The sequence below is a fragment of the Sphaeramia orbicularis genome, chromosome 14 (genome assembly GCF_902148855.1).
Source record: "Sphaeramia orbicularis chromosome 14, fSphaOr1.1, whole genome shotgun sequence".
Taxonomy (NCBI): Eukaryota; Metazoa; Chordata; class Actinopteri; order Kurtiformes; family Apogonidae; genus Sphaeramia; species Sphaeramia orbicularis.
In genome coordinates, this window is record NC_043970.1 from 1,768,196 (window position 1) to 1,840,284 (window position 72,089).

The window sequence follows — 72,089 nt, forward strand, 5'->3', positions numbered from 1 at the left end:
AAGATATTTGTTGTTGTTCTACTGATATTTGTTTTCTGTCTGTAAATTCTTGCACTGAACCTGAGAGATTTACCTCAATTTCGCTGTACTTGATACAATGACAATAAAGAGATTCTGATTCTGATTCTGATATGGACAAACACATGTGGGGTCACCATGGAAACTGTGGACAAACCCACATGGGACCCTTATATGCAGCCCAATTAGAACCCTTCTGGGGCCCACATGGACATGCTGGCTGGGGGTAAATTCATTACGACAGGTTTCACGACCGGATGTTTACCTCCAAAAGAATACGGTTGCACATGCCCAATGGTTTGGAGCATGTGCATAATTCTTAGGGGTAAAAAAAAAATACAGGGGTAAAACTTATACGGTGGCACGGAGTACGCTCGGCTTCTTATTGAAAATAGTCGGACTATTATATCATATACATATGTATAATAAGTCTAATGCAGCGGTGATGATTTTTTTTTACCAAATGTCTGGTGTGGTAGGAAGGTTTGAACCTTTCGCTGCATTAGCACATCACACACACACAGCACACAGCACGCTGACACTGACGGCACTTTGGGAAGTCCATTAGTGGACTAGTTGGGACATCATTAACACGTTTAGTCCACCAAAACCAAAATAATGATGATAAATAAGCAGCGGAAAAGTGGGTGAATCACACGTACTGTCAACTATTTAATTTATTTTTAAAAATGTAATCACCATTTCAGATTTTACTTAGCATATACAGCAGCATGGGTCATATTAGCTCTGGGTCTTCATAAACAGACACCCCCCACCCCAAATTAAATATTAGTCAAAACAGTTTTGACTGTTGATCAACTAATCTATTACTTGTGAACATCCCTCATATTCTGATATGAGTATCAGAGTATATCAATTGTCCATTTTTTCTCCACAGGAACATGTAAAAAAAAACAAAAAAAAAAACATATGCATTGTGTAACTGTGCATCTTAAATAGGAATGGGAATTAAGAATCTGTTCCATTCAAAAAGCCAGTCCCACATTTTCAGACCCATCAGAATTGCGTCCTTTTACTGATTTCAGCTTGACATGCATCTTAGTAAGAACCTGACAACACTATACTCAAAATGATACAGCTGTAAACTTCAGCATATTATGACGGATTACTCTGAGCAAGGGGATCCGATTAGAATACCATTTTCTAAACTAATATTACGACATCTACCGTGGTCTAAAGGAAACCACACCATATGTATAAAGTCTACTGCTTTTATGCAACACACCCTTACACTACGTCCCGTCTCATTTTACACTGTGGAGTACAACGTGTGGAGTCAAATGGCTGAACATAGACTCCGACACTGCAACACAGCAGGTCCAGTTTGAAGACGATACAAAACCAACAAGCAGCCGTCTGCAGAGAAGTCTGTGCATGTGAAGTATGGACCAAAAACCCAGAATGTCTTTGACATTCAGTACAGTTTGAATAAACACTGGGATACTCGTCAAGCTTCTAATAGTTTGGGATTTTTCATTATACTTTAGTTGTATTTAGTTTGGACTTTTTTTTTTTTAAATTCAGTTAGTTTTAATTCGTTTTTAGAGCAGGTTTGATAGTTTTTATTAGTTTTAATTTTTTTCCAAATCCTTAGTTTTAGTTTAGTTTTAGGGGTTTTTTTTTTAAATCTTTTCTCTTCTTCTCTGTCGTCGTATTCAAATAAATCCCAGACAGGACTCTGCTGCTTTCTCCCAACTTTAGTCTCCATGTTTCCAGGTAGAGTGGGGACCAGAAGACGACTGGAAACCACAAGTGAACACGAGTGACGGACCAAAAAGTGTCGGATGGTGACGCTAGATAAAACTGCTCAAAGAAATAAATTGATTTCACATCAATCCGACATTGACAAAGATGAAAATGAAGGGAATTTTATCCATAATTTTTATCTGTTTTAGTTAGTTTTGTAAACACACAATAGAGTTTCCGTTAGTTATCGGTTTTTTCTTTTATTCATAGTTTTTTATTTATTTCAGTTAATGAAAAAGTTTTTTCAATTCTAGTTTTTGTCATTTTGTTAGTTTTCGTTAATGATAATAACCTTGATACTCGTGTATTGATATCGTCTTACACCTCTAATACTAGAATGTTTTCTGACAGCTGTAAAACAACGGTACAGAATATAGTACATATGCTGATTTAAAGGGTTCATATTTGTCTAAACCCACTTTTCTTAGTCTGTGCTTCATTTCTTTGTGTATTTGGACCCTAATAGTTCAGACAGTTTGAATTTGAACCCTCCAGCTGCTGCTAAACTATCTTTATATTCATTTGGGCAAAATCCAGTGGATTTCTACAACCTGTTTGAATTCCGTCTTAATTAGTTGCGCCTCTAACTTGTTCCGTCTCCACATTTGCTCATATCAGGTCCAGACTTCAGACCAACATTTCTCCAGTATTTCTCCATAACTGTTTGTCGTCATCAGCGGTTGTAGTCCAGACTGAAAATATGTCCAAACTTGGAGCCCATTATCTCAAATGTTCAATTGTTGGTTGAACGGGACAGAGCAGCACAGCCAATAACCTGCAGGGGGCGGGGCCTGAAGTGGCTCATGTGCATTTAAAGGGCCAGCGCTACAAACAACCTTTCTCTCACTCTTAACATTAAGCAACATTGTATGATTGTCATGTACCAAGTGAAAACTCTAATAAAAATTTGAATTATTAAAAAAAAAAAAAAAGATTTTGACACCATTGATTGTTAATTTCTTCAGTGTAATTTTTGCACTTCACAAATTCATCCCACAGACTGTATTGGACCCTTTGGCGGGCCAGATTTGGCCCCCGGGCTGCATGTTTGACACCTGTGAATTAAGGAGGATCAATAACAAACTGGAAGGATAAGCAGAATTAATAGTGGCGTTGGTATGAGCAGAATCTTATCCCTTGCCGTCCCTGGCAGCTGCTCCACTAGTCCAGCAGCTCCACTCTGTAGTGGATTTCAGAGCGATATAAAGCAGCGCTCTGACATTTAACTCCCTTCTGCTCTCCACACTTCCTTCTTCTTCCCATTAATTCACTGACTGAGTGACCCGACCAAAACACCGTCCGCCTGCAACCACTGTGTGATGACCCTAATGCACCCGGCCCATTCCTCACACCGGGTCCTCATAGCTCGCACTCATTTATCTCCTCTGTCACACACACACACACACACACACACACACACACCAGCTGGCTAACTCAGCTGGGCTGGTACACCACCTGATTCACAAACACAAACAGTTACAGCAGAAACAAGCGTCTCTGTGAGCAAAGAAACGCAGGCCAACCTTTTCATTGTGTTTGAAGGAAACGTTTCCGTCGGCCCGCTGTCACCTCGCCCTCTGCGCTCACGTTAAATGTTAGTAATTGAGGAACTGAAGCTTATTGTATCGCTGCCCCTACAATAAATTACTCTGAAATTGAGTATCACATAAAATGGAAAATGGAAAAGTGCAGTGAGCCGGTTGGCTGTGACCCCTCCTCACCACCTGGAAAACACTTCCATTGTTCTTATTAGAGCACCACTGTCAGGCTCCAGGTCACAGGGGCCTTTAAATTACAAACCCACCTCTGGATACTTCAACATCTTCTAAGGCGTCAATTTATGACATCTAGCACAAGCTATGAAGTAATGTCATTTCATTTTCTGTCACCATCCTTTACACACTTCTGTTGCTGGTTTCCTTCACTCCCCTGAATGTCATCCAACAGCTGCTTTTATACCTAAAGACAGTGGTTTCCAACTTTTTTTTACTCCTGACCCCATTTTAACATCACAAATTTCTGGTGACCCCAGACATTCAAAACAGAGACTTTTTTTTTTTTGATGAAATTATTTTGTTTTTGATCCTGTAATAGTTTTCTATCCTGTGTTTCAAACAGTGGTGGCTGCTCGTCTCTCAGACAGGGGAAGCTTATTGTCGGCACATCAAAAAAAACTGTCAAGTTATTTAAACATAAATTCGTCCCTCCGTTCCATTAGCATTGTCTGCCATCATGTGCACCTGCTAGATAGTTAGTTCACTCCGACCTAGCCAACAGTATCATTGATTTAACTATCTACAAAATTATATTAAACTTCAACAAGAAACAATTAAATTATGGAACTGAAACAAGAAAACACTGAAATTATGTTAAATTGAAACAAGGAAGTCCAATGAGTGTGTTTTATTTACAGTGCAAGAAATGAACAAGTAATTTCGTAGTGGTTTCTCTCCCGATTTCACAGCAGAATGACAACACCTTGATAAACAACATGGAGTTTTGCATCACCAATAAATATTACTGCAGCACCAAAGGTAACATAGGTTCCTATCTTTTAGTAAATATGGTTTTCTGAAGCCTGAGCAAGTATGTGATCTGCTCCATCTGGTAAACATCCCAAACTTTTTGAATCCATGTATTATATGAGGGAGGTTCTGGTTTCATCCAACTGATGGTTATAGACTTTAAGGCAGCGGTGAATAATATATTCAAAAACTTTTTTATTTTTTAAAGTAAAGCTGTGAAAGTCTTGTCCACTACAGAGGACACAAATGCATTGCTGGGTGTCAGGAGGATGTGGATCTAGTCTGTAGGAGTTCACAGAGACGCCAAACATCAACAAGTGTTCAGAGAACGCAAACCTCCACCAAGCACCCGAACAGTGTGCATGTGTGGAGCAACTATTTCTGTTTAAATTCAACAGTTTCCAGGTTGTTCCATACAGCAGAAAAAGTTGAAGCTTGGTACCAGTCATGTGTCTGTCCAATTATATTCAATTCACATCAATATTTGTTGAGTTCTAATTTTAAATGTGTGGGAAATGGGATTTTCAATGTGAAATGTAAATGTCCACAGAGTCCACATTCCACAGTGGATGTGGACAATTTTGTGCCAGATACAAGATATTGTTCTAAGCTACAGGTGGATCCAATTGGAGGCTAATCGGAGTTATTTGGAATTTTTTTATGAATTTTCGAATATTGCTCAGTGATGACAGATGGAAAATTGTAGATGTTGTGACCTTGCTGTGACCTTGAACTTTGTCCTACTGGGACCAGAATGTACTGGGTTGGTCCCAGGGCCTAGGCCTATCTGTGGGGAAGATTTGGGAAAGATGGGGGGAAGAGTTTTACACTAAAGTTGCTAACAAACAAACACACAAAGCAAAGTGATCACAATACCTCCTGGTGGAGGTAACCAGTTAAAACAAAGTAAAAGAGGAGAGTGCAGATAGAACCCTTTCAGCTGTTATATGCACAGTTGAACAGAGCTGTTTTCAGCCGTTATTTTAGTTGTTTGTTTTTTTTTTATATAATGTCCTTTTCAGTGGACTTTTTTATTTTTTTTAAAGTAAAGCTGTGAAACTCGTGTCCACTACAGAGGACACAAACGCATTACTGCGTCTCAGGAGGATCTGGATCTAGTCTGCAGGAGTTCACACACACACCAAACATCAACCAGCTCAGAAGGATCAAACTTTGTTCTCCATAGTTAATCATTGTTCAGAAGGTGGTGTTTACTCCTCCCTTGTTTTCAATCTATCTCTGCTTCTCTAACACACACACACACACACACACACACACACACACACACACACACACACACACACACAGGGAGACTTTGTATTCCAGAGCCTTTCGCTGCTGATGCCCTGCCCAGGAATGTACGGCTGACCCGGCTCTCATGTCTACAGCCCAGCTGATCCAAGACACACACACACACACACACACACACACACACACACACACACTGACACATACACACACGCAGACACACACACACACACACTATGAAGCATGCTCAACTGTGACTCTGTGATGCAGAATCACTGCTCTGCTATCAGTTTAACTAACTTCCAACACACAGTCTTAACTGTGACGACAGGAATTTGATTTCCACTCCCACGGCACCCACAACAATTATGTGGGTCAAAGGTAAAATCAAAAACAGAAAGTAAGAGGGGAAAGGAGCTTATTGAGAGTTTCCCTTCATTCACTTGGCTAGAAGTAATAAATTATCTGGAGGCTTTGAAGAGACTTGCGTCGCACAAAGCTGACTCTCCCCTCTAACAGCTGTTACTATATGACCCATTGTGTTCTTTGTACAGTCATTTATGTAATCAGAACACATTCTGGTGGCTTCATTTCAAATATTAACCCCTGCATGCATGAATTATGAGAACCTTAGTCAAGTTTTTTTTTTTTTTTTTTTTTGTACTGAGCGTTTTCATTCCTCTTTAGGCATGTAAAAACAATGCAATTGCTTTTTAATTTTTTTTTTTTTTAAGAACCTATTTTTCATGGAGTTACAAGAACGTCCATATATGTTTAACATTTGAAGTAAAGAAATGTGTATTTAACATCAGAAAATGATTTACTGTGGGAAAACTATATAATAAAACACTTTTAATGCTCCTAATCTGATGTTTTCTCACATTTTTACATATTCTAATACTAGTTGTTACTCCCTTTATGAAGATATTATGCAAGAAAAACAAAATCAGAACTGCTCTAAGAACAATTAGCAATTGATTTGCACTAAAACATGTTGAAGCAGAACAAGTTTAACAAAAACAGTAAAGTTACAGTAATGGTATAGTTTGCAGTTGAAATCCAGCCAGCATGGCATCCAATTAAGTGGACGTGATTAATTGCAAATTTCTTCCAATATAAAATAAATATCTGGAATTTTTAACACTGCTATTAATCCTTAGATGTTACTTGATGCTAGCATATTTTTCCTGCCTTCTGGGGAGTCCTGATATGGAAGGATTTACCAGATATTCCTGGGATATCCAGCATTTCAGTCTTCCTGTCAGCCATCTTGGTTATGAGTCAAAAAAACAAATGCACTTCCCATGACTGTCCAATAGGTGACAGCGTATGGGATCACATACAAGCGTCCACTGTGTTGGCAACTTAAACATCAAAACCCATAAATATACAGGAGAACAGCTTTGGAATAGCTGTCCACTGTACTGACCACTACGCATGAAAGGGTTAAAACAATGTGAATAACATGAACAAACTGAAATTTCTTTAGAAAACTAAGGGCAATTTTAACATTATTCTGTCTCAGTTTATCATTTATGCATGTACATTATAACGTACAGATCACAGTGGATCAACAAATACACAAAACATTTAATAACAGTTAGAATATTGTTAAAATTACACTTCAGACATTTCAAAATACTCATATTTGTTCAGGTTATTCATGTTTTTGTGAAATGTTGGTTTGTTTTTAGTGGAAATACAGTAAAATGACATGAAAATGTTTACATTTAAAAAGGGAAAAATTTGTAGTTGTGAGTATTTATAGGTTATTATGATCGTATTTTACTGATCTGACCCACTGCAGATTGAATTGGTCTGAATGTGGAACCTGAACTAAAAGGACTGTTAATATCTTCAGTGTAATTTTTGCATTTCACAAATTCATCCCAGGGGCCGGACTGGACCCTTTGGTGGGCTGGATTTGGCCCCCGGGCCACATGTTTGACACCTGTGGACTAGATCCATATCCTCCTGAGACCCAGCAGTGCATTTGTGTCCTCTGTAGCGGACAAGAGTTTCACAGCTTTACTTTAAAGTGCTTTATTTACAGGATGTCCAAATAAATATCTGCTAACAACGGCTCAAGCGCCTCATTCCACATTCATGTATTTTACTTTAATGGTTTTTGTTTGGTCCTTAACTGAACAAACAAAGACAGCACTCCATGTAGAAAATTCAGTCTGCATCTACTACTAAAAGCACACAGAGGTTGTCGCAGTCCCACCCACACTGTTGGACTGACCTCTGAGAGAAGCACACAGAGTATGCAGATACGTACCAAAGAAAGTCTACCACAAAAAAGACCTTCAGCCTTTCAGCTTTGACTTTTGAAGCTCTTCCAAGTTGCAGAGCAGCTTGTAAAAAAACACAAAAAAAAAAAGAAAAAGAAAAAAAAAAAGAACTTCTTTGGCAGCCTCAAATGTCAACAGGTTGCATTCGCCTCAAACACTGAGCTGCACTAGTCATCAGGACTGCAGTCACATGATGATGCCACACATCCAATTAAGATCTGCTCCATGACCCATTGGTTTCAAATGAGGCCACCACAGCTGACTAATTCAGAAAACCAGTGTGGACATCCTGGCCAATGTTTGCCTTTGTTCAACAGAAACATGATTTGTGCAGATTTTACCACCACATCTTCAAACTACAAATCACTTTAATGAGCTGTATCAACTTTAGTCCCACAGGTCCAAACACACAAAGCTTTTTCTGTGTGTGTGTGTGTGTGTGTGTGTAAGGTTGTACTTTCTTTGCATGTTTACTAAAATGTTGCCAAGTTTTCTGTAATGGTGTCAAATTAAATACCATCTAGGGATGTAACAATATGAAAATTTCATATCAAATTACTGTGACCAAAATTATCACGGTTATCATTATTATCACGGTATTGTTGAAATGTGCTCAAAATGTTCAAAAAGTACTAATACACACTGAAATAATTTAACCAAGTTGTATTAAAAAAATAAAAACCCTAAAAAAAATCTAAAAAAAATTATAGGCACAGTGTACTTTCTGGTGGCAGAAACATTCAAATATTAAAACGTAAGCATCAAACATACAAATGTGCATTAAAGATGTCACCTTATGACCATTGTTTGACCATTTTCCAGATCAAGTTTGAGTTGAATTATGGTCCCTCTCTCTCTTTCTCTCTCTCTCTCTTTGTTTTTCAAAGTGCGGTAATCAAACACGGTTATCATAATTAGAATTTAAACGGTAATACTAACTGTCAGGAATTTTACCGCGGTTTATCGTTATACCGGTAATCGTTACATCCCTAATACCATCACATTTTTGAAAATGTTTCCAAAAATGTCTTTCCATCTGAAATGTTGATGAAATTCCTTAAATACTGATGTGTTTACATGTTCTTCTGTTTTGACCCTCAGAGCCACCGTAGTATTGAACTGAATACAATAGCTGCCATAATGATGCTGACGTTGGTTCTCAAACTGGGCTAAAAGCTTCACAAAAGCTGCTGTTACATTTTTCTACATTCTCCACATGAATATTCTCTGGATGACTCCTATGACCCCTAATATACTACATTCCACACTAGGCAACACTCACTTGTCCCGGACCTCAGTTTCCTGCTTTTCACCATCAGCAAATCAGCTACAACAGGGGTGTCAAACTCATTTTAGTTCACAGGCCACATTAAGCCCAATATAATCTCAAGTGGGCTGAACCAATAAAATAATTACATAGAAAAAAGTAAAATTACATTATGAAAATGTTTACATCTACAAATTATCTTTTAACCTCCTAAGACCCACTGCCCACATTTGTGGACAAGAGTTTCACAACTTTATACATAAAAAAAAAGAAAAGAAAACTGTCCACCACAAAGGACATTCCATAAAAATTTTAAAAACTGCATCTGAAAAAACTGTTGCATCAGGATGTTTCCAATATAGGCACTGATTTAATAAAAACCAAAAAAAGCTGGTACTTTGCTGACGTTTCCTGGGTCTCAGGAGGTTAAAACTGTGAATAACTTGAACAATGTCAAATCTCTTAAAAAAATAAGTGCAATTTTAACAATACTATAAATCAGTTTATCATTTACACATGTACAATAACACTTACAGTGGATCACAGTGGATCCATAAATACACAAAACATTTAATAACCGGCAGAATATTGTTAAAATTGCTCTTTCTTCTCTTAAGACATTTGAGGTTGTTCATATTTGTTTAGATTATTCAGATGTTTGGTGAATGGATAGTTTACAAATGTCAATATCTTCATGTAATTTTACTTTTTTTACACTAAAACAAAGAGAAAACTGTGGAGTTGTCATTATTTATAGCTAATTATGATAGTATTATACTGGTCTGATCCACTTTAGATCATATTGGTCTGTACATCCTTGATTGTATCTTCAATGTCATTTTTGCATTTCACAAATTCATCCCCGGGCTGGATAGGACCCTTTGGCGGGCCAGTTTTGGCCCACGGGCCGTATGTTTGACACCTGTGAGCTACATCTATGATCCATTTACAGCAGACGTTGGAACAACAACAAAATGGACACATTCATTTCAAATGGAAAAGCCAATAGCGATAACAGTTCTAGGCTAATGAGCCGCTGTTAGCAATAACATCAGATATCAACATGTTACTTTTGTAACTGTGAAAACATCATATTGTAACTGTTGACAGATCGAAGCTGTATATAACCGCTGATTTAGAAACAGGACACACTATTATAATCACACCACAGCTTTCAGTGCCATTCATGCTCACACCACCTATCTGTTCAAGTTTTCAAGGTGGGGTTCAATTTAGTTGGTTGAAACTGTGACATAACAGAATGTTCTCATTGAAATTTCTGACAAAGAACTCCCCAGTTCAAATGGAAGGCACCGTATGTAGAAGTACAGAAACCATCAGGTATTTTCACACCTGAGAGATCAAAGGTCAAAGTTCACTGTATTATTACCTCCGCCAAGGAGGTTATGTTTTTGTCAGGGTTTGGTTGTTTGTTTGTTTGTTTGTTTGTTTGTTGGTTAGTTAGCAAGATAACTCAAAAAGTTATGGACAGATTTTCATGAAATTTTCAGGACATGTTGATACTGGCACAAGGAAGAAATTATTCAATTTTGTTGGTGATCGGGGGGGACAACACAGACAGATCTGCCTTGGTGGAGGTCTGCGCTCTCCAAGTGCTTTTCTAGTTTTTACAGTAGAGTTTTGGTGTGGACAGTTGGGGTTTTACACTAGACAACAACAGGACTGCACTTTCTATGTCATATATCATCTGCATGTTGTTAGCCTCATTGCATAACTGCCTAACTCATACACAAATGGACAAAAGTATTGGGACACATTGAGTTCATGTGTTATATTGTTTTATAATTGAATTTTGTTAATATAGTTTTAAACTGATGTCCTGTTCATGTTGATTTGAGATATAAACATAATAATAATAATAATAATAATAATAATAATAATAATAACAACAACAACAACAAAAGCACTTGGAGAGCGCAGACCTCTGCCAAGACAGATCTGCCCCCCCCCCCCCACACACACACACACACACACCCCAATCACCACCAAAATTTCATCATTTCTTCCTTGTGCCAGTATCAACATTTCCTGAAAATTTCATGAAAATCCATCCATAACTTTTTGAGTTATCTTGCTAACAAACAAACAAACACGCACGCACACAAAGCAACGTGATCACAATACTTCCTGGCGGAGGTAAATATAGAGACATATACAGAAAAAGAAAACACACAAGAGAAGGTAGATGAGGGTGGATGAGGTGGAACAGGCAGTCAGTTATCGAATGACGATCTGAAGAGAAGATTTGAGTTGGCATTTGAATGAGGTACTAATAATCAATATGATATTTATCCCATAATATAAAACTATATTCTGACATTAGTCCTTATTGTTTTGTATCCCAGACCCATGTTAGAAAAGAAACACCTGGATTCAACGTGTCCACATACTTTTAACGATACGCTAAATGTCCCTGTGCTAGATACCGACAGGGTTAGAGTTAGGCATGAATGTCTCTTCTTTGTTTTTTCTTTCTTGCAGATGATACCCTTACATCACTTCCTGTAATTGGTGCAAAAATCTGAACTATCCAAAAAGTGTTTTCAAACCAGGATTCAGTTTTAATGAGGGTTCAGTCCTACAAATGTGGTTCAGGTCCGACTGAAAAGTCTGGACCAAACATGGTAAGTACAAAAGTTCAACCTGACCTGAGGACTCGAATGAATCACATGAAACCTAATCCAGCCAACATGTGAACGGTTACCGGCCTCAAACTTGAAGAGTTCACTAAAACTCAGTCGCCTGCTTTTGTTGAGGAACTGCAGGTTGTTTGTGTTTGCACCGTTAACACACAGGGTGCATCATCTCATCCAGCCTGTAAACCATCAAACCCAGTAGGTCTGGAGCTGCCTGCAGTGAACAGAAACCGGTGTTGGCTCTCAGCTCTTGCCAGGTTTCATTTACTTGGGAGCACGGTGCCAGCGTTACTGTCACATAAACATAGCCAACCGGGTTGGAAGTGTGTCTCATTTAAAGGCACCAACATCTACACAAAATGATCTAGCAAAAAAAAACAGACCCTCCTTTCACAACTTCAGAAGAAGAGACCTTAAAACATACTGAAACTGCACTGAAAATTTGAAAAAGAAAAACAATAAATTAATCAGAACAATTATTATTTCATGATTTTAACATTAATGTGTAGCAGACCCCTGAGCATTGTAGATTTTGTTTGTTTGTTTGTTTGTTTGTTTATCTTTTGTTCTTGTCTCCTTTCTTATAGACCTGATTTAGGAATTAAGATTAAGATTGTATATTTTTCTATTTAGAATTGTTAATTTAAAAAAAAAAAAATGTAAAGGCACCAGAGGACAGCAGTGAGGAGCCTTTAACCTTTTATTGGGTAAGTGACTATTTTTGGTCATTTCAAAATACATTACAAGACAGTGAGTCCCCAGTCTGAGGTCCAATGTGTTCTCCAGGGTCTGTAAGGTCCAATGTGGTCTCCAGATTCTCTAAGGTCCAATGTGTTCTCCAGGGTCTGTAAGGTCCAATGTGGTCTCCAGGGTCTCTAAGGTCCAATGTGTTCTCCAGGGTCTCTAAGGTCCAATGTGTTCTCCAGGGTCTCTAAGGTCCAATGTGTTCTCCAGGGTCTGTAAGGTCCAATGTGTTCTCCAGGGTCTCTAAGGTCCAATGTGGTCTCCAGGGTCTCTAAGGTCCAATGTGTTCTCCAGGGTCTGTAAGGTCCAATGTGGTCTCCAGGGTCTCTAAGGTCCAATGTGGTCTCCAGGGTCTGTAAGGTCCATGGTGGTCTCCAGGGTCTGTAAGGTCCACCTCCGCATGAACAGTGAGTGGACCTGCTTTGTTCTGTTCCATGAAGTAATGGAACTAATGTAATGCCATGTTTACACTACGGGGTACTCGACTCGACTCTGGTACCAGGTCCTATTCCTGGAGACCGTTTCCATCACAGGATACTACAGACTTTACAGTACCTGGTCGTCATAGTGAAGCAGCGTGTTACTTCCGTGTCGTCTGCTCAGAGTCGCTGATAAACTCGCTCGTTGCGTGTTGTCTCATCAAGCTCATGCTGAATTTTTACGTCTGAACCTCCTGGACAAACCATGGTGTAGTTTTGTGGGCTGTCATCATGTGGATTCACCTACCGACAGATTTACTGTCAACTTCCACATCTGTTTTTTGTAAAACAGTGGGTCACAGAGACGACTCTGACCAATCAGTGGTCTGCAGTGTCTACACGTCACCTTTTGATATCTGTTCCTCAGTCTTAGAACCTCAGCAGAGGTGATACTAAAAAACTAGTACCGGCTACCAGATTCCAGGTCCTTTTTTGTACTGGAAATGCAAAAAGGTCGAGTCGAGTCGAGGCGATATCATGTAGTGGAAACGCGGCATTATACTGTTGTAAAAGTAAAGTTCTAATGTTCTAAAATACACGTTCCTTTCTCCTTACATGTGTTTTTCTTGTATTTTTTAAGACTTCTTGGATTATTTATTCATTTATTTATTTTTTGCCACTTATGGGCAAGGAACCAAATATGGTAACTTCATTGACCTTGATTTTTCTACATGACAGCAAAACATTTTTGAAATATTTCACAGAAGTAGCAGAGTCTTGTTGTGTCCTCCAATACCACAGTGGGTTCCAGAGTGTTTGTGGGTGTCCTGTGCAGGTTCAGGGTGCAGCTGAAGCCGGTGCACCTGGATGCTTCCCAGCCTGAGCTCTGACAGGATGTGTGTGTGTGTGTGTGTGTGTGTGTGTGTGTGTGTGTTTCCACATGAGGCTGCTGGCCCTTTAAAAGCTAAGATGGTGTCCTACAAGCTGCAGTTTGTGCGCCTTCCGTTTCCTTTCTGCAGCCTCAGATCACAGAGCAGAAAACCTCCACCTGAACTAACCTCACTGACACAGACGCACAAACGCACAGAAGAGGAAGAAGCTTTTCCGTGTGCACTGTCACAATGACTCCATGTAGTTTAGTCAAAGCCAGCAGGGCGCAGGTCCACTAACTCTTCCCTGAATGTCTAAATAAACGCCTGTGTTCCCTCACTGACACTAGTCTCATATCTGGCACATGTTGAGCCTCCGATGTCAACTCTGCCAGTGCACAGGCGCGTCATCCGCACAGGTACCGGCTTCTGTTGTTGTTGTTTTTTTGCCTTTCATTCATTGAATATGAGCACAGGGCAAATGTCAATAGCGTGCACTTACTTTCTTGTTACGGGTCTCCGTGTGCATCTCGGTTGCCGGAGCGGTGCAGCGGCGGAGGGGTGGAGCAGCAGAGCAGGAGGGGGTCGGCCGGGTGTAGCTTTGGGTGTAGCTCTATCTGAACACAACTGTGGAGGACGACAGGAGGGGGTTTTCAAGAAGGGTGGGGGGCTAGTTTCCCACCTTTGCACTAAATTTTGTTCGGGTGGGGGGGTTGATTTTGAGGAACACGATCCCTGGCTTGTTTTTTCAGTTCATATCCGCAGCGTCGAAGGCTCCCTTTTTTTGCTTCCCCCCCAAAGAAATAACCAGCCTGTCTCTCTCTCTCTCTGTGTGTGTGTCTCCCTCTCTCTCTTTCTCTCTCTCTCTCTCTCTCTCTCTCTCTCTGCCGGCGTGTTGTTGCCGTGTATTGAAGGGCTGGGCTCTCTCTCTCTGCCTTTTCCTCCTCCGCCTCTCCCTGCTTGTGACCCCACCCTGCGTCCCCACCCCTCATCTCTCTGTCAGTCAGGAGCTTATGCGCAGCCCCGCAGCCCTGCAGAGGAACCGACCAGAGAGAGAGAGAGAGAGAGAGAGGGAAGAGAGGAGAGGAGAGGAGCTGCCTCACTGACCCGACACCCGGCTGCATATATGCATGCATGCATACATACATGCATGCATACATACATGCATGCATACATACATGCATGCACAGCAGCTGCAGCACAACCCTTCTCAAACACTCTGGGCTGACATTTTAATTGCAACAGCCCCCTCTAATTTACCTCCCCATACCCCCCCACACCATATCAACTAATAGGCAGCAGTAGCAGTAGCAGCAGTGTGTGTTTATCAGCTCCGAGATGGTGAAGAAAAGCACCCATGTCACCTTACTGACGTCACCCAGCAGGCTAATTGAGGACACTGGAGCAGGGTGGGGAGGGTGTGGGCGGTTGGGAGCAGTCAGTGTGTATATTCAGGAGAGCTTTGCAGCATTACGTTTAATAAATATGACACATAATGCACTGCTCGGGTGCTATACATGAAGGAGAATGGAGCCAACTCTGGCGATAAACACGGGTTATATCCATCCACACCCTGTCTAATACAGCAGGGTGTGGCGGAGGAAAAATGCACGCAGCGTGTTCGAACTGATGTGAATTTCCACAGAAGGAGCATCATCACAAAAACCACCTATCTGGAAGAATGTCAACGCAACACTGACACATTCAGCGGTGAAAACTGGCCTAATACCACAAGTCATACATGATTAATCTCCTCGTGTGTTCGATGTAATCCAGTTCTCACACTTTAATATCTCCAAATTCCAGATTTGAGCTGCTCTATTTTCTGTATGTGTATTTAAAGAGCCCTTCGACAATGTCGACTACGTTTCCCATGAACCCGCACACCGGAAGTGGAAGTATAAGGCGGAAGCATGAGAAGGTAAACAAAACTTTTACCCTTGTGGTGGACATGAGCTCGTATTTTTGCAATTATTGTGTCTTTTGGTTGGAACGGACTCACAATAATTTAACAGCAGTAATGTTAGAAGGCGTTACTTTAAAATGGGTTTGTAACTTTGACGTCACTCATTCGCTCTACTTTAGGCGCGCTGTTGCCATGGGGATATGTACAGCCAACTAAGCTAGCAAGTCTGCGGCTAACGTCGGTGTTTGTCCTCATTTGTGTAATTTACATGTTTTAAAACCGTTAAACTGGTTTTGTAAAGAGCTATTATAGGCTGACAGCGTAGCACAGATTGTCTGTTTCACCTTTTGGTTTCACAATCCGCCTCGAATTCAAAATAAACCCCTTTGACTCCTGCTGAGCTTTAATTACACTGAGCAACACTATAAATGCAACACTTCTGCTTTTCTGTAACATTTGATGTTCTTAAATAAAGGACATTCAGAAGTTTGACGTTTTATCTAGAAAAAGGACATATTTCAGGCACTGAATTATAGGTGTCACACATGTAGAGGAATGGGGTCAGAAAACCAGACCACTACATCTACATTCTGCGTCACTGTGCCTGTTGGCTTACATTTGTTATTTACATGATGATTCAGTCTGTTAATGGACACTTTTTGTGTAGTTACATTCTAAACTACAATTTGGAGGAATAGAAGGAAGCTTTTAATTTCTTGAATTTGTAATGTATTTGATGTCAGTCATTCATAAATGCTCATTATTGCCATTTAAATCCAAAGACAAGGTTCACATTTCTTGCACTTTTCCATGAACTGTGGGCTATTTTATTGATTTAGTGTTTTGTTTTTTTTTAAATATTTATTTCCTGTGCATTTTGTTGGAATAAAGAAGAGCAGCTGATTTCAGAATTGCAATAAGGCCAAGAGAAATATCCTATCACAGCAGGAGTTATTATTAGATTAGATTAGATTAGATTAGATTAGATTAGATTAGATTAGATTAGAAAGAGCCTAATTAATGTAAAGGAGCCAGATCCAGCCAAAATGAACATCTGTGTCAAAAATTAAACTTTCACCTACCATTTCTCAAATAGGTAAATTTTTTAGCTTAGGAACTCTATTTTATGGAACTGTTTACAAAATTGCAGTATCACTTAGATATAAAGATTTAATCAATATAAAATGAAACCTAAAAGGAGTCGTATATGTAAATGCACTATTAACTTTAATAATAATATTTGTTCTAGACTCATATATGTAAATGCACTATTAATTTAATGATAATATTTGTTCAGACTCATATATGTAAATGCACTATTAACTTTAATAATAATAATTGTTCTTGTATCAGGGATATTTTCATCTGTGAATCTGTTGAACTAGTGATATAGTGTATAGTCGACTGAAGAGGGAAGTACCTTTCTTTGCTCTTTCCTTTTTTCATATGTGAAACTTAAGAATCACACACACCCAGTTTTCTCTTATTTCATCCCCTCTGATTCTCCCCTTTAAAAAGACCACCACTGATGATAAGGGGGCTTTTTCGTGTGTGTGTGTGTGTGTGTGTGTGTGTGTGTGTGTGTGTGTGTGTGTGTGTTACCTACAGCAGCTGTGGGTCACTAGAATGGAAGTTGACTTAATCCTATCTGTTAATCCCTTCTGAATAATAAATTTATATACTGAATTTAATCTCTCGTTCCTAGAAGGTTTACTTGGCCAAAACACTAATTCTTCAACAGTACATGAATATTCTAAGGTTCTGTCCAATCCAATTATTAGTCCAATATTCTCTGCTATTATCTGTATATGTCACTTCAGTTGAAATTTGTCTGTTCAATAAAAGTTTAGGATCATATTTGTAGTGTTTTAGTTCCAGTCAGTCTCTTATTTTGATACTGAACAAAGGTCCAAACTGCTGTCCCAGTTTCCACCTGTCCCAGTTCCCACCTGTCCCCCTGTCCCAGTTCCCACCTGTCCCTCTGTCCCAGTTCCCACCCGTCCCAGTTCCCACCTGTCCCTCTGTCCCAGTTCCCACCTGTCCCCCTGTCCCAGTTCCCACCTGTCCCTCTGTCCCAGTTCCCACCCGTCCCAGTTCCCACCTGTCCCTCTGTCCCAGTTCCCACCTGTCCCCCTGTCCCAGTTCCCACCTGTCCCTCTGTCCCAGTTCCCACCCGTCCCAGTTAACACCTGTCCCCCTGTCCCAGTTCCCACCTGTCCCTCTGTCCCAGTTCCCACCTGTCCCTCTGTCCCAGTTCCCACCCGTCCCAGTTCCCACCTGTCCCTCTGTCCCAGTTAACACCTGTCCCCCTGTCCCAGTTCCCACCTGTCCCCCTGTCCCAGTTCCCACCTGTCCCCCTGTCCCAGTTAACACCTGTCCCAGTTCCCACCTGTCCCCCTGTCCCAGTTCCCACCAGTCCCAGTTCCCACCTGTCCCCCTGTCCCAGTTAACACCTGTCCCCCTGTCCCAGTTCCCACCTGTCCCCCGTCCCAGTTAACACCTGTCCCAGTTCCCACCTGTCCCCCTGTCCCAGTTCCCACCAGTCCCAGTTCCCACCTGTCCCCCTGTCCCAGTTAACACCTGTCCCAGTTCCCACCTGTCCCTCTGTCCCAGTTCCCACCTGTCCCCCTGTCGCAGTTCCCACCTGTCCCCCTGTCCCAGTTAACACCTGTCCCCCTGTCCCAGTTCCCACCTGTCCCTCTGTCCCAGTTAACACCTGTCCCCCTGTCCCAGTTCCCACCTGTCCCCCGTCCCAGTTAACACCTGTCCCCTTGTCCCAGTTCCCACCTGTCCCTCTGTCCCAGTTAACACCTGTCCCCCTGTCCCAGTTCCCACCTGTCCCTCTGTCCCAGTTCCCACCCGTCCCAGTTCCCACCTGTCCCTCTGTCCCAGTTAACACCTGTCCCCCTGTCCCAGTTCCCACCTGTCCCCCTGTCCCAGTTCCCACCTGTCCCTCTGTCCCAGTTAACACCTGTCCCCCTGTCCCAGTTCCCACCTGTCCCTCTGTCCCAGTTAACACCTGTCCCCCTGTCCCAGTTCCCACCTGTCCCTCTGTCCCAGTTCCCACCTGTCCCTCTGTCCCAGTTCCCACCCGTCCCAGTTCCCACCTGTCCCTCTGTCCCAGTTAACACCTGTCCCCCTGTCCCAGTTCCCACCTGTCCCCCTGTCCCAGTTCCCACCTGTCCCTCTGTCCCAGTTAACACCTGTCCCCCTGTCCCAGTTCCCACCTGTCCCTCTGTCCCAGTTCCCACCTGTCCCCCTGTCCCAGTTCCCACCTGTCCCCCTGTCCCAGTTCCCACCTGTCCCCCTGTCCCAGTTAACACCTGTCCCCCTGTCCCAGTTAACACCTGTCCCAGTTCCCACCTGTCCCTCTGTCCCAGTTCCCACCCGTCCCAGTTCTCACCTGTCCCTCTGTCCCAGTTCCCACCTGTCCCCCTGTCCCAGTTCCCACCTGTCCCTCTGTCCCAGTTAACACCTGTCCCCCTGTCCCAGTTCCTACCTGTCCCTCTGTCCCAGTTCCCACCTGTCCCCCTGTCCCAGTTCCCACCTGTCCCCATGTCCTCACAGATTTGTGTTCATCCAAACTGATCATTTCCTCATTCTGATCCAATATTGATCCCAGTTGTAGTTTTTCCATCAGAGCTACAGCTCTGTGTTTCATTTCAGATCCATTTATGATGAGAACAGCAGGTTTTGGACATTTGAATAAAGTGAAAAAAGTGTCACGCAGCAGGAATATCAGTATTTTTACCCTTAAATGTTCTTTGTGTCAGTTGTACCATGTGTCATGTGACAGTACTGACTCAGACCTGTTCATACATGGATTAAACAGATCAGTTATTGAGTTTAAACACGGACACTATTGGACAGGACATGAGTCCATGTGGAACCACTGGATCTGGTCTAAGTAGATCAGCTTCAACATCTTTTTGTGTGTGCAGTTTAGTTTGTATACATTTTTACATGTGCAAACCTTTAGTAAATCAGGCCCCTAATATCTGGTATTTTTGAAATGTGTAGAAATGATACACATTTTTAAATTGCATTTATTTGTTTATTTATCTGTTTGTCAGAGTGAGCCGACAGTCCTGTGAGGATGGTCCTCTGTTGGAGGAGCAGGAGACCGAGGGGAGGAGGCAGCTGCACAACCTCCTGCTGCAGCAGCTCCACACCAACGTCAATATCGACAAGTAAGAGACTGTTTGTGTCTACAGCACAGGTGTCAAACATGCGGCCCAGGGGCCAAATCTGGCCCGCCAAAGGGTCTAGTCCGGCCCTTGGGATGAATTTGTGAAATGCAAAAATTACATGAAGATATTAACAATCCTTTTAGTTCAGTTTCCACATTCAGACCAATTCAATCTCGAGTGGGCAGGACCAGTAAAATACTGTCATAAGAACATATAAATAATGACAACTCCAAATTTTTCTCTTTGTAAATGTAAATATTTTCATGTATTTGCACTAAAACAGTGTATAATTTTGCAAAAAATGTGAATAACCTGAAATGTCTTAAGAGAAGGAAGTACAATTTTAACAATATTCTGTCTGTTATTAAATGTTTTGTGTGTTTGTAGATCCACTGTGATCTGTCAGTTATAATGTACACATGTAAATGATAAACTGAGGCAGAATATTGTTAAAATTACACTTATTTTTTCAGTTTGTTCATGTTATTCACATCTTTTGAAAGGATAGTTTGTAGATGTAAACCTTTTCATAATGTAAATTTACTTTTTTTGCTCTAAAATATAGAGAAAAGTTTGGAGTTGACATTATTTCTATATTATGATGTTCTTATTTTACTGGTTCGGCCCACTGCAGATCAAATTTAGTTGAATGTGGAACTGAACTCAAATGAGTTTGACAGCCCTGGTCTACAGAGACAAATTCAGCAAAAATGTACCCGCTTTCAAATCATTTATAGAAAAGTAAGTTGGTCTTCATGACAGGAGGAAAATTTGTGATGCTATGATGATATGACTTGAGATAAATAATCAAACTGAGACACACCAGCGGCTGTTTGCTAGCTGGGACTTCATTGGTGTGATTGCATGTCCTTTGTATGTCCTTCACCCATTAGGTCAGAGGTGTCAAACTCATTCCAGTTCAGGGGCCACATCCAGCCCAATATGATCTGAAGTGGACCAAACCAGTTTAATTCACAGATCACAGTGGATCTACAAATACATAAAACTTTTAGTAACAGACAAACTATTATTACAATTGCACTGACTTCTTTTAAGACATTTCAGATTGTTCATATTTGTTCAGGTTATTCACGTTTTTTGTGAAAGTGTAGTTTTTAAATGTAAACATTTTCATGTAATTTTCATTGTGATTTTTGGCACCAAAACAAAGGGACAATCTTTGAGTTGTCAGTATTTATAGGTTATTATGATAATGTTTTACTAGTTCTGATCCACTTGAGATCACATTGGTATATATGTGCCCCTTGAAATAAAAGGATTTTAACATCCTTGATTGTTAATATCTTCAGTGTAATTTTGGCATCTCAAAAATACATCCCACGGGCCAGAATGGACCCTTTTGGCGGGCCGATTTTGGCCAGCGGGCCATATGTTTGACACCTGTGCATTAGGTCAAATGTTCCCGTGCTGATTGTGAATGCATGATGTATGTAAATTAAGTTATTTTTCAATTTGCAAGTCACATGCACTTTTGCATCATATTCATAGTGTAAATTTGCTAATGAGACAGTTTCAGCACTAATATGGGTTTCCTTTGGTACCCCACAGCTTAGGTGCTGTTTGGGTTTTAGCATTTTACATACATTTATGGGAGTCTTTGATGCATGGTTGTGGAGTCTGGAGGTCCATCTGCAGGACACATGTTAGTCTTTCAGTAAGGACATATAATTAAGCATTATATTTGGACCGTTTGTAATCCAAAACAAAATTTGATATTTCATACTCGAGCAGGGGTCAGCAACACTGGTCCTCCAGAGCCACTATCCTGCATGTTTTAGATGGTTCCTCTTCCAGTCCACCTGACGGTCATTCTCAGTCTTCTACAGAGCTGGATGATAGGCTGATCATTTGAATCAGGTGTGTTGGAAGAGAGAAACCTCTAAAACACAGGTGTCAAACATGAGGCCCAGGGGCCAAATCCAGGCCACCAAAGGGTCTAATCTGGCCGGTAGGATGAATTTTTGAGATGCCAAAATTACACTGAAGATATTAACAATCAGTGGTGTCAATGTCATTTTAATTCACGTTCCACATACACACACATACAGTCCAATTAGATTTCAAGTGGGTCAGAACCAGTAAAATATTATCATAATAACCTATAAATCATGACAACCCCAAATTCTGTCTTTGCCTTTTTTGGTGTAAAAAAGTAAAATTACATCGAAGTGTTTACATTACCAAACTGTACTTTTACAAAAAACATGAATAACCTGAACAAATATGAACAAACAGAAATGTCTTAAGAAAAGTTAATGCAATTTTACAGATATTCTGCCTGTTACTAAATGTTTTGTGTGATTGTAATGCACATGTGTAGATGATAAACTGATAAACCGAGGCAGAATATTGTTAAAATGTTAAAATTGCACTTGCTTTTCTTCTACAATTCAAGTTGTTCATGTTATTCAGATTTTTAAGGAAACTTTGTACAATATAAACCTGATCTTACTTTAATTTTACTTTTTTCACTGTTATTATCTCACTGGGCCGGCCCACTGGAGATCAAATTGGGCTGAATTTGGCCCCTGAACTGAAATGACTTTGACAGCCCTGATCTAAAACATGCAGGATAGTGGCTCTGGAGGACCAGGGTTGCTGACCCCTATAGTAGAGCAATCAGTTTACCGTGGAAAATGATTTGGTTACTTTTGAAGTTCTCCAAAGGTGAGTTTAAGCTGTTTTAGCAGGTGTTCAGAATGTCTTGGTCCTTCACCTAAAGCACAGGTGTCAAACATGCGGCCCAGGGGCCAAATCTGGCCCACCAAAGGGTCCAGTCCAGCCCCTGGGATGAATTTGTGAAATGCAAAAATTACACAAAGAAATGAACAATCCTTTTAGTTCAGGTTCCACAAACAGACCAATTTAATCTCCAGTGGGTCAGATCAGTAAAATACGATCATAATAACCTATAAATACTCACAACTCCAAATTTTTCCCTTTTTAAATGTAAACATTTTCATGTCATTTTACTGTATTTCCACTAAAACAAACTAACATTTCATAAAAACACGAATAACCTTTACAAATATGAACATTTTGAAATGTCTGAAGGGCAATTTTAACAATATTCTAACTGTTATTAAATGTGTTGTGTTTTTGTAGATCCACTGTGATCGGTACGTTACATGCATAGATGATAAACTGAGAGAAAATAATGTTAAAATTGCACTTAGTTTTCTTAAGATTTTTCAGTTTGTTCGTGTTATTCATATTGTTTTAAAGGATAGTTGGTAGTTGGTAACACTTTCATTGAATAATTTTATTTTTTCGCTCTAAAACATAGAGGAAAGTTTGGAGTTGACATTATTTATATATTATTATGTTATTATTTCACTGGTCTGGTCCACTGCAGATCAAATTTGGCTGAATGTGGAACTGAACTAAAATGAGTTTGACACCCCTGACCTAAAACATAATTGTAGGAAAAACCTCCTCAGCAAAATACTTAAGGTGAACAGATAGTGGATTTTAAAGGCAGATATAATAACAATAGTCCCTAATAATAACAGAGAAGAACCAGTGTAGATACAGATACCAATGAATTGTATTGATCTCCAGGGGCAGATTCACTTAGTTAGCAGCAAATGAGTCACCAACATCACAAAACCCTTCAAAAAAACATGTAAAAAAAATTTAATACTTTTTGCCTGTATCTGACTGATAAGATGATCTTCTACGCCAAAGTAACAAATACTGAAGCTAAGAAAATCAAATCAGAAGAATCACTGTAAATATTTGTAAATATATGAATAAATATCTTGCTAATGATCCAAATTCAGAGTCGTTCCCCAGTTCTATGTTTTTGGGTATTATCTTTCCTTCAGAGTCCGTATTTCCAGCACTAAAGCCTGATATTAGCCATCGGCTGCTATCGGAGCCAAATTCTACCGTTCTGTAACTTGTCTTTCAGTCGGATCTATTGAACCCCTCATACATTTCTGAAAACACCTCGATATAACAGCCTGAAAACAGAGGAAGAGTAGACGCTGATGGGCGGAGTCAAAGGGAGGTTAACGTCTGGTCAAACAAATGAAATGACAATAATCTACACCAAACTTATATTTTTTGATAATTACGTATATTTTCAGGAAAATGTATTTTGAAATGAGAAAAAAATTGCGAAAAAAAGTGCATAGTTTAGTGAGTGTGAATGCTTGTACAGTGACCCAGTTTAGTGTCGTCATTCTGGGTTCATTTTATAAACTCTATAAATAAACGACATTTACTCCAAATACATGGATATTTGACTATTATATTATTTATCTCATATTCTAAACACACAGTGTTTAAAATTAATAAATGCATATATTTATGCAAAATACATTTGAATATAATGTTGAGATTGTTTCTATGTTGTAAATATTGTAAATAAATGTATATGATATTGATAATTGAAATAAAACTGTTTAATTTCATATTTACTTTTGTTGTCCATCTGTGACGCTGACATTTGTCTAAACCAGTGGTTCTTAACCTTGTTGGAGGTCCTGAACCCCACCAGTTTCATATGCGCATTCACACATTTTAACACACACCCATCACCTAATTTCCATCAGGCTACAATAGTAATGAATATTTACTGCAAATCAGTGTGACTTCTGCTGTTGTCGAGTGTGTGTCTTGACCTCTGCCGAACCCCTGACACTGACTCACCGAACCCCTAGGGTTCGATCGAACCCAGGTTAAGAACCACTGGTCTAAACTCTTTCTATTTAGGTTTGATCCTATATTTTTCTCCTCTAACCAATTATTAGGTTGTAAAATAGAGGGTTTAAAGGCAGTGTTTTTCAACCTTGGGGTCGGGACCTCACATGGGGTCACCTGTAATTCAAATGGGGTCACCTGAAATTTCCAGTAATTGATAAAAATAAAAGAAAAACTTACTAAAAATAAATCTATGTTGAGTTGACAGTCAATCCCAATCCATAACAGCCAAACTGTGAGTGTGAAACTGAAGCCCTGTGGTTCTGTTAAATGTTCAAATGTTCATTGTGGTCGGTTTCAGATGCTGCAGCTCTTTCATGATTCATAGTTTCAGTTCTTGTTTGTTCAGTATTAATTGTCCTCCTTGTAAATCACAGCTGGACTGACTGGACAGATCCTGATCAAGGAAAATCCAATTCTCCCTTTGTGCAGTAATCTACACCTGGACTTACTGCCTCCGTCCACAATAATATACATTATATAGACTAAATGTCCTCTAAAATTAGCCTGTATTTGAAACATAGTATAGAAAACTATTACAGGCTCAAAAACAAATTAATTTTAGCAAAAAAAAAAAAGTCTCTATTTTGAATGTCTGGGATCTCCAGAAATTTGTGATGTTAAAATGGGGTCAGGAGTTAAAAAAGGTTGGAAACCACTGATTTAAAGTATGCACTGAATACATCTGAGAATGAAAATGTCAGAGAAACTTCACTTTGGACAACTTTGGAATTCTGTCAAAAAATAGACGTTAATTTTTTGTCCATCTGTGACGCAGTAGTTTTAGATATTTTTCATTTAAAAATATTTAAACGAAATGTTGCCCTTTGAGTCTGTTTCAGATGGCATTTAGACCTTCACAATTCTATGGAATATTTGTCTGAAACTGGTCCGGTTCAACAGTTGTCAATCAAACAGTGGTGGGCGGTCCATCTGGGACCACGCCCCTGACCCCGCCCTAATGTCTAATTTCCCCTCAGACCATTGGAGTTTCCATACGCTGATGGGTGATTGTGCTTCAGTTCGTCCCATCGGTCTGAGTTTGACTCTAACTGTCCTCAACTGTTGCTTCTGTCTGACTCTGATTGTACATCATCCAGGTTCGAGGTTCAAGGTTACTTTATTTGTACCCGTGGGTGGATTTGTTTTGCAGACGAGATGATTGCTTTTGGCATTACAGCAAGACATACATTGAACCTGTTGGGCAGGTACTTGATCGAGCGTCCAGACAAGACAAAAAGACAGAACAAAAAGTGCTCAGTGTTCCACCATTCATCAATATAGTAGCATGGATAAGTAAAAGAATAAAATAAATAAATAAGATCAAATAAATAAAAACAAGATTCAACAAAACACAATAAAAACCCAGAGAAGATAAAAACAGTCTCTGGGATAAAAACCAAGATAAGAACATAAAATTAAAAAATTTGACGTCACAATAATAATAAATAGAACAAAGAAATAGGATAAATAACTAAAATAAGTTAATAAAGTGCAATGTCACTATTTCTTATTGAGCTCAGTGACAACAACAGGAACAAAGCTGTTTTTGTAAATGCTGTGTCCTACACCTCCAGTAATATTTATCCAAGAAACGCTTATTGAAGTTTTAATTCTGAAATTTGTAATCATCGAAATAAAGTAGATGTTGGCAAAGTGAGCAGTAAGAGTGAACCTATAATTAAATTACATGTTAATTAGGTTCATGTCATTACCAGGGGTGTAAGGAAATATCGGTTCTGCAATATATCGTGATATTTCGTCTCATGATACTGTATCGACATTAAAAAGTACTGTATGGATATTTTAAATTATTTATTCAAATGCAGATATGGCAGACATCTTTTTTGTTTATCATGCTCTTTTATGGGTATTTTACTGTTGTTTGTTTACTACAACAGTAGTGTTGTGATACTGTAGGTCATACATGTAGTTTTTTGAAATTGATATATAAAATAGAAATACTGTTCTGATGTTAGTTCTGAACTAATAGAATATGAACATTTGAACAGGACCTTAAATTGTAATGTCTGTAAAACAGAATTTCAGTTTGAACACAGGAACATTTTGTGATAGAACATTAGATCCTGTTGTGATCAAATAAAAATGTGTTTAGTATTTGTGCAGATTTCTGATGTAATTCAGGTCTTCAAGGAAATAATCATTTAAAAAGCAAACAAAACCACTAAAAACTTGCCTTGTTAACAGTATCATGATATATTTTGATATATTGTATCATGATCCTAGTATTGTGATTTGTATCATATCGCCAAATTCTTACCAATACACACCCCTAGTCATTACCTGACATGACCTTGTATGAATAACAGCTGATTTATAAGCAAAGACTTTGTAACCTGTTGTCTTTTTTTTTTTTTTTTTTTTTTGAACTATAGAACCGGTACACTCCGAAGCGTACAATCACACAGTGACGACAAAAGACAGCCGTGCTAATAGAAGCTGCTGGTGTGTTTTGTGAGCATCTCCGTGGGCAGAGACAGCGGTGTCTGCAGCTTTATTCCCACCAGAGTTTTTTTTATGCTTTGACAAAAACAAACCCACACTGCTCTGTTGTGTGAGGTACTGCTGTGGATAAAAGCGCCTGTTATGTTGCCTTCACAGTGTCCCACAGAGCAGCCTCAGGGATGGTTTTACATCCAACCCTCGGGCCTATTTGTTCTTACACAGGGCTGTTTTTTAAAGTAAATTCTGATTTGAGGACATTTAGAAGCACTTTCATTTTAAAACCACATAGCTGTGATAGGACTCCTGCTGCTCATAGCACAGCAGTTGGTAAACAGTTACTCAATTAGCATCTTAGCACAAGCACTAAGAAGGGATTCTGATATATGCGAAACACAAAACTCTGTGCTTTAAGTAAATATGTCACTAACTATGTGATTTAGGGATTTATTCCGAACATGCGATGAAATTTAGCATATACGTGAACAAGCAAAGCATAAATAACTAGAAGCACTCGGAGAGCGCAGACCTCTGCCAAGGCAGATCAGTGCCCCGGATTTGGATGAAAATTTCAGGAAATGTTGATACTGGCACAAGGAACAAATGATTAAATTTTGGTGTTGGGGGGGGCACTGATCTGCCTTGGCAGAGGTCTGTGCTGTCTTTTCTAGAAAAGCAATCATAGACCCCTGATCACCACCAAAATGTAATCATTTGTTCCTTGTCCCAGTATCAACACTTTCTGAAATTTTCATCCAAATCCGTCCATAACTTTTTGCGTTATCTTGCACACAGACAGACAGACAAACAGACAAACCAACGCCGACAAAAACGTAACCTCCTTGGTGGAGGTAATAATACAGAAATCAACAATCAAGACAATCTTAGACAGAAGATTCATTTACATGCCTGAAAACTATGCATTTTGGTTTATTTTTGCTTCCTTATGGGCGGGGTCAAGTGCATCCCAGATGGACCGCCCACTACTGTTTGATTCATAACTTTTGAACCAGACCAGTTTCAGACAAATATTCCACAGAATTGTAAAGGTCTAAATGCCATCTGAAACAGACTCAAAGGGAAACATTTAGTTCCAAGTATTTTTAAATGAAAAATATCCAAAACTACTGCGTCACAGATGGACAAAAATTAACGTCTGTTTTTTGCCAGAATTCCAAAGTTGTCCAAAGTGAAGTTCCTCTGGCATTGTCATCCTCAAATGTATGCAGTGTAAACCTTAAACCCTCTATTTTACAACCCAATAATTGGTTATAGAGGAAAAAAATATTTGATCAAACCTAAATAGAAAGAGTTTAGACAAATGTCGCGTCACAGATGGACAACAAAAGTAAATATGAAATTAAACAGTTTTATTTCAATTATCAATATCATATACATTTATTTACAATATTTACAACATAGAAACAATCTCAACATTATATTCAAATGTATTTTGCATAAATATATGCATTTATTAATTTTAAACACTGTGTTTAGAATATGAGATAAATAATATAATAACCAAATATCCATGTATTTGGAGTAAATGTGGTTTATTTATAGAGTTTATAAAATGAACCCAGAATGACGACACTAAACTGGGTCACTGTACAAGCATTCACACTCACTAAAATACTCACATTTTTTTTCGCAACTTTTTTCTCATTTCAAAATACATTTTCCTGAAAATGTAAGTATTACCGACCCAAAAATATAAGTTTGGTGTAGATTATTGTCATTTCATTTGTTTGACCTGCCTTTGACTCCGCCCATCAGCGTCTACTCTTCCTCTGTTTTCAGGCTGTTATATCGAGGTGTTTTCAGAAATGTATGAGGGGTTCAATAGATCCGACTGAAAGACAAGTTACAGAACGGTAGAATTTGGCTCCGATAGCAGCCGATGGCTAATATCAGGCTTTAGTGCTGGAAATACGGACTCTGAAGGAAAGAAAATACCCAAAAACATAGAACTGGGGAACGACTCTGAATTTGGATCATTAGCAGGATGTTTATTCATATATTTACAAATATTTACTGTGATTCTTCTGATTTGATTTTCTTAGCTTCAGTATTTGTTACTTTGGCGTAGAAGATCATCTTACCAGTTAGATACAGGCAAAAAGTATTCAGTTTTTTAAAACATGTTTTTTTGAAGGGTTTTGTGATATTGATGATTCATTTGCTGCTAACTAAGTGAATCTGCCCTGGAGATCAATACAATTCATTGGTATCTGTATCTGTACTCGTTCTTTTTTGTTATTATTAGGGACTATTGTTATTATATCTGCCTTTAAAATCCACTGTCTGTTGACCTTTAGTATTTTGCTGAGGAGGTTTTTCCTACAATTATATGCTTTAGGTGCAGGACCAAGACATTCTGAACACCTGCTATGACACCTTAGTAAGTTTAGTGTAGATTATTGTCATTAAATGTATTTGTCCAGATGTAAACCTTCCCTTGACTTCACCCTACTGTCATGTCATATACCCCGTGGTTTTGTTTTACTGTGTGTTTTAGGGTCAAAACAGGTGGAATAACAGATAAAGACAAAGAGAGAAAATGAAGTTTGACAGGTTTGGACTAAATAAGGCACTAGAATGGACATCAAGAAGAGATTTAGGATGTTGAACATCAACTGTGAACTGGAATACACTGAACAACAACAAGGATTTGAATTTAGACCCAGGAGTTTTAGTTTTGGGCTCTTTTTTTCTAAATCACTCCAGCTGCTTTTTGACACCTGGTTGAACTCTATAAAGCAGTTCTGCAGACAAAACTCAGTAAAAACACTGGAAAAAAATAAAGGAAAATCACCACAACTGAGCATGCTCAGATCTCTATGGAAAGAATAAGGTCTATTCTATCAGTGCATATGGGTCTTTCCATATGAAATCAACAGATTTTTAAAAAATTTCCCACCTGACCCTCTCAGATTTTTCTAAATTTTTACATACGTATAGAACATTATATGTGAGGGGAAAATCCAAAATTTCAAGGCTTCATTGTAAATAGTTCCAAAGTTATGACCATTTGAAATAGGTAGGGGGTACCCTAAAATTGTGACCAAAATTAAGACTTGAAATTTTCAGCTATTTTCAGGCTTCTATAACTTCTGAACAACGAGAGCTAGAGGTCTGAAATTTTCAGAATCATTTCACAAGAACTTATAGTCCTGAGAAATGTGAAAATATGTACTTAAAATTTATAACTGCATGTTACAGGGAATGACAAAGTTGAGATTTTATTCATCGCGAACTTCTAAAATGCTACATTTGGCCACTCATTACACAAAAACTAATCATCATATTCATTAGAAATGTTATGTGCTGTATCTTGGCTACTTAGGGAATGGACCTGTGTAAAATGAAAGTGCTATGTCATGTTATGCATGGTATATGAACCGCTGAAAATCAGAAATATCTGTCCGACGTTCGGATTCAAAGGTCAATATCAGCATGTGGGATAGGTAGGATCACAAAATAAGACACCATGTGAAAGGACAGGAACTGACCTAAATTTTGACACCAAGCACAACTTGCTTCTATAAATCCTTCTATGTTAAATGTTCAAATCAAATATGGACGTTTTTGGCTAAAATATGGGATTTATAGATGATTGATTTTTTTATGAATATTTAAAATGAATCATACATTCAGAACACTCACCACAGACACGTCAGGGGTTAAAGGGTTGAAGATGAGGTCATCTCTAATTTTTTGGCATTTGTGGATGATTGGTAAAGGTCCAAATTGAAAGAAAGCAGTGAAGTCACATTAGTATTTGACCCAGTATGTTGCATGCAGATTCAAGTGTTTTTCCCGTTTTGTATGAGACTGATTTGGAACACTGTGGTTCCAGATGCGTAGCCAAGAGGCAGTGCTTCGCCCCAGCAGCTCTGTATCGTCCATTTGGAGAGCAGGCAGCCGGAGTCCAGAGCCTGTCCCAGTTTCAGGCTCTGCAGGATGGACAGAAGGAGCTGGACGGCCTGCGGGAGCTGGGCCTCACTGACGCTGAGATTCAGCTGTGGCAGAGCAGAGATGACGCAGAGGCAGCCAACAAAGTACGAAAACCTGCTGGAGACGCACACTGCCCAGGACAAAGGAGACTCTAAATTTAACTGCAATGAGCTAAGAAAAGTACACACACATACAGTACACGGATGAACAGGATTTACTCAGAGGTGTTCTCCTAGCTTTGGCTGTACTGACACAAAGAAGACAGACATTCTTAAATATAACCAAATATTGTTTTAACCCTTAAAGACTCAGACATCCACTGGAGACCAAAACCATCTACTGATCTAAAAAGTTAAGTTCCTGTTGATCCACTAATCCTATCAATCCATGTCAGTAATTGGTGTAAAATACTGTTCTTCATCTTTTCACGGTCATCAGATATGACCATATTTGGACATTCAGAGGCTCCGTAGTTACCGTGGAAACACCGTCATCTTCTACAACATTGATTCACCAGTAAAACCCATGGAGTTGTATCAATGACAGTGGATGGACACACTGGGTTTATGATTAAACAAAAAATAATATGTACAAAAATGTATGGGAAAAAAAGGACAAAGTAATGAATAATGTGAAATAAAAAATAAGCAAAAACTTAATGAAATGAAGTAAAAAAGAACACATTAAGCAACAAAATGAACGAAAACAGCCAAATTAACCGATAAAATGAACAAAATTGAATCATAAATCAACAAAATAGTAAGTAACATGAACAAAACAAGCCACAAACTCAACAAAATTGAAGAAAGAAATAAAATAGGCAAGAACATGGATAATAAAACCAAATAAAATATAAAGTAGAATTAATAAAAATGAAGAAAATAAGTGCGTCCGTAGTTTCCATGGAAACACCTTCATCTTCTACAACATTGATTCCCCTGTCAAACCCATGGAGTTGGGTCAATGGCAGTGGATGGACACACTGGGTTTATGATCAGTTAATGACAGACTGGACTGAAAAAGTCACTTTTTTTCCTCCATTTTCACTGTTTTTGACAGAATAACATTCAACTTTAATTTGAGCTTTTATGTACATCAATCATGGTCCCTGGCAGACTGGAAATATATCAACGTCTAAGCAGGATGCACATATTACCAACTAGAAGAAAAAGTAGATTGATTATGTTCATTTTGTTGTTTTCTTATATTAAATTTGCAACTCTTGTTTGCGACACAGTCAGTAAAGGTGAGTGTTTAACCTCACTGATCACGTGTTTCACACGTGATCACATGTCAGATGACACTTTGAGACGGACTGCAGACGTAGTCGAAACATGTCAGCAAGGTTAAACACTTACCTTTACTAACTTTGTCACAAAGAAGAATTGTGAATTTAATACAAGAAAATGACAAAATGAACATAATCAATCTACTTTTTCTTCTAGTTGGTAATAAGTGCATCCTGCTAAGACGTTGATATTTTTCCAGTCTGCCAGGGACTAGTCTTCTTTTTCATTTTCTGAATCTAGGAGAGTAAAACCTGCAGGCAGATTTATTTTTTATGTAACCCATAAAGACCCAGTGCTACTTTTGTGGCAGTTCGCAAATTATTTTTTCCTCTATTTTCAACTTTTCTTAAGTGATTTATCACAATTTATTCTAATACTATGCTCAGTATTTTGCATTCTTAAGTGGAAAACAGGTATTCTCCTATAATTTACAGACCATGATTGATGTCCATGAAAGCTCAAGTTAAATGTTACTTCATCAAAAACAGAGAAAATGGAGGAAAAATGTGACTTTTTCAGTCCAATCTCTCATTAACTGATCATAAACCCAGTGTGTCCATCCACTGTCATTGATCCAACTCCATGGGTTTTACTAGTGAATCAATGTTGTAGAAGATGACGGTGTTTCCACAGTAACTACGGAGCCTCTGAATGTCCAAATGGGTCATATCTGATGACCGTGAAAAGATAAAGAACTGTATTTTACACCAATTATTGACATGGATTGATCAGATTAGTGGATCAACAGGTATTTAATTTTTCAGATCAGTAAATGATTTTGGTCTCCAATGGATGTCTGGGCCTTTAAGGTTATTTGAGACTCAGTACTAAGTTGAGATGTAATTCAAGTGTTCTTACTCTTAAAATAAGGACAACAGTATGATGCAAACCTATGTTTTAACTTATTACTGGGTCCATCTACCTCAGTATTGAGATGTTAGATATATTTTCTCAAAGTGAATGTACTTCTGGAGTTTTCCCCGGTGAACGAGAGGGTAGCGTCCTTGCGCCTTCGGGTCGGGGACAGGTGCCTCACTGTTGTCTCGACCTACAGCAGTGCAGAGTACCCGGCCTTCTTGGAGTCCCTGGAAGGGGTGCTGGATGGTGCTCCGACTGGGGACTCCATTGTTCTCCTGGGCGACTTCAATGCCCATGTGGGCAACGACAGTGAGACCTGGAGGGGGGTGATGGGGAGGAACGGCCTCCCCGATCTGAACCCGAGTGGTGTTTTGTTATTGGACTTCTGTGCTAGTCACAGTTTGTCCATAACAAACACCATGTTCGAACACAGGGATGTCCATAAGTGCACTTGGCACCAGGATACCCTAGGCCGGAGGTCGATGATTGACTTTGTTGTCGTGTCACCAGACCTCCGACCGCGTGTTTTGGACACTCTGGTGAAGAGAGGGGCAGAGCTGTCAACCGATCACCACCTGGTGGTGAGTTGGATCCGCTGGCGAAGGAGGAAACCGGACCGACTCGGCAGGCCCAAACGTGTTGTGAGGGTCTGTTGGGAACATCTGGCAGAGCCTGATGTCAGTGCGGTCTTCAACTTCCACCTCCAGGAGAGCTTCTCCCAGATCCGGGGGGAGGCTGGGGACATTGAGTCCGAGTGGACCATGTTCTCCACCTCCATTGTCGAAGCGGCTGCTCGGAGCTGTGGTCGCAAGGTCTCCGGTGCCTGTCGTGGTGGCAATCCCCGAACCTGGTGGTGGACCTCAGAAGTAAGGGATGCCGTCAAGCTGAAGAAGGAGTCTTATCAAGCCTTATTGGCTCGTGGGACTCCCGAGGCAGCTGATGGGTACCGGTGGGCCAAGCGTGCCGCAGCCCGAGTGGTTGTGGAGGCAAAAACCCGGGTCTGGGTGGAGTTTGGGGACGCCATGGAGGAGGACTATCGGTCGGCCTCGAGGAAATTCTGGCAAACCATCCAGCGCCTCAGGAGGGGAAAGCAGTGCGCCACCAACACTGTTTACAGTGGAAGTGGGGAGCTGCTGACCTCGACTGGGGATGTTGTCGGACGGTGGAAGGAATACTTTGAGGATCTCCTCAATCCCACTGTCATGTCTTCGATGGAGGAAGCAGAGGCTGAAGTCTCAGAGGTGGATTCATCCATCACCCAAGCTGAAGTCACCAAGGTGGTTGGCAAGCTCCTCGGTGGCAGGGCACCGGGGGTGGATTAGATTCACCCTGAGTACCTTAAGTCTCTGGATGTGCAGGACTGTCTTGGCTGACACGTCTCTGTAACATGGCGTGGCAGTCGGGGACAGTACCTCTGGATTGGCAGACCGGGGTGGTGGTCCCCCTTTTTAAGAAGGGGGACCGGAGGATGTGCTCCAACTATAGGGGGATCACACTCCTCAGCCTCCCTGGGAAAGTCTATTCCAGGGTACTGGAGAGGAGGATCCGACCGATAGTCGAACCGCGGATCCAGGAGGAACAATGCGGTTTTCGTCCTGGTCGTGGAACACTGGACCAGCTCTATATTCTCCATCGGGTACTCGAGGGTTCATGAGAGTTCGCCCAACCAGTCCACATGTGTTTTGTGGATTTGGAGAAGGCGTTCGACCGTGTCCCTCATGGTATCCTGTGGGGGGTGCTTCGGGAGTATGGGGTCCGGGGCCCTTTGCTAAGGGCAGTCCGGTCCTTGTATGACCGAAGCAGGAGCCTGGTTCGCATTGCCAGCAGTAAGTCAGACCTGTTCCAGGTGCATGTTGGACTCCGGCAGGGCTGCCCTTTGTCACCGGTTCTGTTCATAATTTTTATGGACAGAATTTTTAGGTGCAGCCAGGGGCCGGAGGGGGTCCGGTTTGGGGACCACAGGATTTCGTCTCTGCTTTTTGCGGATGACGTTGTCCTGTTGGCCTCATCGAACCTGGACCTTCAGCGTGCCCTGGGGCGGTTTGCAGCCGAGTGTGAAGCGAGTGGGATGAGGATCAGCACCTCCAAATCCGAGGCCATGGTTCTCGACCGGAAAAAGGTGGTCTGCCCTCTCCGGGTCAGTGGAGAGTCTTTGCCCCAAGTGGAGGAGTTTAAGTATCTTGGGGTCTTGTTCACAAGTGAGAGAAGGATGGAGCGTCAGATTGACAGAGGGATCGGTGCAGCATCTGCAGTGATGCGGTCACTGTACTGGTCAGTTGTGGTGAAGAAGGAGCTGAGCCAAGAGGCGAAGCTCTCGATTTACCGGTCAGTCTACGTTTCTACCCTCACCTATGGTCATGAGCTTTGGGTCATGACCCAAATCCCAGATACAAGTGGTCGAAATGAGTTTCCTCCGTAGGGTGGCTGGGCGCACCCTTAGGGATAGGGTGAGGAGCTCAGCCACCAGGGAGGAGCTCGGAGTAGAACCACTGCTCCTCCACATCGAGAGGGGCCAGCTGAGGTGGCTCGGGCATCTGTTTCGGATGCCTCCTGGACGCCTCCCTGGGGAGGTGTTCCGGGCATGTCCCACCGGGAGGAGACCTCGGGGAAGACCCAGGACACGTTGGAGAGACTATGTCTCTCGGCTGGCCTGGGAACGCCTCGGGGTCCCCCCAGAAGAGCTGGAGGAGGAGTCTGGGGAGAGGGAAGTCTGGGCATCCCTGCTTAGACTGTTACCCCCGCGCCCCGGCCCCGGCCCCGGCCCCGGCCCCGGCCCCGGCCCCGGCCCCGGCCCCGGCCCCGGCCCCGGCCCCGGCCCCGGCCCCGGCCCCGGCCCCGGCCCCGGCCCCGGCCCCGGATAAGCAGTGGATAATGGATGGATGAATGTACTTCTTTCATGAAAAACATGCTTGACAAGGAAATTTTCCCAAAAAAATTGAATAGATCTTTATTGTCACTGTTACAGAACAATGAAATCAGTTTAGCAGCAAGCACTTAAAGTACAAAAAGACTGTATAAAAATTTCACATTAATTATACTGAAAATATATACTGAAAAATATTGACAATATACAAAAACTACAGAGAAATATTGAAAAATACAAAGAGCTAACTCTATACAACAGAAGAAAAACTATATACAACATATGAAGGATAGATACAGCAGGTAATATAGCATATGTACAAGGAGTGTGTGTGTTTGGGTGGGGGGGGTCTGCCAGTGTAGACAAACAAGGCTGAAATATTTTCTTGTCTTTGTAACTGTAACTTTTTTGCACTTTAAGGCCTCATGAATTCTAATTCCATACAGCTGAATACCATTATTTAAAGTAGTGAACCCTCAATATTCGGTGTGTATTTCATCCTGTACTTTCTAGAATTATTCAACACACTAAAAATTTATGTTTGTTTTTTCCAAGTTGTCTCTCATTCGAAAAAAAAAAACAAAACTAGTGTCCACTAATTATTGTGATCTTCAGCTCGTCACCTTTATGGTCTCGAACGTCAGATTCTGGACCTTCCACATGGATAACTTGTCAGATAATTGGGATCACGTCCAAGCCTGTCTGTAAAATGTGCCTAAACCATGGCCTGGTCCTGTCCCCCCCAGGCCCACGGTGTGTGTGCAGCTCCTGGGGCCAGGCAGGAGCGTCTGCAGGTCATCAGAGACAAGATAGAAGCCAGGGCACAGCTCCTGTCCCGCCCCCAGCGCTTCGCCACCAGCCGCCCACTGTCACGACGCGAGATGGAGATCGAGCGAGCGCTGTTCCAGGGCAGCGACCGCTTCGGATTCCTGACCGCACTTTACCACCAAGGTACACGGGCACACAGGGTCACATCTGTACAAACATACCATCACCTTATTACACTGGTTCCAACCTTTTTTAGTAGTAGTAGTAGTAGTAGTAGTAGTAGTAGTGGTAGTGGTGGTAGTAGTGGTGGTGGTGGTGGTAGTAGTAGTAGTAGTAGTAGTAGTAGTAGTAGTGGTAGTGGTGGTAGTAGTAGTAGTAGTAGTAGTGGTAGTGGTAGTGGCAGCAGTAGTAGTAGTAGTAGTGGTAGTTGTGGTAGTGGTAGTAGTAGTAGTGGTGGTGGTGGTAGTAGTAGTAGCAGTAGTAGTAGTAGTAGTAGTAGTAGTGGTAGTGGTGGTAGTAGTAGTAGTAGTGGTAGTGGTAGTGGCAGCAGTAGTAGTAGTAGTAGTGGTAGTGGTGGTAGTAGTAGTAGTAGTAGTAGTAGTGGTAGTGGCAGCAGTAGTAGTAGTGGTAGTGGTAGTGGTGGTAGTAGTAGTAGTAGTAGTAGTAGTAGTGGTAGTAGTGGTAGTAGTAGTAGTGGTAGTGGTGGTAGTAGTAGTAGTAGTAGTGGTAGTGGTAGTGGCAGCAGTAGTAGTAGTAGTAGTGGTAGTGGTGGTAGTAGTAGTAGTAGTAGTGGTAGTAGTAGTAGTGGTAGTGGTGGTAGTAGTAGTAGTGGTAGTGGTAGTGGTAGTGGCAGCAGTAGTAGTAGTAGTAGTGGTAGTGGTGGTAGTAGTAGTAGTAGTAGTGGTAGTGGTAGTGGCAGCAGTAGAAGTAGTAGTAGTGGTAGTGGCAGCAGTAGTAGTAGTAGTAGTGGTAGTGGCAGCAGTAGTAGTAGTAGTAGTGGTAGTGGCAGCAGTAGTAGTAGTAGTAGTGGTAGTGGTAGTGGCAGCAGTAGTAGTGGTAGTGGCAGCAGTAGTAGTGGTAGTAGTAGTGGTAGTGGCGGTGGTAGTAGTGGCAGCAGTAGTAGTAGTAGTAGTAGTGGTGGTAGTAGTATTTTTACTAATTTCATCTTGAAAAGCAGACATTTTGAAAGTTAAATCCCTCCCATTATTAAGTTAAAATTAAAAATATTTATTTGTCTTATTCAAACTCACTTTTAATTTAGTGAGAAATAATTTCAACTTAACTGTGACTGCATCACATTTTTAATTTGATCAATCCAGACGTTTTCATTCCAAATGTGTACAGTTCAGATTCCATGACCTGTACATGTGAACACACATGCATCTGGAACCAAATAGTCCTGACAGACCATAATAATACATGTGAGTGAATACTGACAGACCATAATAATACATGGGAGTGAATACTGACAGACCATAATAACACATGGGAGTGAATACTGACAGACCATAATAATACATGGGAGTGAATACTGACAGACCATAATAACACATGGGAGTGAATACTGACAGACCATAGTAATACATGTGAGTGAATACTGACAGACCATAATAATACATGTGAGTGAATACTGACAGACCATAATACTAAATGGGAGTGAATACTGACAGACCATAATAACACATGGGAGTGCATACTGACAGACCATAATAACACATGGGAGTGAATACTGACAGACCATAATAATACATGTGAGTGAATACTGACAGACCATAATAACACATGGGAGTGCATACTGACAGACCATAATAACACATGGGAGTGAATACTGACAGACCATAATAACACATGGGAGTGAATACTGACAGACCATAATAATACATGGGAGTGCATACTGACAGACCATAATAACACATGGGAGTGAATACTGACAGACCATAATAACACATGGGAGTGCATACTGACAGACCATAATAACACATGGGAGTGAATACTGACAGACCATAATAATACATGGGAATGCATACTGACAGACCATAATAATACATGGGAGTGCATACTGACAGACCATAATAACACATGGGAGTGCATACTGACAGACCATAATAACACATGGGAGTGAATACTGACAGACCATAATAATACATGGGAGTGCATACTGACAGACCATAATAATACATGGGAGTGAATACTGACAGACCATAATAATACATGGGAGTGAATACTGACAGACCATAATAACACATGGGAGTGAATACTGACAGACCATAATAACACATGGGAGTGCATACTGACAGACCATAATAACACATGGGAGTGAATACTGACAGACCATAATAACACATGGGAGTGCATACTGACAGACCATAATAACACATGGGAGTGCATACTGACAGACCATAATAATACATGGGAGTGCATACTGACAGACCATAATAACACATGGGAGTGCATACTGACAGACCATAATAATACATGGGAGTGAATACTGACAGACCATAATAACACATGGGAGTGAATACTGACAGACCATAATAACACATGGGAGTGAATACTGACAGACCATAATAACACATGGGAGTGCATACTGACAGACCATAATAATACATGGGAGTGCATACTGACAGACCATAATAACACATGGGAGTGCATACTGACAGACCATAATAACACATGGGAGTGAATACTGACAGACCATAATAATACATGGGAGTGCATACTGACAGACCATAATAACACATGGGAGTGCATACTGACAGACCATAATAATACATGGGAGTGAATACTGACAGACCATAATAACACATGGGAGTGCATACTGACAGACCATAATAACACATGGGAGTGAATACTGACAGACCATAATAATACATGGGAGTGAATACTGACAGACCATAATAACACATGGGAGTGCATACTGACAGACCATAATAACACATGGGAGTGAATACTGACAGACCATAATAACACATGGGAGTGGAACAGTGGGATGTGTGACCTGGTTTGCTTCATTATTTCCAGGTGCAGATGAGCAGGCTGTCCAGCAGGGGGCGTCGTCCTGTCCCTCCATGGACTCTGTGTACAGAACCGTCCTCAGTGAGGACAGAGCAGCTTCACCACACCGTCCACAGCAGGACGCCTCCCATCTGTCCACGGACACTAGTGCATCTGACCAATCACAGACCAGCACCGGCCTGTTAGCGGACTCACAGAGGGACGACGTCCAACCAGAGGCAGAAAAGAGCACCGGTTCAGGACACTTCCAGTCAAACTCAGACCAATGGGACGAACTGAAGCAGCAGCCACTGGCCACGCCCACACACATTAATATAAGCCAGCCAATCGGCAGCCTGTGTGGAGCGGGGAAGGCGGGCTCAAACGGCCCGCTTACTGTCAGAGGAGAGATTGAGAGCATTTCAGATGAAGAAATCCTATCAAACCGCGAACCAGACGAAGGAATCCGCAGCATCGCCAGGTTCCGAAACTACCATCCAGGAAAACCCTCCAAGGTCTGCTCATGGTTTCACCACGTCACTACATGTCCGACACAAACAGACGTGTGCAGGCAGTAGGACAGGGCCGTCAAACTCATGTTAGTTCAGTTCCACATCCAGCCTAATATGATCTGAAGTGGGCCGGCCCAGGAAAATAATATAAATAATAGGAAAAGAACTTATGAATAATGTTGACGCCAAAGTTTTCTCTGTGTGTTTGAGTGAAAAAAGTAAGATTCTGTAATGAAAATGTTTACGTCTACAACTGTACTTGAACATAACATGAACGAATATAAACACCCTGAAAATTCTTAAAAATAAGTGCAGTTTTTACAATATTGAATGAATGAATGAATGAGTGAAATCTTTATTTCAAACATGTTAACAGTGAAATCAAAACAAAAATCAACAAACAATATATAAGTACTGGTACATAAATGATTGATAAGCAAACAAACAACAAAATGAATAAATGAATAATAATAGTAAATAAATAAATAAATAAATAATAATAATAATAATAATAAAACAAATGAAATGAAATTATACATGCTCGAAAAGTAGGAAGAAGTAAAAACTTATGTACTCCTACCCCCAATTTCTATTCCTTATGATCACTGTATAGCAATTATTTTGTATGAATATCAATATGATAATAATAATAATAGTAATAATAAGAAGAATAATAATAAGAAGAATAACAGTAATAATAATAATAGTATAACAATATCACACATCCTGTTTCCTATATACACTAATATGATAATACCCATTTTCAACTTATCCTACCAGATATTAATACCAGATATTAATTTAAAAAAAAACAACACATATGCATATATAATATAAATACATATAATATTCTATATTGTCCTATATAGTAATATAGTAATAATATATTCATATATCCATATTTAAACTAGATATTATCAGCACTTATGTGGCCAAGCCCCACTATGAAAAACAACCAGATATTTTTATTTATATTGCACCTAGTTTATCATTTCTACATGTGCATTATAACTTACAGCTCACAGTGGATCTACAAATACACAAAACATTTAATAACAGGCAGAATATTAGTAAAACTCCACACACTTCTATTTAGACATTTGAGGTTGTTCATATTTGTTCAGGTTATTTAGTTTTTTTGTAAAAGGCTAGTCTGTAAATGTAAACATTTTTGTATAATTTAACTGTTTGGTTTTTTTTTTTACAGTAAAACAAAGAGAAAAATCTGCAGTTTTCTTTATTTATAGGTTATTATGGTAGTATTTTACTGGTCTGACCCACTTCAGATTGAATTGACCTAAAATCAGTTTAACATACTTGATTGCTAATATCTTCAGTGTAATTTTGGCATTTCACAAATTCATCCCAGGGGTCAGATTGGACTCTTTGTGGGGCCGTTTTTGGCCCCCGGGCCGCATGTTTGACACCTGTGCAGTAGGAGGACATCCTTAGAGCTCATACAGTTTTTTTATTCGTCCATAACCATCACAGACTACAGCAGAGTACAGTCCCTCAGGTATTACAAACACTGCTTAGGTTTGAACAGAACAACATAATGATCTAATATCATATATGAGCTGTGTTCACTGCAGAAGGAAACAAACACACTGAACAGTTATTCATTCAACTAAACTACATCTAATCCATGTTTAACACAAGAAAAACACTTGGAGAGCGCAGACCTCCGCCAAGACAGATCCCCCACCCCCCCCCCCCCCCCCCCCCACCCGGATCACCACCAAAATTTAAAATGTAATCAGTTGTTCCTTGTGCCAGTATCAACATTTCCTGAAAATGTCATGAAAATCCGTCCATAACTTTTTGAGTTATCTTGCTAACAAACAAAAACGCACAAGGCAAAGTGATCACAATACCTCCTGGTGGAAGTAAAAACTAGCTTTAAAATAAGTAAATCCAGGTTTAATATTGAACAGTCTCTGTAGCACTGTTAAGAAGTAAAGTCAGTTTAATAAAACCAAGGATACGATTGAAGAATCAGTTAAACCAAAACTAGAGTTGAATTAGAACGCAGATGGTTGTTTACTGAAATCAAAGAAAACTGATACATGAATTTAAAAGTCAGTGGTAAGAAAATGTTAATTGTACCTGTTCACATTTGGCAAAATCATACTCTGTTTACTATTTAGATAGAATAGAATAGAATAGAATAGAATAGAATAGAATAGAATAGAATAGAATAGAAGCAAATAGAGAATAGAAGTGAATAGAATAGAATAGAATAGAAACGAACAGAATAGAACAGAGCAGAATATAAGCAAATAGAAGTGAAGTGAATAGAATAGAATAGAAGCAAATAGAGAATAGAAGTGAATAGAATAGAATAGAATAGAATAGAATAGAATAGAATAGAATAGAATAGAATAGAAATGAATAGAATAGAATAGAGTGCAACAAAATTAGTTTATATCAAATCAAATTTTATTTATATAGCACCAAATCATAACAAAAGTTCTCTCATGACACTTTACATTTAGAGTTGGTCCAAACCAGACTGAAGCCAATTTACAGAAACCAGCAGAATCCTCCAGGAGTGAACACTAGTGAGTGGAGACAGAGGAAGGAAAAAGTTCCCTTTAACCGCAGAACCCTGGAGCAGACCCAGACTGAGGAGGACAGACGTCTGCCTGGACCAGTTGGGGTTAAAGAGAGAGAGATAGAGAGAGACTGGGGGGAGAGGGGGAGAAGGGGAGAAGGGGGGAAGTAGGGGGAGACACATGGATGCAGCTGATGCACAGAAAACTAACTAGAACATCTATGGAACTATAGAATAAACACTATCAGAACTATATGGATAAGTGAGTGATGACGATGAAGGAGGAGAGAGGCAGGACCACAGCAGCAGGTCCAGAGAGGATCCAGGGAAAACCTGTGATGATCCAGGGAAAACCTGAGAGGCGATAAAGCACAGAGACTCCAGGGAAGAAGTCAAGTCAGTAACATGTATTCACTGGGGCATAAATAGGAGAAAAAATTAGGAGAGAAAAGGTCAGGAAGGTATATGATCTCTGAAGTTCTCAGAGTAAAATTCACACATCAATTAATAGAACAGTCAAGAATAAAAACATAAATATAAAATGACTCAATTTAAAAGACACACACACACACACACACACACACACAAAAGTGAGTCCAGTAAAACACCTGCAGGATGAACAGGGTTATTAACACCTATGATGTTAGGTGTCATCCAGTCTTTGAAGGGAACTGAGTGGTCCATGTCCTCAGTGTGGGTTCTGGTACTACTTACAGCAGCAGGATGGGACTCCATTATAAAGTTCAGTGTCTGTGTTTATTCGTCTGTTTACACTGGGTCATGGAGGGAAAGAGATGATATAACGTGTGTTGTGGTTCCACACAGATGATCTACCTGCTGACAGTTGTTCTGGTTCTGCTCTGTAGGTGCTGTGTGTGAAGAACCTGAGTGCACAGGCGTCAGTGGCCCAGCTGGTGGCGCTGTTCTGCAGGTTTGAGGAGGAGAACGGTCCACAGATCCTCTACCGTCTGCTGACCGGAAGGATGAAGGGCCAGGCCTTCATCACCCTGAGAGGTAACCCTTTAAGACCCAAACGTCCACCTTTAACCCTTAAAGACCCAAACGTCCACCTTTAACCCTTACAGACCCATAAGTCCACCTTTAACCCTTTAAGACCCAAACGTCCACCTTTAACCCTTAAAGACCCAAACGTCCACCTTTAACCCTTACAGACCCAAACGTCCACCTTTAACCCTTACAGACCCATAAGTCCACCTTTAACCCTTAAAGACCCAAACGTCCACCTTTAACCCTTAAAGACCCAAACGTCCACCTTTAACCCTTACAGACCCATAAGTCCACCTTTAACCCTTTAAGACCCAAACGTCCACCTTTAACCCTTAAAGACCCAAACGTCCACCTTTAACCCTTAAAGACCCAAACGTCCTCCTTTAACCCTTAAAGACCCAAACGTCCACCTTTGACCTTTAAAGACCCAAACGTCCACCTTTAACCCTTACAGACCCAAACGTCCACCTTTAACCCTTACAGACCCAAACGTTCACCTTTAACCCTTAAAGACCCAAACGTCCACCTTTGACCCTTAAAGACCCAAACATCCACCTTTAACCCTTAAAGACCCAAACGTCCACCTTTAACCCTTACAGACCCAAACGTCCACCTTTAACCCTTAAAGACCCAAACGTCCACCTTTGACCCTTAAAGACCCAAACGTCCACCTTTAACCCTTACAGACCCAAACGTCCACCTTTAACCCTTACAGACCCAAACGTCCACCTTTAACCCTTACAGACCCAAACGTCCACCTTTGACCCTTACAGACCCAAACGTCCTCCTTTGACCCTTACAGACCCAAACGTCCACCTTTAACCCTTAAAGACCCAAACGTCCACCTTTAACCCTTACAGACCCAAACGTCCTCCTTTAACCCTTACAGACCCAAACGTCCACCTTTAACCCTTACAGACCCGAACGTCCACCTTTGACCCTTACAGACCCAAACGTCCTCCTTTAACCCTTACAGACCCAAATGTCCACCTTTAACCCTTACAGACCCGAACGTCCACCTTTAACCCTTACAGACCCAAACGTCCACCTTTGACCCTTACAGACCCAAACGTCCACCTTTAACCCTTACAGACCCAAACGTCCACCTTTGACCCTTACAGACCCAAACGTCCTCCTTTAACCCTTACAGACCCAAACGTCCACCTTTGACCCTTACAGACCCAAACGTCCACCTTTGACCCTTACAGACCCAAACGTCCACCTTTGACCCTTACAGACCCAAACGTCCTCCTTTAACCCTTACAGACCCAAACGTCCTCCTTTGACCCTTACAGACCCAAACGTCCTCCTTTGACCCTTACAGACCCAAAAGTCTGGGTGGAGGTCTGTGCTCTTTGAGTGCTTTTCTACTGTTGTTTATGATATATTTTTTATCACATTTGAAACATTGGGTGTTTTTGCAACTTTTTGCTCATAGCATCATTAACTTTAGATCCAAAAATATAGATTCAGATTCAGAAACTGTCTTGATCCCAGAGGGTAGACCTTATTCATCTGCAGCATTTCTGAGCAGTTCTCCCACAAACACACAGTGTGTCAGTCCATTACAGTTCACAAGTAGAACTCATCAAGTTGACCTAACCGACAATACAAAACAATGTGTTACCATCCAAACACCTCCAGAATACACCACCAACGCAATTTAACAATTTTGCAACACAGGGCACAAAAGAATTGGAAAAACAACTTGTTTTCTGTACTGGCACATAAAAACGACACCCTGAAGGCACCACGACAAACTGAGGAGTCAGAGAGTGGTGGATCTGACCCCAGATGGGTTTGGCTTTCTTCAGCACTGCCCCCCCCCCCAACAAAGAGTGGGGGTCTCTGTTTGACGCCTGTGATTTTAGAGCAGGTTTGAACGATGCTCTGCAGTGTTTGTCCTTCAAACACAGGTTATGAAACCAGCAAATGAACGGAAAAGTGAGAAGGCTTTCAATAAAAGATACATTTTACCAGTAACATTTTGCAGATATAGAACATTTTAGATAGTCTTTTTAATTTTTACAACCTTTTTATTTCCCTTGAATGGCAACATAATTTTAATATATTTCAAAATTTTTTCATTTTCAACCGCATTACGATATAAATGTTCTTCTTGATGTAACTTGTTGAAAATTACCAAAGACTTTCATACAAAATGTGTGTTATGCTGCGTTTCCACTCCGTGGAATCGGCTCGACTCAGCTCAGCTTGACTCGACTTGGATACCTGGTCCTGTTCCTGGAGACCGTTTCCATTACAGGGTACTACCAACAGTACCTGGTCGTCATAGTGATGTGTCACGTTACTTTGTGTCGTCTGCTCAGAGTTGCTGGTAAACTCGCTCGTTGCCTGTTCTCTCATCAAACTCATGCTGAATTTTTACGTCTGAACCTCCTCGACAAACCATGGTGTAGTTTTTTGGGCTGTCATCATGTGGATTAACCTACCGCTGTATTTACTGTAAACCTCTGCATCTGTTTTTTGTAAAAGGGCGGGTCACAGAGACGACTCTGACCAATCAGTGGTCTGCAGTGTTTACACGTCACCTTTTAGTATCTGGTCCCCAGTCCTGGAACCTTGGCGGAGGAGATACCAAAAAACTAGTACTGGGTACCAGATTCCAGGTCCTTTTCGAAATGGAAACACAAGAAGGCCGAGTCGAGTCAAGTCGAGTCGAGCTGATACCACGTAGTGGAAACGTGGCATTAGATGATTTAACGTTAGCGGCTATATTGAAAAAGGCAAAACAAAAAACAAAACTGTACTGCTGTAGTGGGTTGATAATCCACCAGGGCAGAAAACACCTGTCAGGTCACATACAACAGGTTTTTAATGAAAGTGTTGATCTTATTGATTAGATAGAAGTCTCAGAACCTGGTGTAGCAGATATGATACAAATGGTTTTAAAGGGTTAAATGTACCGTTGGAAGTATTTAGTCACAAACCAAAGCGTGACAATTACAACTAGAAAAGCACTCGGAGAGCGCAGACCTCCACCAAGGCAGATCAGTGCCCCCCCCACCCCCCATGATCACCACCAAAATTTAATCATTTGTTCCTTGTGCCAGTATCAACATTTCCAGTAATTTTCATCCAAATCCATCCATAACTTTTTGAGTTATCTTGCAAACACACAGACAAACCAACGCTGGCAAAAACATAACCTCCTTGGCGGAGGAAATAAAATGGTCAGCGGCGTCACCCAAGGTTTTAGAGTTCAAGTCGAGGGGATTGTCTGAGGACATTTCTTCCATTTTAAAGGTGTCCATTTTTGTGCATTCCCAGCCTTCAGTCTGTGTACTTGTGTTCCTCCGGCAGATGCTGAAACGGCCCAGAAAGCACTCGAGCTGGTCCACGGATACCGGTTGCTAGGGAAACCTCTGGTGGTTGAGTTTGGCCGCGAGCGACAAGAAGAGGAGAAACAGAAGGAGGATCAAGTGCAGAAGGAGGAAAACAGCGACAGGAAAAAGGATGATTCCTGACAGAAACACAGATGCTCCAGACCTGAGACGTGCAGTCTGTGTGCGGTGTAATTCTTCTGAATGTTCAAAGCCGTCATCCTGCCAGTCTGACGTCAACACACGTCTGCATGTCGCTGCTGCGGACGTACTTCATGTCACTTCTGTTATTCACTTTACGGTTACATTTCTGTATCTGTAAGACAACACACAGAAAAAGATGATGTTCAGCATCTGGATTCTGTGACATATGCAGAAGAAGTGGATAATAAGATAAGGTAAGGTAAGATAAGGTATGAAAAGATAAGATAAGGTAAGATCAGATGAAATAAGATAAGGTAAGACTTTTTCCCACTGTGGGGAAATTTGACAGTTAATAGCAGCAACATACGACAAACAAATGAAACGTAGAAAGAAAAGTAAGAAATGTGGTATTTATATAAATATTTATACAAATATAGAAGTAGAATAAAAATTTTAAATTAAATTAAACAAGTGGTTCCAGGTCCAACAAGCCCGCCCCTCGCAATGTAATTTTTTTTTTTTTTTGGCATCGGTCCAGCTGTTGTCATCATGTCTATGCATGTGCTGATGTCAGCACATGAACCAAAAAAGTATTAACACTGAGATGACTGTACATCAGATTTTGTGTCGTTTCAGTTCTGTACAGGGTGAGTCAAAAAGAATGTGAACTGATTTCATGACGCGCTGCTTCAGTTCTCCTGCGTCGTCATGGAATGAGTCAGTGACCGTTTGAAAGAGGAGTTTTCTACGTTTACGTTCCACCGCTACCCTCTGACCTGGATGACCTTAAACACCCAATAACAACAGCATCAACTCAGTGGATGGTGATCAGCTGATACGCGACTGGGAGGAGTCCTCTGATGGCACTGATGTTGTCTGTGCTGCAGGTGGTGGACACACTGAACACTTGGAAGACAGGAAATAAAAGTGGATTGTCAGCAGAATACTTGGGACTTGGCTTTTCCTTAAAATATTGTGTAATGAAATCAGTTCATTGTTTTTGAACAACCCCCCCATATCTGGACCTCCCTCCCTGACCACCTCAGAGCTCCTCAGTCACTGAACTCCTTCAAAAAGGGGCTAAAAACGTTCCTGTTTAGACCGGCTTTTTATGGCCCACCATGGTGCTCTGTTTTATTCACTTAAGTCTTTTATTCCTGATGCAGTTTTTTATTTTTTATCGGACTGTCTTCTCTCTGTAGCACTTTGACATTCTGCTGAATGACAAGTACTCTATAAATGCAAGTTATTATTATTATTAGTAGTAGTAGTAGTAGTAGTAGTAGTAGTAGTAGTAGTAGTATTTTTAGTATTATTCTTATTATTATTCTGACCTCAGATGCCTCCTCAGTGCTATTCTCCCCTTCACCACTAGATGGAGGCATTTAGTCACTGAACAGTCAAACCACAGCTGTGGATGGAAACAGACCTCATGATCAGGACTGTGTATCAGCAAGAATGTGGCAATACAATACAAATCACAATACTATGATCACGATATGATATATCACAATATATCATGATACTGTTAAAAAAGCCATTTTTAGTTTGTTTCTTTTTTTTTAAATGATTATTTCTTTGAAGAATTGAATTACACCAGATATTCTGCACAAATACTAAACACATTTTTATTTGATCAGATCAGGATCTAATGTTCTATCACAAAATGTTCCTGTGTTCAAACTGAAATTCTGTTTTACAGACATTCCAGTTTCAGATCCTGTTCAAATGTTCAGATTCTATTAGTTCAGAACTAACATCAGAACATTTTTTTTGTGTGATCCCAACAAAGGAACGAACATTATTTAGTAAGAGTGTTAAATAATAATAAATAAAATATAAACAAAAAGGAAAAACAAAAAGAAACCTCCACAATATCTGCATTTGAATAAATACCTAAAAATACCAGTACAGTACTTTTAATATCAATACACTATCGTGAAATGAAATATCGCAATATATTGCAGATTCAATGTTTTTTTACAGCCCTATTCCTTAAGTCTTTTATTCTTGATGCAGTATTTTATTTTTTATTGGACTGTCTTCTCTCTTTAGCACGTTGAGATTCTGCTGAATGAAAAGTGCTATTTATTGAAGTGTAATTTATTATTAGTATTATTCTTGTTATTATTCCGACCTCAGATGCCTCCTCAGTGCTATTCTCCCCTTCACCACTAGATGGAGGCATTTAGTCACTGAACAGTCAAACCACAGCTGTGGATGGAAACAGACCTCATGATCAGGACTGGTTCTGTCCTTCATATTAATATTAGGGGGGGCCGGTTGAACTAACAGGTGGGCAGGATGCTTGGTGTGTACAGACGACAGTGAAGCTGAATAGTGTCCCTTTTCAAACCTGGTGTTTAACTGACTGTCAAGTGTTCGTCTGTTCGTTACGGTGGCCCAGAGGTGCAACAACCCCAAAAATTATCCACTGAAAGAAAAAAAAGACAACAGCCCCAAAAATTATCCACTGTAAGAAAAAAAGTCAACAACCCCAAAAATTATCCACTATAAGAAAAAAAAGACAACAGCCCCAAAAATTATCCACTATAAGAAAAAAAAGACAACAGCCCCAAAAATTATCCACTGTAAGAAAAAAAAGACAACAGCCCCAAAAATTATCCACTGTAAGAAAAAAAGTCAACAACCCCAAAAATTATCCACTGTAAGAAAAAAAAGACAACAGCCCCAAAAATTATCCACTATAAGAAAAAAAAAAGACAACAGCCCCAAAAATTATCCACTATAAGAAAAAAAAAAGACAACAGCCCCAAAAATTATCCACTATAAGAAAAAAAAAGAACAGCCCCAAAAATTATCCACTATAAGAAAAAAAAGAGAACAGCCTAAAAAAAATTATCCCCTATAAGAAAAAAAAGAGAACAGCCTAAAAAAAATTTATCCACTATAAGAAATAAAAAGACAACAGCCCCAAAAATTATCCACTATAAGAAAAAAAAGAACAGCCCCAAAAATTATCCACTATAAGAAAAAAAGACAACAGCCTAAAAAAATTATCCACTGTAAGAAAAAAAGTCAACAACCCCAAAAATTATCCACTGTAAGAAAAAAAAGACAACAGCCCCAAAAATTATCCACTATAAGAAAAAAAAGAACAGCCCCAAAAATTATCCACTATAAGAAAAAAAGACAACAGCCTAAAAAAATTATCCACTATAAGAAAAAAAAGACAACAGCCCCAAAAATTATCCACTGTAAGAAAAAAAGTCAACAACCCCAAAAATTATCCACTGCAAGAAAAAAAAGACAACAGCCCCAAAAATTATCCACTGTAAGAAAAAAAAGACAACAGCCCCAAAAATTATCCACTATAAGAAAAAAAAAGAACAGCCCCAAAAATTATCCACTATAAGAAAAAAAAGAGAGCAGCCCAAAAAAATTATCCACTATAAGAAAAAAAAGAGAACAGCCTAAAAAAAATTATCCACTCTAATAAACAAAAGAGAACAGCCAAAAAAAATTATCCCCTATAAGAAAAAAAAGACAACAGCCTAAAAAAAATTATCCACTATAAGAAAAAAAAAAAGACAACAGCCCCAAAAATTATCCACTATAAGAAAAAAAAAGAACAGCCCCAAAAATTATCCACTATAAGAAAAAAAAGAGAACAGCCTAAAAAAATTATCCACTATAAGAAAAAAAAGAGAACAGCCTAAAAAAATTATCCACTATAAGAAAAAAAAAGAGAACAGCCTAAAAAATTATCCACTATAAGAAAGAAAGAGAACAGCCTAAAAAACTATTCACTATAAGAAAAAAAAAAAAAAAGAGAGAGAACAGCCCAAAAAATTAATCTGTAAGTTATAATGTATGTGTGTAAATGATAAACTGAGGCAGAATATTTTTTAAATTGCACTTATTTTTCTTAAGGCATTTCAAGTTGTTCCTATTGTTTGGATTTTTAAGGAAACTTTGTAGATGTAAACATTATCCTAATTTAATTTAACTTTTTCACTGTTATTATTTGACTGGAGATCATATTAGGCTGAATGTGGAACTGAACTAAAATGAGTTTGACAGCCCTGAGTTAGACAGTTATGCTCTGAGGCAAACTGTGTTCGTCTGTGCAGTAATCACTGGTCTACTTAGTTTTGTTTTGTTTTGTTTTTAAATATATATAGAAATGATCTGCCTCAGAAATTAAATGTGCTAAATCTTACATAGTTTAATAAGATGAATTGGAAAACAAATGACAAAAGTGCTGATGTTCTCAGTGTATATGATAAGATTTTCTTGCACATCATTATTAACCCATAAAAACCCAGAGCTACTTTTATGGCAGTTCCCAAATAAAATTTTCTCTCTATTTAACCTTTCTTAAGCAATTTATCACTGTTTATTATAATATTATCCTAAAGGTGGTTAAAGGTGGACGTTTGGGTCTTTAAGGGTTAAAGGTGGACGTTTGGGTCTGTAAGGGTTAAAGGTGGACGTTTGGGTCTTTAAGGGTTAAAGGTGGACGTTTGGGTCTTTAAGGGTTAAAGGTGGACGTTTGGGTCTGTAAGGGTTAAAGGTGGACGTTTGGGTCTTTAAGGGTTAAGGTGGACGTTTGGGTCTTTAAGGGTTAAAGGTGGACGTTTGGGTCTTTAAGGGTTAAAGGTGGACGTTTGGGTCTGTAAGGGTTAAAGGTGGACATTTGGGTCTGTAAGGGTTAAAGGTGGACGTTTGGGTCTGTAAGGGTTAAAGGTGGACGTTTGGGTCTTTAAGGGTTAAAGGTGGACGTTTGGGTCTGTAAGGGTTAAAGGTGGACGTTTGGGTCTGTAAGGGTTAAAGGTGGACGTTTGGGTCTTTAAGGGTTAAAGGTGGACGTTTGGGTCTGTAAGGGTTAAAGGTGGACGATTGGGTCTTTAAGGGTTAAAGGTGGACATTTGGGTCTTTAAGGGTTAAAGGTGGACATTTGGGTCTTTAAGGGTTAAAGGTGGACATTTGGGTCTGTAAGGGTTAAAGGTGGACGTTTGGGTCTGTAAGGGTTAAAGGTGGACGTTTGGGTCTTTAAGGGTTAAAGGTGGACGTTGGGTCTTTAAGGGTTAAAGGTGGACGTTTGGGTCTGTAAGGGTTAAAGGTGGACGTTTGGGTCTGTAAGGGTTAAAGGTGGACGTTTGGGTCTTTAAGGGTTAAAGGTGGACGTTTGGGTCTGTAAGGGTTAAAGGTGGACGTTTGGGTCTGTAAGGGTTAAAGGTGGACGTTTGGGTCTTTAAGGGTTAAAGGTGGACGTTTGGGTCTTTAAGGGTTAAAGGTGGACGTTTGGGTCTGTAAGGGTTAAAGGTGGACGTTTGGGTCTTTAAGGGTTAAAGGTGGACGTTTGGGTCTGTAAGGGTTAAAGGTGGACGTTTGGGTCTGTAAGGGTTAAAGGTGGACGTTTGGGTCTTTAAGGGTTAAAGGTGGACGTTTGGGTCTGTAAGGGTTAAAGGTGGACGATTGGGTCTTTAAGGGTTAAAGGTGGACATTTGGGTCTTTAAGGGTTAAAGGTGGACATTTGGGTCTTTAAGGGTTAAAGGTGGACATTTGGGTCTTTAAGGGTTAAAGGTGGACGTTTGGGTCTGTAAGGGTTAAAGGTGGACGTTTGGGTCTTTAAGGGTTAAAGGTGGACGTTTGGGTCTGTAAGGGTTAAAGGTGGACGTTTGGGTCTTTAAGGGTTAAAGGTGGACGTTTGGGTCTTTAAGGGTTAAAGGTGGACGTTTGGGTCTTTAAGGGTTAAAGGTGGACGTTTGGGTCTGTAAGGGTTAAAGGTGGACGTTTGGGTCTGTAAGGGTTAAAGGTGGACGTTTGGGTCTTTAAGGGTTAAAGGTGGACGTTTGGGTCTGTAAGGGTTAAAGGTGGACGTTTGGGTCTGTAAGGGTTAAAGGTGGACGTTTGGGTCTTTAAGGGTTAAAGGTGGACGTTTGGGTCTTTAAGGGTTAAAGGTGGACGTTTAGGTCTGTAAGGGTTAAAGGTGGACGTTTGGGTCTTTAAGGGTTAAAGGTGGACGTTTGGGTCTGTAAGGGTTTAAAGGGGGACGTTGGGTCTTTAAGGGTTAAAGGTGGACGTTTGGGTCTTTAAGGGTTAAAGGTGGACGTTTGGGTCTGTAAGGGTTAAAGGTGGACGTTTGGGTCTTTAAGGGTTAAAGGTGGACGTTTGGGTCTTTAAGGGTTAAAGGTGGACGTTTGGGTCTTTAAGGGTTAAAGGTGGACGTTTGGGTCTGTAAGGGTTAAAGGTGGACATTTGGGTCTGTAAGGGTTAAAGGTGGACGTTTGGGTCTGTAAGGGTTAAAGGTGGACGTTTGGGTCTTTAAGGGTTAAAGGTGGACGTTTGGGTCTGTAAGGGTTAAAGGTGGACGTTTGGGTCTGTAAGGGTTAAAGGTGGACGTTTGGGTCTTTAAGGGTTAAAGGTGGACGTTTGGGTCTGTAAGGGTTAAAGGTGGACGTTTGGGTCTTTAAGGGTTAAAGGTGGACGTTTGGGTCTTTAAGGGTTAAAGGTGGACGTTTGGGTCTGTAAGGGTTAAAGGTGGACGTTTGGGTCTTTAAGGGTTAAAGGTGGACATTTGGGTCTGTAAGGGTTAAAGGTGGACGTTTGGGTCTGTAAGGGTTAAAGGAGGACGTTTGGGTCTTTAAGGGTTAAAGGTGGACGTTTGGGTCTGTAAGGGTTAAAGGTGGACGTTTGGGTCTTTAAGGGTTAAAGGTGGACGTTTGGGTCTTTAAGGGTTAAAGGTGGACGTTTGGGTCTGTAAGGGTTAAAGGTGGACATTTGGGTCTGTAAGGGTTAAAGGTGGACGTTTGGGTCTGTAAGGGTTAAAGGTGGACGTTTGGGTCTTTAAGGGTTAAAGGTGGACGTTTGGGTCTTTAAGGGTTAAAGGTGGACGTTTGGGTCTGTAAGGGTTAAAGGTGGACGTTTGGGTCTGTAAGGGTTAAAGGTGGACGTTTGGGTCTGTAAGGGTTAAAGGTGGACGTTTGGGTCTGTAAGGGTTAAAGGTGGACGTTGGGTCTTTAAGGGTTAAAGGTGGACGTTTGGGTCTTTAAGGGTTAAAGGTGGACGTTTGGGTCTGTAAGGGTTAAAGGTGGACGTTTGGGTTAAAGGTGGACGTTTGGGTCTGTAAGGGTTAAAGGTGGACGTTTGGTGGACGTTTGGGTCTTTAAGGGTTAAAGGTGGACGTTTGGGTCTGTAAGGGTTAAAGGTGGACGTTTGGGTCTGTAAGGGTTAAAAACACAGACATTGAACTGAACTAAATCTCAGCGTCTCATTGACCCATTATGTCCCCATTGTAGCCCCGCCCCCTGTGCAGAGGGGACAGAGGACAGGTTGATGTGGGTCAGACTGTATCTGATCATCTGCTGTTTGTTTTAGAGTTCACCTTTGTCTTTCCCACAGTACGTGTGTGTGTGTGTGTGTGTGTGTGTGTGTGTGTGTGTGAATAGATCTATAAATATGGAGGCGTAATGTAAAAGGAAGAGGGATATATATCATTAATAATATTTAAAAATAAAAAATACATAAAATTTCTTAAAAATTAAAATAAATAAATAATAAATAAATAAATAAAAATAATCAATCATATTTTAGGGAGAGGGGGTGGGGTTAAATGAGTGTCCCTTCTTCCCACCCCTTTTCAGGTAAATGTCTCATCTCTCATGTCTAAGATTGTTAGGATTCGTGGTATTTGTATTATTATGTATGTTTTGCTAGTTTGCATATATATTAAATTTCATTGCATGTTCAGAATAAATCACTAAATCACAAAAATCACAAATCATAAAATACTGGTGCATGTCTGTGTATTTTCGTGGTGGTCTGTGGTTCTGCTGCAGCTGAAGACAGACTCGGACCCTTCACCTCCTCTGCAGCTTCACCTCAGCTCCAGTCTGTGTTCTGTGTCAGCTCCACTGAGGAGGTGACTGATCGGCCTTGGCGGAGGTCTGCGCTCTCCGAGTGCTTCTAGTTGTGAATGTTTCCGTTCCCACACACCCAGACTGTTCAGACCCAGACCCAGCTGTTCCACTCAGACTGGACCTGTGCAGGCTGTCCTGTTGTGACCTTTGGAGTGTTGTGTTTGCTGTGGTTTGTTTGTTTGCCTCCAGGTCAGGGCTGGACTCATGTTCTCATGGTGGACTGACAGTAAAAACACCATCCACCTGTGGGTTTATCAGCTGATCCACAGGCCTGCATTTTTTCCTTTTTTTTTTTCTTTTTCTTTTTTTTATACAGCCATCCTTCAGTTGTACTGCATATTGAATGTTGCTTTGTGCAGAGATTCACCTCTGTTATTAAGGCTAATTAATCAGTATCGTATCAGGCACTTCCTTACATCCTTGTGAGGTCGGTTGGATGTTCTGCCAAATTCTCTGAACCGCCTTTGGAGACGGCTTATGGAAGAGAAACGAACATTCAGGTGTTCCTGCAGTCACATGACCACTGCACACTCCCACAAAACTTATCACATCTGTGTCATTGTACTGTGATAAAAATGTACATTTTAGAGTGGCCTTTTATAGTGGCCACCCTAAGGCCCACCTGTGCATTAGTCCTGCTGTTGGATCAGCATCTGGATCTGCAACAGCTGGAGGATGGATGATCCCACCGTGGTGTACTCACTTTTTTTATTGTCTCCTGGGTCAGTTTTTATGCACTTTTATTGGTTTGTATGCACTATAGATAGATAGATAGATAGATAGATAGATAGATAGATAGATAGATAGATAGATAGATAGATAGATAGATAGATAGATAGATAGATAGATAGAGATGTGTTTTTTTTATAGAATTATGTTTTTTATAGAATTATGTGTTTTTTCTAGTATTTTTATTTATCTGACTCTGACCAACTGCACATGAATTCCTCTGCATACATGCACGAATGGTAAATAAACTTTTGAATCTGTGAACTGAATCTTATCTCAGCAAAGGACAAATGCAGATTTGTGAACAGTATGTAACAGAAACAGACCTTTAGTGAACACAGAAGAAGTCTGAGATCTTTGAGTTCAGCTCATGAAAAATGGGAACAAAAACAAAAGTGTTGAGTTTATGTTTTTGTTCAGTGTATTATTATTACTATTTGCCACCTTAAAAAAAAATTATATATACACACACACACACACACACACACACACACACACACATATATATATATATACAGGGTGGGGAAGCAAAATGTACAATATTTTGAGGCAGGGATTGAAAGACAGTGTATGACCAGTTAGTTTATTGAAAGTCATGAGAATTTATTTGCCACAAGAAAATGTCCATAATAGAAAATGTTTTTATTCTATGTGTCCTCCTTCTTTCTCAATAACTGCCTTCACACGCTTCCTGAAACTTGCGCAAGTGTTCCTCAAATATTGGGGTGACAACTTCTCCCATTCTTCTTTAATAGTATCTTCCAGACTTTCTGGTAATAGTTTTGCTCATAGTCATTCTCTTCTTTCCATTATAAACAGTCTTTATGGACACTCCAACTATTTTTGAAATCTCCTTTGGTGTGACGAGTGCATTCAGCAAATCACACACTCTTTGACGTTTGCTTTCCTGATTACTCATATGGGCAAAAGTTTCTGAAAAGGTATGGATAATAGTGTTAGGTATGATTATGACATCAGTATATGTTTGGGTTCAAAACAACTGACGTAGTGTCTGCTGAGAAAAAACAACTAAATGTTCAGTGTACATTTTGCTTCCCCACCCTGTGTATATACATACATATACATATATATATATATATATATATATATATATAATATATATATATATATATATATATATATATATATATATATATATACATATATACATACATATATACACACACACACACACACACATATATATATATATATATATATATATATATATATATATATATATATCAGATTTGGACCTGACCCTGAACGGGCTCTGGGTTCTGAAGTCTGGTCCACATTACCGACCCACCATAAGAATTCTACAGTATCTAACCCATACCACATTACCTGCACTTGTTTTCTCTGTATTTTATTTATTGTCCTTTGTTTATTTATTGTCTTTTATTCTGTGCTGTACAATGTCCTTGGGTTCCATGAAAGGTGCTTTTCAAATCAAATGTGTTATTATTATGATGATGATGATGATGATTATAGTTATTATTGTTGTTGTTGTTGTTGCCTGTTATATCCAACCCGGTGAAAGGTCCCACTGTAATGAAATAACTGACAGTTGTCAAAATGTTATGAAATGTTTTAAAATGTCATCCCATTCTGATCTAAGTGTACTGTTTTTGTGTTGTTCTCTTAATCAGGTTCCCTTTACTTATTTTTTGGAAGTTGAAAATCAGCTCTTTTAGACCACATTTATGACGAAAAATATAAAAAATTATGCGCAGTTCACAACTTTTTTTTTCTTACAACTGTATTTGATGTTTCATATACAAAGCTCATGAATTTGGAAATAAAAAATAGAACAGGTTCTTTGTTGGACTTCTCAAATGGATTACAGAACATCAATGAAAACATCAGCTGTCATGAATGTGAAAAATCATGTGTTCTGTTCATGTGTCTACTGGTGATTATCCATATTCAGAGTTTTCTGTCAGTGCATAGATCCTCAAAAACAAAAATAAGGTGAGACAGACAGACATTAGACAGAAGGGAATGATCAGGTAAACTGTAGATAAAAACCAGCACTTTACAGACATTTACATGTTAAGGCACAAAAACAGCTTTGGAAATGTTTAAGCATCTGAAAAATACTTAAAATGAAGGCTTCTCTGCTGCGTTTCCTACTGAACATCCTCACTTACACAATACAACATTTTCTGCAAAACACATATTTATGAAACTTCACAACAGAAGGTAAACGGCTGAAACGCAGCTACAGAGAGGTGACAAAGGAAAGGAAAAACCAGATGCATTCACCCAGATGAACTCCTGTTGGAGACAAAAAGAAAGTGGGGGGGAGTATACAGATGATGTCCTCCAAGGTTATCATAGTTTTGGATTTTTCATTTTAGTTTAGTTTTATTTAATTTTGACTGTTTTTTTTTCTCTAATTCAGTTAGTTTTAATTTGTTTTTAGAGCAGGTTTGATCGTTTTTATTAGTTACTTCTGCCAAGGAGGTTATGTTTTTGCCAGGGTTTGTTTGTTTGTTTGTTTGTCTGTCTGTTTGTTTGTCTGTCCGTTAGTGTGCAACATAACTCAAAAAGTTATGGACAGATTTGGATGAAATTTTCAGGGTTTGTTGGAAATGAGATAAGGAAGAAATGATTACATTTTGGTGGTGATCGGGGGTGGGGGGGCCCACGGGGGGGGCCACTGATCAGCCTTGGCGGAGGTCTGCACTCTCCGAGTGCTTCTAGTTGTTGTTGTTTTTTTTTTAAATGCTTAGTTTTAGTTTAGTTTTAGTTTAGTCGTCTCTTTTCTCTTCTTCTCTGTCGTCATATTCACATAAATCCCAGACAGGACTCTGCTGCTTTCTCCCAACTTTAGTCTCCATGTTTCCAGGTAGAGTGGGGACCAGAAGACGACTGGAAACCACAAGTGAACACAAGTGACGGACCGTGACGGACCGTATGGTGCTGCTAGATAAAACTGCTAGAGCGAATTAAATTGATTTCATATCAATCCAACATTGACAAAGATGAAAACGAAGGGAATTTTATCCATAATTTTTTAAATGTTTTAGTTTTGGAAGCACACAATACAGTTTCAGTTAGTTATTCTTTTAATTATAGTTTTTATTTATTTCAGTTAACGAAAATGTTTACAATTCTAGTTTTGGCCATTTCGTTAGTTTTCGTTAACAATAATAACTTTGATGTCTTCTAAACATTAAAGAGGTCGTTAAGTTTGTCTTTATAAACTATGTTTGAACAACGTGGAAAAATGCTTAATCACCAAATAAAGGCTTCATTGTTGGTTTGTATCTGTTGAAATACATCTTATATTATAAAACAGAAGTGGACTGTGTGTGTGTGTGTGTGTGTGTGTGTGTGTGTGTGTGTGTGTGTGTGTCTGGTATCACACTAACTGTCCACAGCTGACTGCTGCAGTTTGTCAAACTTCTGGACTTTTGGTCTTTGAACAGACCAGTGAAAACAGAAACAGTTGATAGGACCAACATTTTGGGAGATATCAGTCATTTTGGAACACAACAGTGTAAAGTCCTTGACGTACAAAATGGTGGACTCAAAAGCACGACGCACCGAAAACTGAAGATTTAAACTAAAGTATTTTAATATTGAAAAAGTGATTTAACAAAAGGCGCTCTCAAGGAGGATATATAAAACTAACTAAAAAAATCTCTATGATAAACAAAAACCCTTACAGAAAAACTGAAGCAAAAAACTGACAAACATGGGGGGGGGGGGGGGGGGGGGGGGGGGGGGTTAACAATCACACTGGCAGGAAAACACAAAAAAGGAGGAAGTCAGGGTCTGAGACGAGAGGGAAGAGATGTGTACAAAATAAAACAGGAAGTGCAAGACAGGAGCAAATGTGAACGACTGCAACTGAACATACAGTGACGAATCAAACAAAGACAAAACACTGAAAACCAAAGACGAGACATGAAACACTAAACATTAACATGATGAACCACCTGACGACACATGACAAACAGCCTCCCAAAGGCCAATCACTGCTATTAGGGATGTCCCGATCTGATCTACAGATCGGTATCGGCTGTCGATCTGGCAATTTTTAGAAGATCGGATCAGATTTAGTCACAAGATCGGGCCGATCCGGACCCAGGTCTGTGGTGGAGGTAAGCACTCCTTCTGCTCCTTCAAATTAAAGGTCCTGTATTATGCTACTTTTCAGTCACGTCATATAGGTCTCAGAAGCCCAAAAACAAAGTATTTAAGTTTGTTCGCCCCAAAATCATCCTTTGTTCGGAGTTTCAGTGGTCGAAAAAGTCCTCTCACCAGCCTCCTCAGAAAGGCTGTTTCTGGGCCTGCTACCGAGTATGCAAATGAACGCATCTGTCCACGCCCATCCCCCTCCCCTCTCTGGGAGAGGACGCGGCTTACGCTAGCGGTACTACGCGCTGTCTGAAATGGCCCTCTCTCGTCTCCACTACACATGTCTCAGACAGAACGTCTTTCCAAACACTTTCTTTGCCTTGAGGCGTGATTGAGCCCCGACGGAAAACGGCGGTGTTGTGTCGGGTTCATGGAGCTGACACGGAAAGACGCCTGCCGCCACTAATGCAGGCAGCTGCTAACAAGCCTGATGCTAACTGTACTGATGCCAACCACAAAAGGCCTGTGTTCACAGTAGTTCTGTTCAATGTCTCTGGATATTATCAGCTCGTGCATGTTAACGGGGACGCAAACGTTAGCAGCAGTAACCGAGCTATGTTAGCTGCCATGCTAACGTTAGACGTACACATAAACACCCACCAGCTTATCCGTAATGTAGGGTTATGCAGTAAAGATACAAAAAATGAGAAGAACTTACATCTCCCACACTTGTACTTGGGTCACGAAGCGTTGGTACTGCGTCCTTCTTGATTCGGAGTCTTTGTGCTAAGCCGCAGCTGTATGGGCCCATGTTCGAAAAACACTCGTCCGTGAAATGCCGGGCACACACATACAAGCGTTTGGGAATGTTGTTTGGTCCATGACCACCAAAGATAGAATCCAGCCACTTTTTATGGAGAGGCTCGGAAGTGGGGAGCAAAAATAAACTTCGGCGTTGGTGTGTGCAGCCAACAACACCACAACTTGCGTGTCTCACCTTCGCCATGTTTGTTGTCCAAGAGCTACTTTGCCAGGGCGGAGCTTACCTTTTCATGCAGGGTGGGGTCACAGTCAGGGGGAGGAGTTAAATCCGCTTATGTCGTCATAAGCGGGACCCAACTCAAACTGGGCCATTTGAGCATTTTCACAACATGTGGTGTAGCAAGGCAGGAGGAAACAGACAGTTTTCAAATTCCAACCTCATAATGAGGAACTGCAACACACACTACTGTAAGAAAACTGTCACAAAGTCAGATTTGCATAATATGGGACCTTTAAAGTTTCCAAAGGTAGGGGAACAGAAAATTAACTGCACAACAGCAGAAGACTGAGAGGAGTTATAACGTTTATATATATATATATATATATATATATATATATATATATATATATATATATATATATATATATATATATATACATATATGTAGTCCAGATCCAGTGGTACCACATGGACCCATGTCCTGTCCAATAGTGTCTGTGTTTAAACTCAATAACTGATCTGTTTAATCCATGTATGAACAGGTCTGAGTCAGTACTGTCACATGACACATGGGACAACTGACAGGAAAAACATTTGTAGGTAAAAATACTTAAATTCCTGCTGCGTGACACAGGGACTGAAAATGAACCTCATTTTATTGACTTTATTCAAATGTCCAAAACCTGCTTTTCTCATCATAAATGGATCTGAAATGAAACACAGGACTGTAGCTGTGACGTTAAAACTACAACTGGGATCAATATTCTATAGATTCTATCTTTATGTGCTGCCCCCTGGTGGACACTGATAATTCCGTTTGGGTTTGTGCTTTTTGTCCGTTCAGAGCTCCTGTAGTTGCTGAACCGCTGCGGAAGTCTTGTCAGTTGGGTTACAGTTACAGACCAGCTACCTGTTTTTTGGCCCTACAGACACATCTGTCTGTAAGTACTGGGATATATGAAGCTGTTAAAACACTGTATTTAGTCAGCTGAGACTCTTTGTGTCGTTTAATACCTTTAGTTTTGTTCATTAACGAAAGACGCTTATAGCGTTAGCATACATATGGGATTTTCCATGTATTTTAGCATCGTGCTAATCGTTATCATTAACTGCGTTTTTTTTTTTTTTTTTTTTTTTTTTTTTTTTTTTTTTGTATTTTGGATCTGTAGCTCACTTTAAGTGAATGTTGTGTATGAATTACTTATATAAAGCACTGACAGATTGTGTTTAAATGTTCTACACATGTTTTTTGCTCATAAAAAATGAAAGTATACATGATTGTAACATACATTTTGTTGTATGTACAGTTTTACAGTTATCAAGTAAATATCCAAAACAGCAGGAAGCTTCCTGGGTGTTTTCATTTGAAGAACTGTTAACTATCTGTACAGCTAGTTTACAAACACTAGTGAAGACAGAATACTTTATATCGTTTTTTTGTTTGTTTGTTTGTTTGTTTGTTTGTTTGTTTGTTTGTTTTACAAGTGATACTGAAACTTTGTAAACAGTTCCACAAAATAGAGTTCTTAAACTAAAAAATGATCCTGGAACTTTAGTTTTTGACACTGATGTTGACGTTGGCTGGATCTGACCCATATGTGTGACTGGAAACAGACTTGTTGTTGTTGTGGGGCTGCACAGAGGTGTGACACCTTTACTGGGAAAAGTCCTGCTGGTTTTCCCCTCCATTTGTCACCTGTCTGGATGTGACGACCTGCATTTATAAATCTATAAAGTTTATTTTAAAAAATCAGAGAAGTGGCTCCACACATGGGTTGTGGTGGGGAACAATGTTCTAAACCAGGGCTGTCAAACTCATTTTAGTTCAGTTCCACACTCAGCCCAATTTGATCCAAAGTAGACCGTACCAGTAAAATAATAACAGTGAAAAAAGTCAAATTACATTATGATCAGGTTTACGTCTACAAAGTTTCCTTCACAATCTGAATAACATGAACAACTTGAATTGTCTTAAGAAAAACAAGTGGAATTTGAACAATATTCTGCCTCGGTTTATCAGTTTATCATTTACACACGTGCATTACAATCGCACAAAACATTTAGTAACAGGCAGAATATTGGTAAAATTGCATTGCTTTTCTTAAGACATTTTTGTTTGTTCATATTTGTTCAGGTTATTCACATTTTTTGTAAAAGTATAGTTTGGTAATGTAAACATTTTCATGTAATTTAACTTTTTTTCACCAAAAAAATTAAAGAGAAAATTTGGGGCTGTCATTATTTATAGGTTATTATGATAATATTTTACTGGTTCTGACCCATTTGAAATCTAATTGGTCTGTATGTGGAACCTGAATTAAAATGATTTTGACACCATTGATTGTTAATATCTTAAGTGTAATTTTTGCATTTCACAGATTCATCCCGTGGGCCGGACTGGACCCTTTGGTGGGCCAGATTTGGCCCCAGGCCGCATGTTTGACACCTGTGCTCTAAATGGTCCTTTATATTTGAGAAGAGTTCAAAAAGCTTTAGAAAAAGACCCTCTAACACAGGGCTGTCAAACTCATTTTAGTTCAGTTCCACATTCAGCTAAATTTGATCTGCAGTGGGCCCAACCAGTAAAATAAGAACATCATAATATAGAAATAATGTCAACTCCAAACTTTTCTCTATGTTTTAGAGTGAAAAAAGTAAATTTACATTATGAAAAGGTTTACATCTACAAACTATCCTTTCAAAAGATGTGAATAACATGAACAAACTGAAAAAATAAGTGTAATTTTAACAATATTCTGCCTCAGTTTATCATTTCCACATGTACATTATAACTTACAGATCACAGTGGATCTACAAACACACAAAACATTTAATAACAGACAGAATATTGTTAAAATTGTACTTACTTCTCTTAAGACATTTCAGGTGGTTCATATTTGTTCGGGTTATTCACATTTTTTACAAAATTGTGCTTTGTTTTAGTGTAAATACATGAAATATTTACATTAACAAAGAGAAAAATTTGGAGTTGTCATTATTTATATGTGATTATTATAGTATTTGACTGGTCCCTCCCACTGGAGATTGAATTGGTCTGAATGTGGAACCTGAACTAAAAGGATTGTTAATGTCTTACTGTAATTTTGGCATTTCACAGATTCATCCAAAGGGCCGGACTGGACCCTTTGGTGGGCCAGGTTTGGCCCCCGGGCCGCATGTTTGACACCTGTCCTTTATATTTGAGAAGAGTTCAAAGAGCTTCAGAAAAAGACCCTCTAACATATGAAATGAAATGTTTCAGAGTCAGTCCGAACAGGCTGACGTGTCACATGATGTGTGAGGAACTCATCAGCTGATTGCGGTGATCTGTCGCCATTGTCAGACGTACCCTGTGATGTCATATCCTGCCGCTGTGGGCTTTTTGGCTCCCTGGGCTGCATGTGCGCTGGAGTGCGAGCTGTTGCTGGTACTGCGGACCAGGGTGGGGCCTCTGCTGGCCGTGTTGACGCCCCCTGCCTGCAGGGTGGGGTTGCGGTACATTTGTGAGGTCGTCCGCGGCCCTGCGCCCGCTAAACCATTACCTACCGGATATGGATACCCGCCTCCGGCCCCTCTTCCGCGGGCTCCGTCCTGATCCTCGCAGCACGACACGCTCAGCATCCCCCCTCCCAACATGGAGATGAGCGCGGAGGCCAGGCCCACGTACAGGCACTCCCCCAGCTCAAACTTCATGCTCGCGGGCACGTTGGGTCGATAGAAGGTCTGGACGACTTCGTGAGTGGTCCACGCCACGGGTATGAGCGCCAGGAAGCCGGCGGCGAGGAACAGGCCGCCTCCAGCACCCGCCATGCGACTCTTGACGGCACCGGTGCCCTCCAGGCACACGGTGCACTGCATCCCCAGGGACGACATGGCGATGGCAAAAACAGACAGCACCAAAGAGATGACCATGAGGGCTCTAGAGGCCTGCAGGTCTGAGGGCAGGGCCAGCATGGAGTTGTAGGTCTCACACTGGAAGGCTCCGGTGCTCTGGTACACGCACTCCATCCACAGGCCCCTCATGTTGGCCACGGCCGTCACGATGTTGGAGCCGATGTGGGCTGAAATCTGCCAGTACGGAAGCACGGTGGCCACCAGAGTACCCAGCATCCCCAGCAGGCCCAGGAAGAAGCCCATCAGCTCCAGAGCAGCAGAGGCCATGACAACAGCTGCGGAAGGAGAGAGGTTCGGGTCATCAAGTTGCTATGGCAACACAGTAGTTTATGAATCTGATTATTATATTGTAGATTTTTGAGGTTAATTTTATTTTGCACATCATTATTGAAATATCTGATTTGTTGTAAGTTGGGATGTAATGATTACCGGTATAACGATAAACTGCGTAAAATTCCTGACGGTTAGTATTACCATTTAAATTCTAATTGTCATGATAACCGTGTTTGATTACTGCACTTTGAAAATGAATGGTACTCCACATTTCCTGGAGAAGCAGCAGCACTCCAGGCGCTATCTCTCTCTCTCTCTCTGAAAAAGAAACTAAAACAACTCAAACTTGATCTGGAAAATGGTCAAACAGTGTCATAAGGTTCCATCTTTAATGCACATTTGTATATTTGATTGTTTGCATGTTAATGTTTGAATGTTTCTGCCAACAGAAAGTACATTGTGGCTACTATTTAATTTTCTTTCTTTCTTTCTTTCTTTCTTTTTCAAAATACAACTTGGTTAAATTATTTCAGTGTGTTTATCAGTACTTTTTGAACATTTTGAGCACAATTTCAACAATATTGCGATAATAATGATAACCGTGATCATTTTAGTCACAATAACCGTGATATGAAATTTTCATTTGGTTACATCCCTAGTTGTAAGTTAAGTCATTTTGTTAAGTCAAATAAGTATTTTGCACAAAGTAAGTTCATCCGGAAGGACAACGCGGGAAGAAAGGACAGCTCTGACATTACACCCCCGTCCCATTTTTCTGTTGGTTATCCAGGCCAATACCGTAATAACAACTTTTAATTTATGTTAATAGAAAACTGTTGTTGTGTAAGAGTGACGTTTAAGTTAAACCTCGTCTAATTTCTGTTTGTATTTAGTTTTCACAGTGTACCATCAAACTGTCTTCTGTATAGAATAAACCTGCTGTGGACATCAGTACGAAGCGTGGACACATTCAATAACCAGCAGTTATAACAGCTGTGGAAGGAACAGGAAGAAGACCCAACACAGACAGATAAACAAAGTGACCCAGAAAAACACAAGCCAAAAAAATGATGTGTCCTGTAGAGCACAGTGGTACCGGAGCGTCTGTAGAAGTGCTGACGAAACACCTGCACCTACACAACAGTTTATCAGGAATATTTAGAACAGGGATGTCAAACTCAATTTCTTTTAGAGGCCACATTTGGCTAAATTTCATCTCCACTGGGCCAAACTAGTAAAATAATACCATAAGAGCCTATAAATAATGACAAGTCCAAATTTTTCTTTGTGTTATACTGAAAAAAAAAAAAAATCATTTGATTATGAAAATATATACATTTACAAACTATCAGCATAAAAAAAGATGTGAATAACCTGAAAACAATGAAAGTAAATAAAATAGAATAAATAATTAAATACCTGTGGAATATTGAATATAAGGGTAAATTCCCATGTCACCTAAATGCATCATCATATTCACACATACCCCCTCCCTCACCCATTACCTGAAGATGGCAGCAGGTTATGGATGACCAGACGTCGGGACGACCAGTGGAGGATTTGGATTCTGTTCTTTTGCTACAGGAGCTGAAGTTGCAGCTGATGAGGATGAGGAGGGAACAGGACGATGAAGAGGCGGCCGAGGCTGCAGCTCCTACAGCCACCGGGGTTCCTGTTCAACCAGCATGTGCTCCTCCAGCAGGAAACAAAGACCCACCGTCTGCCGGCAGAACCAGGCTCACACTGCGTCCTCAGACCTGGACATGGTGGAGGAGGCTGGTGTGTCGCTGCCGTCTGCTCTCACTGTGCCGCCTGCATTAGAACCAACAGAACCAAACGCACACTTACAACAGTTTCTGCTGCTATTTTTACAGATGTACTCCAGTCCCTTGGCTGTTCGATCAGCTCACTGCGCTCCCTGTTGGAAATCACTTTCCTTAGACCCACTTGGAAGTTGGACGACACACACTACAGTTGCAGCACATTGTTGTTTCTGTCACTTTGTGCCTCTTCTGTCATGATCAGATGCTCTGCTGTCTTTGTTGAACTGTGTTATCTCTGACTGTCCCTCGTCCAGACCTTCACCTTCCTGTCATGTACACACTGACACTTCAACTCTCGTCCTGGTTGTTGTTGGCTGGTTAATCATTTTCCCGAGGCTAAAATCTACAAAAAACAAAACAAGACCTTTGGTACGCCATCAGCAGCAGTCCCAAAAAAACAAAATGCTCAAAAAGATGGGATTCACTGTAGCTTCTACAGGATATAGTTTTTTCCCACAGCAGATATAAAACTCAAACCAGTTGCAGTTCTATGTAAATGGAACACATGTCTGAGTACATTTTTTTTCAAAAAGGACTGGCGAGCACTTTTTGCTTTTCTCATTATAACCAGCCATGATTAAATAAGCCTGAAGCAAAAAAAAAAGAAAAAGGGATGGTAGGAATGCTTGTACGGCTTTCAGATGGATTTTTTTTAGTTTCAAGTTTTATTTTACAACTTAAATCTGAGCTCCAAAATGAGCTGTTGCCCTGAGGCTGATGCATGATCCGTCCAGGATGCTAGTTCTGCTCCTGGAGGATTCTGTTGGTTTCTGTAAATTGGTTTAGAGTCTGGTTTCGACCGACTCCATATGTAAAGTGTCATGAGATAACTTTTGTTGTGATTTGCGCTGTATAAATAAAATTTGATTTTGATTTGATTTAGTTTTTACCGTACTTTCCAGACAATTGAGTGTACATGAATATCAGCCGCACGCTACTGTCTCCAACATCTCACCATCAGTTCAATTGATGCCAAGCGTACATGTGTAATGGAGTCCATGTATGTAGTGTGTGAGTCGGTGGTGGCTGCTCGTCTTTCAGAGGGGAAGCTCATTGTCGGTTTACATCAAAAAAAATTGTCAAGTTATTTAAACATAAATTTGGCCCTCTGTTCCTTTTTAAGAAAATGCTCAGTGACCTTATCATACCAAGTAGGCGTCTTTTCCAGAGACTGCACCAGTGTCCTCTCTATGTCCAGCAGCGCTGGGCTGTTTAGACGGCCTTGGCCCATTGTGTTGTGGGTGTAAGACTGGAGCCTTTTGAAATAACAGAAGCTCCTTTCTACACCTGCCCATGGAGCTGCAACTGTTCCCCTAGTGACAACAGTTAACAATATTAAACTTGAACAAGAAATAATTAAATTATTAATAAATAATATAATATAAATTATTTAAGTATTATTATTTAATTATGTAATTAATAATATATAAGTTATTAAATTATGTAACTGAAAAAAGAAAACGTTGAAATTATGTTCAATTGAAACAGGGAAGTCCAATGAGTGTGTTTTATTTACAGTGCAAGAAATGAACAAGTAGTTTGGTAGTGGTTTCTCTGATTTCACAGCAGAATGTGTGACGGTATTAAACATAACTGTGTCAGTGAAGGAGCAGATCTGAAAACAGCTGTCAATCAAACGGGATTCAGCCTTTGACCGATCCTCCAATCAAGCACAAGGAAGCTCAGCGTCCAGCCCGCCCGAGCTCCGCCCACAGCTCCATTCACCCCCAGAGACACTGAGAGTCTGGGGGCGGGACAACACGGTGTCATTTATCCAATGATCGTCCAGTTTAGAGACAATGAAAAAACCAGTTCCACTCAGTCCCATTGAAGTGCATGGACGCTGAGCGTCTACGGACAAATGCACTGAGCAGAGATGGAGGAGAAAACACAGACATGGGAATGGAGGAGAAGTGAACAACATCCAGTCCACTGATTTGGGATAAAACTGATTCTGAACGAACCTGCCTGTGAGATGAACGTGTTCTAACGCATTTGGAGTCAATGAAATGTCAACACAACCGAACAGATCTAACCATTTAATTTGAGTCATTTTAGGGGAAGCAGAGCTTCCACTGCAGTCTGTGAGAAATCACCTCTGCTTTATAACCACTGTAAAAAGAGTAGCAAAAGGCTTTTAAACTGACTTTACAACTGATCATAAATGAAGCTAAATGTTTAGGTGTCATCATAGATAATAAACTGTGTGGAAACTCCATATTGACTGTATTAAAAATAAAGTGTCCAAATCTATAGACATACTGTATAAAACAAGGCACTTACCAAACAAAACAGCCTAAACATGATCTACTGTTCTTTGGTTCTGTCCTACTGAACATATTGTGCATAAATATGGAGAAATGCAGGAAAAACTAGCATAGATACATGAGTAAAATTACAAAAAGAGCGAGTAGAATAATTATTAAAGTAGGATATTTAGAAGCAACTAATAATATTCAACTTAAAACCTTAGAATTGAAGGATATTGTATATATTAAAATATTAGACAAAATAGTTAAATTCCTGTTGTGTGACACAGGGACTGAAAATGAACATCATTTTATTGACTTTATTCAAATGTCCAAAATCTGCTGTTCTCATCATAAATGGATCTGAAATGAAACACAGGACTGTAGCTGTGATGGAAGAACTACAGCTGGGATCAATATTGGACCAAAATGTGGAAATGATCAGTTTGGATGAACAAATATAATTATTAAAGTTAATAGTGCATTTACATATATGAGTGTGAACAAATATTATTATTATAGTTAATAGTGCATTTACATTTATGAGTGTGAACAAATATTATTATTAAAGTTAATAGTGCATTTACATATATGAGTGTGAACAAATATTATTATTATAGTTAATAGTGCATTTACATATATGAGTGTGAACAAATATTATTATTATAGTTAATAGTGCATTTACATATATGAGTGTGAACAAATGTTATTATTAAAGTTCGTAATGCATTTACGTATATGAGTGTAGAACAAATATTATTATTATAGTTAATAGTGCATTTACATTTATGAGTGTGAACAAATATTATTATTATAGTTAATAGTGCATTTACATATATGAGTGTGAACAAATATTATTATTATAGTTAATAGTGCATTTACATATATGAGTGTGAACAAATATTATTATTATAGTTAATAGTGCATTTACATTTAGGAGTGTGAACAAATATTATTATTACAGTTAATAGTGCATTTACATATATGAGTGTGAACAAATATTATTATTATAGTTAATAGTGCATTTACATATATGAGTGTGAACAAATATTATTATTATAGTTAATAGTGCATTTACATTTAGGAGTGTGAACAAATATTATTATTATAGTTAATAGTGCATTTACATTTATGAGTGTGAACAAATGTTATTATTAAAGTTCGTAATGCATTTACGTATATGAGTGTAGAACAAATATTATTCATAAAGTTAATAGTGCATTTACATATTTTAGTCCTTTTTAGGTTTCATTTTATATTGATTATATCTTTATATCTTTTTTTTTTTTTTTTCCAACAAGTGATACTGACATTTTGTAAACAGTTCCATAAAATAGAGTCCTTAAGCTAAAAAATGAGCCTGTTTGAAAAGTGATAGGAGAAACTTTAGTTTTTGACACAGATGGACACTGCGGACAGTATCTGGTCTACGTACCAGCCTGGCTCCACCATCAGTACCCAAACCCACCAAACACCAATGACAACAACATGCAGCTGATTGAATCCTGCATCCTACACATGTTGGTCTACACACATGTAGAGAACTGACAAAACCCTGATAGAATCAGATGTGTACAGATGTTGTGGTCTAGTTGACTGCTGTGGTTTTTGTGATTTTACAGTCTATGGAGCTGAATGAAGAATTATGACCCTGCCAAATAAATTCAGAATTTACTGTGGTGAATTTGGCTGCGTTGGCGCTGTTGTCATCCATCAAATGTGTCCTGGGCTGTCAGTGTGCAGACTGCTGACACTGCATGCAGTCTGCAAATGCATCAAATCATCAGATAAAACAAATACTACGTACCATGTCTGCGTACCTCCAGACTGTAAAAGAGCTGAGCTGTCCTCGGCTTTCATCGTCAGTGTCATGTAACAAATGCCATCAGTCAGCGTATCAGTGATAGTTACAGTTTGCTGGTAATCCATTCCTGAAACTTGGGGCAGTTTCTTTCCAATCCCTCGAACCAGTAATCACATGGCAGCGGCATCATAATGAGATTAGCCTGTAAATCCAGTCACTTCTCCTGTGGAACACACCGAGAGGTCAACGTCCACACCAACACAAACACTGAGGCATTATTATAAACCACAGAGAGGCTTTATCTGGACACACCGCATAATTATGAGGCAGCTCAGATCGGCCTGTGAGCCCTTCTTTCATTGTTTCTGGTGAGTTTCTGTAAATGTGAGAGAAAAATCGACACGAGCGTAAAATGGAAACGGAAACAGTAACATGTCCAGAAGCATGTCCACTGCTGCTGTTTTAAGAACCTCCACTCCTCTGATTTTTGTTTTTTAACTTTAACTTTAAATTTTATTGATATTTTCAACATTTAGAAACAACAACAATAACAGCACTGTTTGGGAGTCATGTTATTAATAGTCCATCCATTCTTTGCTTCTTCAGTCATTCCTTTTTTGCTTTGTTTTCGTCGCTGTGTTGGGTTCTGAATGAAGTCCATTTTCCCCCTTTTTCTTCAACCTGTGCCTCCTGTAATCTCAGACGGTGAGTCAACTTCTCCATTATGCAGATTTCTTCTATAATCTCCGTCCACTGTTTCTGGTTAGGAGGATCTACCTTGTCCTATTTATATTATCTATATTATAAAGGGAAGTGGACTCTGTGTGTGTGTCTCGGGCATCACACTAACTCCGTCCAGAGCTGACTGCTGTAGTTTTTCATACTTATTTCCTCCGTCAAGGAGGTTCTGTTTTTGCCGGCGTTGGTTTGTCTGTCTGTCCGTGTGCAAGATAACTCAAAAAGTTATGGAT

General features: G+C 40.0%; 2 protein-coding genes across 4 annotated transcripts; one reads left to right on the forward strand and one right to left on the reverse strand.

Annotated features, from left to right (window-relative positions):
* The first annotated feature begins 14,093 nt into the window (after positions 1–14,093).
* On the forward strand, positions 14,094–47,651 carry LOC115433542 (RNA-binding protein 41-like). 2 transcript variants are annotated; one of them, XM_030155007.1, is made up of 8 exons: positions 14,094–14,227; positions 15,615–15,729; positions 19,788–19,904; positions 30,955–31,156; positions 36,809–37,013; positions 39,852–40,339; positions 43,757–43,904; positions 47,223–47,651. In XM_030155007.1, exons 2-8 carry the CDS (start codon positions 15,722–15,724, stop codon positions 47,384–47,386), a joined length of 1,332 nt encoding a protein of 443 aa, XP_030010867.1. In that variant the 5' UTR covers positions 14,094–14,227; positions 15,615–15,721; the 3' UTR covers positions 47,387–47,651. The 2 variants fall into 2 exon arrangements, with proteins under 2 accessions (XP_030010867.1, XP_030010866.1); XM_030155006.1 differs by lacking the exon at positions 14,094–14,227 and having other exon boundaries at positions 15,570–15,729.
* Positions 47,652–63,560: 15,909 nt separating this feature from the next.
* LOC115433626 (claudin-14-like) lies at positions 63,561–67,785 on the reverse strand. Of its 2 annotated transcripts, XR_003937394.1 has the most exons (3): positions 66,748–67,785; positions 64,309–65,244; positions 63,561–63,582 (listed from the first exon to the last, which is right to left on the reverse strand). XR_003937394.1 is itself a non-coding variant. In XM_030155122.1 (2 exons), the coding sequence occupies exon 2, from the start codon at positions 65,234–65,236 to the stop codon at positions 64,415–64,417; it is 822 nt and encodes a 273-aa protein (XP_030010982.1). In that variant the 5' UTR covers positions 65,237–65,244; positions 66,748–67,785; the 3' UTR covers positions 64,212–64,414. The 2 variants fall into 2 exon arrangements, 1 of the variants encoding a protein (XP_030010982.1); XM_030155122.1 differs by lacking the exon at positions 63,561–63,582 and having other exon boundaries at positions 64,212–65,244.
* Positions 67,786–72,089: the final 4,304 nt, after the last annotated feature.

Bases quoted from the DNA above. Each gene is read 5' to 3' on its own strand.
- LOC115433626 (XM_030155122.1), bottom strand. From the start codon at position 65,236: ATGGCCTCTGCTGCTCTGGAGCTGATGGGCTTCTTCCTGGGCCTGCTG.
- LOC115433542 (XM_030155007.1), top strand. The intron at 31,157-36,808 runs GTACGAAAACCT...TGTCCCCCCCAG, and splicing joins ACGCAGAGGCAGCCAACAAA to GCCCACGGTGTGTGTGCAGC. The intron at 40,340-43,756 runs GTCTGCTCATGG...TCTGCTCTGTAG, and splicing joins ATCCAGGAAAACCCTCCAAG to GTGCTGTGTGTGAAGAACCT.